At 38.2% G+C, this 72,089-nt stretch overlaps 2 protein-coding genes across 2 annotated transcripts; one reads left to right on the forward strand and one right to left on the reverse strand.

Annotated features, from left to right (window-relative positions):
• Window positions 1–14,641: 14,641 nt before the first annotated feature.
• RFK (riboflavin kinase) lies at window positions 14,642–21,271 on the forward strand. The gene is made up of 4 exons (XM_054283420.1): window positions 14,642–14,780; window positions 16,383–16,534; window positions 17,919–18,021; window positions 18,559–21,271. The coding sequence occupies exons 1-4, from the start codon at window positions 14,699–14,701 to the stop codon at window positions 18,687–18,689; spliced, it is 468 nt and encodes a 155-aa protein (XP_054139395.1). The 5' UTR covers window positions 14,642–14,698; the 3' UTR covers window positions 18,690–21,271.
• Window positions 21,272–34,395: 13,124 nt separating this feature from the next.
• Window positions 34,396–57,210, reverse strand: LOC128945668 (long-chain fatty acid transport protein 6-like). Its single transcript, XM_054289463.1, has 11 exons — window positions 56,980–57,210; window positions 50,581–50,995; window positions 49,413–49,625; window positions 48,478–48,636; window positions 46,719–46,843; window positions 43,259–43,453; window positions 41,758–41,848; window positions 39,223–39,421; window positions 38,791–38,888; window positions 36,835–36,965; window positions 34,396–34,572 (listed from the first exon to the last, which is right to left on the reverse strand). Exons 1-11 carry the CDS (start codon window positions 57,208–57,210, stop codon window positions 34,396–34,398), a joined length of 2,034 nt encoding a protein of 677 aa, XP_054145438.1.
• Between the last annotated feature and the right edge of the window lie 14,879 nt (window positions 57,211–72,089).

A 72,089-nucleotide genomic window follows, 5' to 3' on the forward strand; every position in this document is an offset into this window, starting at 1 on the left:
ACATACGGGGCACCCCCTGAACTGTTCTTGCAGAGGCCTCCCACCTCATCCCACCAACTTTGCCAAATAAACCAAATTGAACCATTTACATTATTTTTTGTTACTCTGATCCAGTTAAGAAGTATGACTTGCTGATTTCACTGAAAAGGTGAGAAGCAAGCCAGCTGCTACCATGACTGTTGGGGGAATGAATAACTCCTCCTGCAGACTACTTTGGCAAGAGTGGTGAAAGCTCAGCCTGGTGTAGCCTGGCAAAGACAGTATTTTAAGCAGAAGGAGAATCAGTCAAGGTCGTCTTAAGGCTCTAACAAATGAAAAAAACTTCAACCCTCTGAACTATTTCAAATTTTATTTATCAAAATTATAATTTGTCTTAGAAAGTCCCCTCTCTCAAAGAAATAATAAATCACTACTGATATTATGTATATAACCATAAATAAGTGCATACATATATGCAGATCTATGTGTATGTATATGCCAGGAATTCTGAACTAATGTTTTAATTGGTTTAACTTTTTGTTTACACTTTTGAAACATTTCACAGATTTCAGAGCTTGGTCTCACAGTTGCTTACAGGTGGTCCAAGTGCAGACTTCTGAAAGGACTGCAGACTGTATATCTGCAGTGGTCTGCTCAAGCCCTTCCTTTGAGTGCCTGTTGATGGTTTCACAAGTCAACTTTCCCAGAGAAGTTTGTTTCATTTTTCCTTCTTCGCTTTATTGAAGCTGATGCCTTCGGTTTTAGCTTTCACATTTTTCAGATTCTGTGCTGCCTAGGTGTGTAGCTCTGAGCTTTATAAGTTCTCTTCACAAGGTAGGTAGACAAAACAATCCCTTTCCACCTTGAGACCAAGGACAGCCATTAAAAGTTTCAGGCCCAAAAGGTATAAACAAGACCACTGAAGATAGGAACAAGGAGGATGGAACTTCATAACCTGAAGCTGCAATTAGACAATTAACTATAATATGCAAATGGACCAAAAAAAAAAGGTGTGAAACCTTGTGACCGGTTGTCCATTTCCATGACTATTCTGAGTCCATCTTGGGTATGGCCCTGGCCAGGCTGTTGTACTGCCCAGGGTGTATCCATTGAGGCCTTCTAATAAATACCTACTTTATTCCTTTAACTCTGTCTAGTCTCTGTTCCAGGTTCAGCCTTTCAAGGCATCAAAGCTGTTGTTACAGCTGCATAGTGCGTTGATCTTGACTGGATGCCAGGTGCCCACCAAAGCTGCTCCATTGCTCCCTTTCCTTAGCTGGACAGGGGAGAGAAAATATATAACAAAAAGCTTGTGGGTCGAAGAAGCGCAGGGAGGCATTGTTCAGTAATTACTGTCACAGGCAAAGCACACCCAACTTGAGGAAATGAGTTTATTACTGATCAAATCAGAGTAATGTCATGTTAATGAGAAATAAAATAAATCTAAAAAACACCTTTCCCCTTAGCTTCTTCCCATGATCAAATTCACTCCGAGTTTTCTCTGTCTTCCCTCTGCAAGTGAGACAGGGGACAAGGAATGGAGGTTGTGGTCAGTTCATGTGTTATTTCTGCCATTCCTTCCTCCTGAGGGGGAGGATTCCTCACAGTCTGTCCCTGCTCCATTGTGAGATCCCTGCCATGGGAGACAGTCCTCCATAAACTTCTCCATTGTGAGTTCTTCCACGATCTGCAGTTCTTTACGAACTGCCCCAGCATAGGTCCCTTCCACAGAGCGCAGTCCTTCAGGAACAGACTGCTCCATGTGGGGTATCTGTGGGGTCCCAAGTCCTGCGAACAAACTTGCTCCAGTGTGGGCTTCTTTCCATGGGGTCACAGCCTCCTTCAGGCATCCATGTGCTCTGGTGTGGGATTCTTCATGGGCAGTAGGTGAGTATTTGCTCCACCATGGGCTTCCATGGGCTGCAGGGGCACAGCTGCTTCACTGTTGGTATAAGATCTATAGTTAATATGATTTCATGCTATATTGTCTCATATTGCTACTTGTAGACAGGAGAAAAAAAAAATCTGTATCAACACTTTTTTCCAGTATATCCAAACATAAATGTTAGCTTAGGACCATGAACCTAAAGTTCCTTTAAATGTTATTTGTAAATTCTGTAAAAAACACAGTATTTTTGTTATTTCTGGATTCGTTTTCAGTTAGACTTTCACTGTATTCTATTGTTATGGGTTCCTTTTTTATAGCATGGTTGCTCTACTGGCATCAGCCGAAATCAAGATTTCAATTTTAAGGATTTTTTTTTACTGAAACTTGTTGTGCAGGAAACAGAATGGCCTTCTCTGTCCCTCTGGCAGTCAGTTTCCATATAACATGTTCATAAAAGTACTGTATATGTGATTCCTGAGAAATTGCATGGAAGGATGAAATCTGAACACATGAATTTTCCAGTACTCCCATGGGAGTTCTTTTGTATCATGTCAGTTGTGGATAAAATTCATAGTCTGATATTTTCCATCCCTGGACTAGGTGCTCCATTCCCTAAGGAAATAATAAACTGTGTATTTCCAAGTGTTGAGAATTGTTAGGATTAATAGCCTTGCATAGCACTTGAAGCTAAGGTACGTGAGGCCTTAGGCTGCAAGACGTCTCTGAGAGTAAACCTTTTGATAAAGCTAATGCAACCACCAAACTAGATGAAAGTGGCAGATGCAATCAGAATGCGTCTAGGAACCAAGGAAACATTTCTAAGGGAACATGGTAATTTTTCAGACAAATGTCAGCCCAGCAACCAAAGTATAGCTGGGGTGTGTGGTCTGGAATGAGGGTCCCTCCTTGGACCACACAGCTCAAGCTCCTCTGTATGTCAGATAAAGAAACAAGTTATTTACTCAGCAGATTGGTGGCCTGCCTCCTTCAGGCAGGAACCTAGGGCTGAGCCCTGTTGAGGTGGCATCTGCAAAATTCCTAACATGGACTAGGTGGCAGCTGCATAATTCCCGCAACACAAGACTGCCTTTCACTTGTATATTTAGTAACTTGAATCTATAATAAGAATTGTCCCCTGGTATGTGATTCAGTTCTTTCCTTTTTGGGACTTTATTGTAAGTTCATCACACAGTCATAAAAACTGCACATTACCATAAATTACAATGAGTTTATTTGTACAGCTAGATGCAGTTGCTTGTTGAGTAGTTCCTAGGGTGGTGTACTGCAGCATAAGAGTGTAATTCATTTTTATTAGGAATTTCATTGTTGTCCATAGACTTTTGAAGATGGTGTAAATTCTTGGAAATGGAGAAATTTTATCAAAAAGGCGGATATTTCTGGGATGTGTATTTTATTTGTACCTTTATACAGTCTTTCACAGGGCTCTTTCCAAACTTGTCCTGTTGAATTTCTAGACTGCAGTTTCCAAATCTGTCTTGTTTCTTCATGTTCCCAGGAGTTAGTGGTTTGGTTGTTGTTTTGCCCTGGAGGGTACATGTGGAGTCCTAATTACAGACTAGTCAATTTATGTTCTGCATTTCACCACTCCTTTTCTTTTTTTTTTGTTTTCTTAAGTTTAAATCTGTGTCTTATGTAAATATTTTATTCAGGTTTGCCTGTCTCATGTCTGTCACAGACAAATGCTGAACAAGAAGTTCCCTAAGATATTAAGACTGCCTATAAAATTGGGGTCTCTTGTAAGAATTTCCTAAATTTCTTCTTCATACATGATACCTTCTAACAGTTTCATACTTTCTAAGTCAAGAATACTTAGTACCTTTCCTTAGTACAGTCTGAGGAACATGTAGTTTCATTTATATATCAATTAGTAATGTAATTTCAATATCCAGGACAAAACAAGTTTCTTTATATTGTAGTTCAATCCCAGCTGGGAACCAAACCCCATCTAACTGCTTGCTTACTTCCTTACAGCATGATAGGGGAGAGAATCAGAAGGGTACAAGTGAGAAAACACAAGGGTTGAGATAAAGACAGTTAATAGGTAATGCAAAAACTGTGCAGATAAGCAAAGCAAAGCCAAGAATTTGCTCCCCTCTTCCCAAGGGCAGGCAGGTGTTCAGCCATTCCCGGCAAAGCAGGGCCCCATTTGAGAAATTCAAATGCCATCACTCCAAACATTGCCCCCTTTATTCTTCTTCTCTTGGGTTTATATGTTTAGCCCGATGCCATGTGAACGGTGGTGTCCCTTGGGTCAGTCGGAGTTAGCTGTCTCAGATGTGCCCCTTCCAAATCTTTGTGCCTGCCCAGCCAAATCGCTGAGGGGTGAGGAGCACAAAAGACCTAGACAGACACTGTGTAGGTGCTGCTCATGGAAACACCCCTGAGCTGCCAGCACTGCTTCCAGCACAAATCCAAAACACAGCGCCATGCAAGCCAGTGGGAAAAAAAGCAGATTTCTCGCATTTTGGGATTTTTTATCCCGGCAGCTTCAGTAAACCTTCCTGAGGGATAAAATTCCTGATGGATCTCTCTGGGTTTTTCCATTGATCCTTTTATTTCTAAGCCTTATATTATCATGTAGTGCTCTGATAAACATAAGTGGTGGTGTTTTGTGGTATAAGTAAATATTTATAAAAAGAAAATAACAACAACAACAAAAAAGCAGTAGGTATTTATCTCTTGAGGATGAGTTACAGGTCAGAACCTTGTCAGAAGAAAGGGTTTAATTTCTTGTTATCAACACAGTACTTAGTTCTCAGTAGCAAAGGAATGAGACTTTCGAAAAAATAGCAAAAATGTGTTTCTAATGCAAACCAAGACAAAAGAGGACTTGATGTATGGATTTTCTTGTATCTGTAGTTCCTGAATTAAATAGAGAAGGAAGTTATTTCTTCAGGGAAGTGCTTTTAGGTTTACTGATTAAATGTTCTGCATAGATATAGAGATTGCATTGCTGCAGTCATTGACATTAGTGTCCAAATCTTTTGCAACTTTTGCTTCTTGCAGCCACTTCCTGAATAATATTTCAAGATATGATCAAGAAAATTTATGGTCTGAACAAAAAATACAGAAATATTAATTTAAATCTCAGAATGAGGTCCAAGGTTGGCAGTTTTGTTTCTTTGGTATACTGCTGCTGGTTTCTGTATGAAGTAGTGTATTGATAGACAATTCTGGGGAACTAGTCTGGTGCTCTCACAAAAATAAAGACACAAGCATGTATCATTGATCCTATTACTCCTTTCGTATATATACATGGCAAGAGCTATGTTCAAAGAAAAAAAGATTTTAAGAAATCCTCATTCTACCACAGCAAAATATTGCATTGCACATTCTAATTGTGAAGAGTCGTAAAATGAAGTACCAGATGGTTCATGCTGAACATATTAAGGATTTGGTAATAAAGCAAGTACATGTTATAGGATCTTTTCTGTATCAGTCATGATTCTTCAGAAGTTGGTTCAGGATCAAAAGTTGATTGAATAAAAATCACTATATATAATATCAAATAATACACAGTAAATAATTACCTCAGCTTTGGAATTTATGAATAAAAATCACTTAGTTTTTTACCAGTTTGAAACTGAAAAATCCATATTCCTGGGATACATGTACATGGACAAATAGCCCACAGGAGCAATACTGATGTGATTTCATTATGATGAAAAAAATGAAAAGTGAAAAAGTAAAGTATAAAGGGAGGTACTCCTGTAATTTATTTTTCCTTACACCATTATTTTTCAATTGATTTTTAAAAAAATCTACTGATTATTTAAACTAATCTACTGATTATTTATCTGAAATCAGAATTAGCTTGATCTTTAAGTACCCTTAAGTCAGTTGATGCAATCTTTTTGGATTTCAGTAAAGCTTTCAATGCTTTCTCCTAGAGGATCCTTCTGGACAAAATGTGCAACCCACAGCTGAATAAACCCATCATGGGATGGTTGAGCACCTGGCTCACAGGTTGGTGAGGCCCACAGAGGGTTCAAGTGAATTGAGTGACATCAGACTGGGAACCTGTCACTGGTGGGGTTGCACAGGGTGCCATCCTTGGCCCTGTGCTCTTCAGCATCTTCATAAATTACTTGGATGTAAGACTGGAAGGAATATTGACCAAGTTCTCAGATGGTACAAAACTAGTAGGAGGTGTTGACTCCCCCAGGGGCAAGAAGACCCTGCAGAAAGAGCTCAACAAATCAGGGGTCTGAGCAATCACTAACCATATAAAGTTCAACAAGAGAAAGTGCTGGATTCTGCATCTGGGACAGGGCAACCCTGGATGTATGGACAGACTGGGAATGAGGTGCTGTAAGCAGGGCCATGGAAAGGGACCTGGGGGTCCTGGCAAGTTGAACATGGGTCAGCAGTGCCCTGGCAGCCAGGAGGGCCAGCCCTGTCCTGGGGTGCATCAGGCACAGCATCACAGCTGGGCAAGGGAGGGGATTGTCCTGCTCTGCTCTGAGCTGGGGCAGCCTCACCTCCAGTGCTGGGGGCTGGTTTGGGTGTTACAATATAAGAAAGACATTAAACTGTTAGAGAGCATCCAAAGAAGGGTCACAAAGATGGTTGAAGGGCCTTGAGGGGAAGCTGTATAAGGAGCAGATGAGGTCACTTGGTCTATTCAGCCTGGAGGAGACTTGAGGACAGATTTCTTTGCAGGCTACAACTTCTTCCTGAGAGGAAGAGGGCAGGCATGAGCTCTTCTCTGTGGACCCAAAGGAATGGCCTGAAGCTGTGTCCAGGGAGATTTAGGTTGGACAGCAAGAAAAGATTCTTCACCCAGACGATGGCTGAGCACTGGAACAGGCTCCCCAGGGAAATGGTCACAGCTCCATGCTTTACAAAATTTGCTTGTTTCTTTGTTTCTAAATTCAACATTCTGGAGGATTTTGAGTTGTTGATTCAGGAGTGATGTGGAGAGTGAGGTGTCAGAAACAGGAAAGTGTGGTGGACTGGAAGACTAGAAAAAGTGCAACTGCATTTGCTGATGCTGTGTGTTATTTCACAGCTTCTCAAAGATTCTTCAAAATATATGAAACTTCTGGGTCATTTGGTATTAAGTCAGCAAGTCGGCTGACAACACCAAGCTATGTGGTGTTATCAACACACCAGAGGGCAGGGACTTTGATAGGCTTGGGAGGTGGGCCCATGCAAACCTTATGAAGTTTAACAAGGCCAAGCACAATATCCTGCATTTGGATCAGGGCAATCCTGAGGCTGGGAGGAGAATGGATTGACAGCAGCCCAGAGAAAAACTTGGGTGTGTTGGCTGACAAGAAACTTTAAGTGACATAGCCACATGTGCTTGCAGCCCCAAAAGCCAACTGCATCCTGGGCTACAAAAAAAGCAGCATGGCCAGCAGGGCAAGGCAGGGGATTCTGCACCCCTACTCTGCTCTCATGAGACCCCACTTGGGGTGCTGCATCCAACTCTGGGGCCCCCAGCATATGGTCCTTTTGTAGCAAATGCAGGGGGGGCACTTAGATGATCAAAGGGCTGCAGCACGTCTCCTGTGAATGACAGGCTGGAAGAGGTGGTGTCAATCAGGCTGGAGAAGAGAAGACTCTGGAGAGACCTAAGAACAGCCTTTCAATTCCTAAAGCAGACTTATAAAAAAAGGATGAGAGTGACTTAACAGGAATGTTTAGTGATAGGATGGGGAGTAATGGCTTTAAACTGTTGATATCTATTAGATATAAGGAAGTAATTCTTTACTGTGAGGCTGCTGAGGTGCTGAAACAGGTTGCTCAGAGAAGCTGTGAATGCTTCATCCTTCTAAGTATTTAATGCTAGGTTGGATGGGCTCGGAATAATCTGGTCTAGTGGAAGGTCCCATGCTGGGGGCTGGAACTAGAGGAGTTTAAAGGTCCTTTCAACCCAAACTATTTTATGAATCCAGGTTATTTCACAAGGCAACAAATTCAGAAATTTATATTCTATTTAAAGGCCTACTATGGGCTGTAAACATTTATTATATATTTGGCATAAAAACAAATTTGTGGATCAAAACAGATATTTATACAGATTCTCTTCCATGGCTTGATTTCTTCTTAAAAGAAATGGATGTTAGTTTGCTCCGTTGTTTTTGTTTTTGTTTTTTTTTTAATATTCTTGGCCTCAGGTAAAACATTTTGAGTATTTTTGTGCCACTTCCTTACTTGTCTACAGAAACAGTTAATGATAGTTGAAGTCACTTATCTGATATGAGAAAATACTGTTTCTTCTCTGCTGTCAAGGAAGGAAGTAGAAGATCATTCAAACCACTCCAGGATATGGTGCCCTTTCTCACTCACTAGTAAATGTTTTGCAATATCACAAAATATCTGTTCCATGTTCATACATTCTGGTTGCCAAGTACATGTACAAGTACAGGGTTGACAGCATTCATGAATCTCTGGTTTATTTTTTAGGCAATGAAGGATTATGTTGATCTTTTTATTAAACATGTCTGATACACTGATGGTGGCCATGAAAATCTTAGTTTTGAGGGTAATTAGTTCTGTTATGTAAAGCAGGCTTTATTGAATTTTCTGCTCAACCTGTTTGGTAGCATAAATTATGGGTTCTAGCTGCTATTTCTTTGCCAAGGTAAACAGTGTGGGGCAAAATGAGCAATCCATGTGCAGAAGGTAGGGATATTAATAATGTGGAAAAACTGGTTAGAACATCTCCACATAAAGCTAGTACTGATTTAGCTAACTTGTTTTGAACCTCTGCAGCTCAGGATACCCTTGAGAAAGTAAGCGGAATAGGAGATGTCCTAAAACAAGGACATCTGAGCTTTAGGGGTTTTTTGGGTTTTATTTGGTTTGGATGGGAAGCTGTTTGTTGGTGTATTTTTGGTGGGGTTTTTTTTTGGGGGGGGGGGGAAGAATGATTTTTAATTGTAAATATCTATGAGAAAAATAAGTCATTTTCATTGCATTTGGATTCAGCTGAACTAGGAAAATTGAAGAAGCAGCACACAGCATTATATTCCCACAAAATAATTGATTTAGCAACAAACATACCACCTGTGTTATTCAGAGCAAGCCTTATATTACATCTGGGATTCTTCTTTGTACATGCCTTTTGTATTCATATATTTTGGTGTGATTAGGAAAATGAGTAGAGCAGCACCCAGCTAGGCTTACTATGAAGGACAAGTGACAGCACTCTGCCCATACTGAGGCAATTTTTGGGAGACTGATGCAGGCTAACTCTTCTGTCCTCGGCACTGTTGTGTTTCGCACAGGCTGCTTGCAGGATTACTGGGATTGTGTGCATGGCAAATGGTATGGAGCCCAAAAATCAAGGAAATTACGGGTAGCAGTTTTGCGTTGCTGTTATGCAAATACTTCCTGTGTTAAGAAAACACAAATTTGCACTCAAATGGCACTTTTGAAAAGAGAAGGATTTCTTTGCAGTGGTAGACATGAGTGATGATTAGGGCTATTTCTTCAATAGGCAATATTAAGAAGATTGCTATTGAAGGAGTGGTTGCCTCATACAGATGGCAGTGCTGTCACAAATGCAGGCGTGCCTTGAACACGCATCATGTATTGGTGGCAGCAGGATTATAACAATCTGCAGGTTCCTTTTAGCAATGAGAAATTTTCATCAGAATCTTTCTTGTTTGCTCACCTGTTGCTTACTCTGTGATAAACACTGGAACAGCAAGCCCAGAGAAGGAAAGAAGTAAATGGTCTTAAAAATTATCATTAGCATGCAAGGAAAAACATTGTAGCTACTTCCTTCATTACATTCCCCCTGCAATGTCAGTCACTACGACAATAATTTTCATTTTCTGCTCTTTCTGATGTTACTGCATAGGTGAAAAACTTTTATCCCTCATAGGCTGAAAACTAGCAAAATCTCTTCTGAAAAGACAATAGAGGTCCGTGCCTAAGCAGGGTATTCCTGGACATAAAAAAAGCAAACCCACCACTGGGGCAATACATCTGTGGTTTTGAGAGGGTACTGTTCTTCATGGCATTTCCATGAATTAATTTAGTGGTCACTGGTTTAATCTTTTTATTGTTTATGTTGTTGTGAAACTAATTTCTGCAGTAAAGACTAACTGATTTGACAAACTGATTTACTTTATTTTGTAAAGTGTTCCCAAAATTAAGAAGCTTCATGAACATCAAATATCTGCTCCTTTTATCTCCATACTCATTCTAATTTGAGCTTATACCCTTCTAACAGGTTTTTCCCTCTGAGTGATTGCCTTTTTCTGTAAACCTTTAGCCTCTTTGTCTTCTCTTCTTTCCCATGAAAAGCAGAAAATAAGAGCCAAGTCATATTAAGTTCTAGGTCAGAAGATATTTTGGTATCTAATTTTTGTTTGCTTTACAACTCATGAGAAGCAGATATTATGCAGATACACCAAAATCTGTAATTAAGTTATTCCTGGTATTTAATGAGCTGAAAAATCCATTGCCTGCCCCATTGTTTATTACTTTCTTAACAGATCTATCTCAGTTGCATCCTGTAACACATTTCTTACATGCCATTTCCTACATTTCTTGCACACCATTTCTGCAGAAGTAACTTTGACACTGACCTCCGAGTTGCCTAACATCTACTCATCTGCAAACATCATGACAATACAGTAAACATCTCCTAACCTCTCACCTAGATTCCTAGTCTAGTTCTTCTACATTCCATTGTGAGACTTCTGATAGCAATTTGTGTTCATTGTTGAGAAATGCAAGATACTTTGGACTACAATCTGTCAAACATACAAGAATCTCATTTTGTTATCTTCAAGGTGGTAAGCTGCCTGAGCTGCTTTGCTCTTTATTAACTTTTTTGTGCTGACAAGGTCTCTATAGATAAGATTCTCCTGAATATTTCGCCAAACAATTAACTGAAGGTTGCTTTTATAATAAGGGACACATTGGTTTCAGACATTTTGATCTGGGTCAACTGTGGCTGCAAAAAAAAAAAAGGTGTGACAATACACCTGCCATTAAGATGGCAATCATATAATCCAACCTAATCAGTTAATTACAGATATTTAATCTGAGACACCTATTAAACCATTTTAGGAAAATGGGCAAAGAGGGAAGGACTTAAAATGCATTTAAAGGATTTTTTTTGAGAACTAAACATGAAGCATGACCACATGGCACAATACAATGATGTGTAGAGATAATGGGAGGCTAGCTGAAAGCAACACTGCATTTTTCAAGGAGATAACTGAGGATTTGGTGTGGAGAAAAGACACCAGAAATAGGGATTCAAAAGCTGGATGAATTCTTGAGAATTGATGTAAACTTTCAAAGAGCATCAAGTTCCCACTTTTAGGTAATATTTCTGTAATATCTAAAATGCATCAGTTTTGTCTTTCACACATAGTTTACTAGCATACAATGGTAGTTATTAGAATTTTATGTAATTATCAGATGTTCAGCAGATAATATCAGCTATGACTTATTAAACAGACATCCATAGTAATGTTGCTTCACTGCATTCTAACACAGTCTCGGTACCATCATACTAATGTGCAGGTATTTTTCCTAAAAGAAAGTAGTCTATTCAACTAGAACAAAACTTCAAACTACTAAAAATAAAGATCATTTTTTAAAAGTAAAAGAATAACTTCTGTGGTTTTCTATTACAGACTAAAATACCGAAAAAGTCCTTTCAAAGCAGGTATTTGTTAGACATTCTAGCAAGAGTGTTTTATACATATCTGTGATTTCATCACCTGTTTTCAGCATACTAAAAGTAAGGAGTGCCAGAGCGTCCTTGAATTGAACTCCTGAATCAATGAGTGTTTTGTCATGCTGGGAATGGAAACTTCCAAGGAACTGGCTAAAATGCTACTAGTTTTACTACATGTCACTCTTTTCTGAGTCAGCTCTTGAATATTTCACTGAGCCTGGTGTAACCAGAATTTCAAGTTTGGTCAGGACAGCCCTAAAATATTCTGGTATCCAGCAGATACGGTTCTGCTATTTTTCCACACCACATGAAGGAAACGGGATATTCCTGCTCTCACCTTAAGCCTTGCATAGGAATGCAGGCTTTTGCAGCACAGAGGTAAGAGACAGGGACTCTAGCACAGGCTTGTGATGTGATACTGCAAAACAAGATGAACAGAGTATGTTCTACTCTGCATTAAATGTTGGTTAGTATGATGAGTCCTCAACGCTTATGTTCAGCTAGGCAACCTGACATGGGCCCTACACAGGTGACATAACACGTGCTCTCTTTTCTTTATTCTGGTTTCCGTGGCTCTAGAAAAAAATAAAAAAATACTTTTCACTGACAATAACTATAGATAAAGTAGCATAAGAAGGGAACAGAAGTTCTTCCCTAGCTGCCTGAAATAGCACCTGAGTTTTCTCTTATTTGACTGACAATGCTAAAAGACATGTTCATCCCTAAAATTTGATGATGTTTGTGGAAGAAACATGTCTACTAACTACTAAATTTTAGTAGAGTTAACTGCCATAAATGTCAGTAGAAGTAATTAAATTCTACTTAAGATCCACCCCTCTCTCCAATATGATCTAGTATACTTAATAACAAAAGAAAAATGAGGACATAGTATGAAGGATGGATAATATTTTAGCTGGATCATGGCAGCCCATCATGATTACTGATAAAAATTATTCATGTTACAACTGTTTGAGAGAATGAGCTAGAAGTCGTCAGGAAGACTTCTGTGAAATTACTGAACCACATAGTTCTTAAACAAATATTTCCTTGACTTAGCAATTCTCAAGGTCTTCTCAGTTACTGAGATTGTAAACCTTTGGCCCAAACCTACAGACGCCGAAAAAGAAGTCACCGCATGCCATCGTGTGGATATCTCAAGAACAGCAGCATCTGTTCTGAAAAGATGGATTCGTTTAAAAAAAAAAAAAAAAAAAAGGCATGGGGACGAGGGGGAAGAAGGGAAGAAGAAAATAGTGGGGTTTTGTTTTCGTTTCTTGCTTTTCAGCTAAAATAAACTAGCAGTGCTAATGGCTGGGAGGCCACACTGTCACCTGTCAATGGTCTGTTTTTAGTTAAGCAACTAGGCAATGACTTCATGATTTAGACTTCATATCCAAGACACTTCCATTACAAAACCTTTAAACACCCTTTGCAGCATTATTCTCTACCCACGCAGAGACAGCAGAACAGAATTGACCTGCTAGCAGCATACTTAGGATACCTTCCACTTTGTTGTCTTACATACATACCATCATGATTCTGTTGCGAGTTCCAGCTACACATATGGTCATTCCCTAAGACAGTCAAAGCTACTCAAGCTGAAGTAATGAATTTAAATGTTATCATGAAAAGGATGGCAGGGAATTAAGAGAAATGACAGAAGGAAAGAAGAGGATAAGTTTGAGGCAAAATCAATTAGTTTTTTTTTTGCCTTCTTATATAAAGCAGCTTGTGTCCACAGCTTCCATGAACAGTCAGTGCTTTATAATATAATATATAAGTCCATTTCTCCAAACAATTCCAATTTTAAAAAGTTATTTATCTGGAATACAATTAAATACAAGCACAAGGCATAGATGTTCACATTGCCTTTCCACATTAAAAAAATAGCAAACCAAATAAGAGGTAAGTCCTGAAATATTTTTATGGCTCATATCAAACTGTTGAAATTAGAAACTGTTCTAGAAGGGGGGGCGGGGGGGGGGGGCGGGGGAAGAAAGTGCCAGTTCACCTCAGGGTTTTTCTGGATAACAGTTATGTGTTTAAACACAAATATGCTTATGTGCAGCACAGCAGTGCTGAATGAGACTTCAGAACTCAAATGGCCTATAGTTTCACTGATACAAAGAGACTGTCTGCTGGTGGGCTGGCTGTTCTGTATCCAAGATTATGGATATCTTTCACATAATACTATTTTGAACTCATGCCACCTCAAATTTATTTCAGTTGGATCAGGCAGGGCAATAGAAAAAAGAGTGTTAATCATCTAAATACATTAATAAGCTATATCAACATGAAGAGACAGGAAGTGAAGGAAGAGAAATGCTCATGTAACCTTTCTTTTTCCTTGGAGCGAACATAGAATGAGCACTGCTCTCTTGGTGCTTTTTTCCAAAGGAGACCCCTGCACTAGCAATGGTAATGGCAGAAGGGGAGATGTGAGCATGTTGGTTAAAAGCAGAGGTTGGGTAAAAATTGTTTGGTTTTAGTTTAGCTGGCTGTTGGGGTTTGGTTGTTTGGATTATTGCTTTTGTTTTAAGCAAGGAACTGCAGTTCGCTGGAGCATGTCACAAAAAGACCTGTTCTAGCGGCTTTCCTGAATGTCTGCTGTGCACTGAAGCATTTTGTGTTTTCTGAGCGAAAAGGCAAATCCAGGGCTACCAAGGGAGCAACAATCCCTATGCACACGCGTGGGCGCGGGGTGCCAGCTGCAGCCTTTCAGGTAAGAGGGTCGGGCTGTGGCAGCGGGAGCACAGCAGTCGCAGCAGTCACTGCAGTTTCCATCGAAGAAACTGCAGGACGGGCCAGACCCAGCTGCCCTCGGAGAGTCGAGTGTGACGAACCGCGCGGGCAGCAGCACAGGGCACGGCGCTTTGTCACCGACGAGTGACAGCGCCCGGCTGCGCCCGGCGAAGCTCACCGCCCTCAGCAGGCACCGTCCGCCCCGCCGCGGCCGTCCCCGGCGAGGGAGGGCACACTGGGCATGCGGCGCGGGCACGTCCACTCGGGAGGGTGGGCAGGGGCCGCGGAGCGCTGTGTGACTCGCCGGCTCGAGCGGTTCCTCCCCTGTCGTTGGTAGCGCCCCGTGCGGAGGGCGGTGGCGAGCGGCGCAGCGGCGCGGCGGGCTCGGGGCGCCGGCGCCTCAGCGCAGGGCCATGAGGCACCTGCCGTACTTCTGCCGCGGGGAGGTGGTGAAGGGCTTCGGCAGGGGCTCCAAGGAGCTGGGCATCCCCACCGGTGAGCGGGCGCGGAGGGCACGTCTTCCCGGAACAGCACGGGCAGGGTGTCCGCGGGGCTGGGCCCAGCCGTGGGGTTGCGGGTCCGCGCCGGGTCCCGGGAGCGCTGCCGCCGGCCAGGTGCTGGGCCGGGGCTCTGCAGCCGGCCTGTGTCGCGGCCCTCGGGCGGAGCCGTGCCGTGCTCCTGCCCCGCAGCCGTGCGGCAGCGCTGTGACTAAGCTCGCCTGACCTCGGCGGCCGCCCCGCCGCCCTGCAGGGCTGCGCTTTTGTTATGATTTGCGATTTCCGAGAACGGCCTTGCCTTGTTACCTACCAGCGTTTTCCCGACGCCTTTCTTCTCCCTGTCCTGCACTGCTTAGAGTCTCGCACCTTCCCTTGTGTTATTCCCTGCACCGCAGTCTGTAAAGAGGTTTCCCTGAATCTTAATGTTTGTTCCTTTTCTCACCTAGTGATCGTCGCGATGTACAGGATGTAGATGAGTGTCACGTTCTCGTGTGTGGCAGCCTGGGAAAATATCCCTTCGCATAAATCTCTGATAGGAGTAGGAAAGGGAGTAGGCATTGGGATCGCTGCAAGGAAGAAAGTTTAAGGGGAGTAAAGCAGAGTTTGAAACAGAGCAGGTGGGCTTGGCCTACAGAGAATATATTTTCCTATCGCCCATCTCTGTTTCAGGTGTCTAAATGCAGGCAGATGAATACTACAAGAAAATTTTGAATGTTCTTAAGCACACACTGAAGTCAGTAGTCATGTTGCACTACATCTGACAGACATGAAACTTTATAAGACCACTCTTGTAGTGCTGGATTTCTCATATCTGTTTCTGAGGACATTTCACATTTTTCTCCTGGTTGTTTATAAATGATGTGTTGGTATTAGGGAACAGGGAAAGAAAGCTGTACCTATCTGTGAGCTTTTATAAATATTTGGTAACAGTTCATTCTTTCAAATCAGCTTGGTATCTTGCATTAAGAGATCTATTCAGCTTGGAAATAGGGGTAGGATAGTAATTTTGAGAGAAGATTCAAATTAGCCAAAAGGAAATTTTATTTTACTGTAAATACATAGTTTTCAAAGGAAATCTCAAGTCCACAGATGCCTCTGAAAGGGAACTTGTGCAAAACTGACAGATGACTAAACAATGATTACATTTGCTTCTACATTGTTTATTTCATCAGTAAATATTTTACTAGTAAGTTGTTCTGAGATGCTATTTTGTAGTGCAGAAGAAAGTTGACTTTTTCCCTCTCGTTTTTCCTCATGGTAAAGCTGTGGTAATTGTCCTAAGAATGAAATGTGTTCTGGCTGTATGTAGGATATATTTATTAATTACTACTGCAGAAGAGAAAGAAAACTATACAATACTGTGTGTGTGTGTGTGTGTGTGTGTGTGTGTGTGTAGGAGTTATAATAACTCTGGTGTTGCCACAGTAACTAAATTTTATGAAGCTGTTTTATACTTTGCTGATGGTCTACTCATTATTCTTATCATCACCAGTGTTGTTTGTAAATAGTGTGTAGGCAGAGTTTGGCTTTTAAGTACTTGAAGATCCTGTTATATACTTGATTTACACAAAGTCACTTACACTTTATAAAATTTTTGCAGCTAACTTTTCTGAGCAAGTAGTTGAAAGTTTTCCATCTGATATCCCTACTGGTATATACTATGGATGGGCCTGTGTTGGAAATGGAGATGTGCATAAAATGGTTGTGAGCATAGGATGGAATCCCTTCTATAAGAATATTAAGAAATCAGTGGTAAGAATTTTGCTTTTTGTGGGATTTTTATTGTAATAAAAGACTGGATTAATTTTAACAAGATACACAGAATTTGATTGATGAATGGTATCTAGAAATTTGTGTACCATTGGAAATACATTTGTTATCTATTTAATATTTATATTCTGAAAAGAATATGCTCTCTGTAACCAGAGAGTATGCAGAGGAAGTTAAATAAAGTTTTTCTTTCTTCCATTCCACCATTTCTTAACTACTTCCAAAATTAAAATATAATAGTACTTGAAATGATGGTAGCTTAACTTGCTGATAGCAAATTAAGCATGAACTTGGTAAACACATTGAATTTACTGGTTATGAGACCCTGGCATAAGCTGGAACATAGTAATAATCTATTGTTCTCTGCAATGTATCTGCATTTCATATAGGAGATATTGGGGCAGCTTAATTTGTAATGAATTTTTAATTCATTCTTCTCTTAAATGATGAAATGGATATGTAAGATGCTGCGGCTTAATGTAGCAAATAAATACTTGAAGGCATATAAGGGTGTAAGGATGGAGAAGTTAAAATCCTGAGCTGTAACAGCTGTGGGGGTTTTGTTGACAAGTGCTGGTGCTTTTCCTGAGTCTTGCAAAGCTTTCTTTTATTTGCTGAAAACAATTTTATTTGTTCACGAATTTCTGCTTCTAAGTGTTTGTCTTTGGAAAATCTATACTTAAAAATTTCTTTGCAGATAACTTTTTTGAGCAAGTAGTTAAAAGCTTCCCAAATAATAGCTCTGCTGGTAGCTCTGCTATGGGTTGGCTTGTTTTAGATATGCATAAAAAAGTTTTGAGTGTCAGGTCTGTGTCTTAGTCTGGACTTGCTCTTCCATTTTATCATTCAGTTCCCTTAGGGGATAGGTGTAGAAGCTCTCCTTGAGGCAGCTACTTCCGTCAAAATCTTCATAGTTATTTTAATGCATCCACTTGTTGATGAAACACTAACGTTTCCTGCCTTGGAAATCTTAACTCTGAGAAGTTTTGAAGCACTGCTCCTGATGTATAGGGGTGTGGGTTTTGGGTTTTTTTAATTGGTTTGTTGGGCCTTTTTGTTTGGTTAGAGGGGTTTTTGTTGTTTTGGTTTTGTTGGTTTTTTTTTCCATTCCTTTTCTCTTTAAACACTTTTTACTCTTTAAGGAAGTAATTTTTTTTAATTCCATGCAGAATGCAATTCTACTTCCTAATACAAACTAAAGCCCTGTCCTTTTTATTTTGGATTATACATGCTACACTAAATGTCCCTTTTATTTTTTGTCTGTTAAGCAGAATTTGAATTTTGGATGTTAGGCCTACATGCTTACAGAGAGAGAAATAAACTCTTTAAGTTCATAGTAATTGTCCACTTACTTCTCTTCCTTTAGGAAACACACATTATCCACACCTTCAAAGAAGACTTTTATGGAGAAATTCTTAGTATAGTCATAACTGGATACATTCGACCCGAAAAAAACTTTGATTCCTTAGGTCAGTATGAAGGTCTCCCTCAGACTAGTTTCTTTTTTGCCTTACTCATGCAAGTTCTATGTCTTCACTGTACCTCCTTCCATCCTGAGATGTTTTAATGGTTAACCTGTAAAATGTCGGTAAAATGTTTTCTTAATTTAAAACCAAAAAAGACATACCCCCACATCTTCTTATGTATCACACTAAAAACCTGTACTTTTATTTCCCTTATCTAGGGAGTAATGTTAAAATCGTGGGCTTGTCATGAAAGTCAAGTGTACTAATTTATTCTTAAAATGCAGTTTTGTTAGTATTGAAACAGAGCTGCTAATATGTCTTTTGACAAATGAAGAGGATAGTGGTGGTAACAGGTATAAATGCAACTTTAGCATGTTAAAAAAAAACATTTTAAAAGCAGAGAATTCTGCCTTTCAAACCTCATAGTTACATTCTACTTCTGTGATCGTTGTTTGATATTTTGTGATGCCTTATTTTCACTTGTTATTGTGTTCAGAATACAAAACAACTTTTAAATATTCCCGTTCTTACCTTTTTCAGATGCACTCATTTCGGCAATTCAGGAAGATATTGAAGAAGCAAAAAGACAGCTAGATCTACCAGAACATCTTAAACTCAAAGAAGATAATTTTTTTCATCTGCCAGAAGGCAAAATAGTAAACAATCGCTGAGATTGTTACATACAGCCTTTTTTCTTTTTTTTTCTTTTTTTTCCTATATTTCTTTCTTTCTTTTTTCTTATTTTCTTCCCGTCATGGAGCTTTTGTATTTGCACTGCTCTCATAGATACTTTTGTGTCATATGTCTGTTAGGTGACTGAGATCAGAACCAACCATACAAGATGACTTCTGTTTTCTTTGGTTGAGTCATCATTAGTCATACAAAAAAACTAGAAGGCTTTACTACTCGTTGTAGATAAACAATGTATGATGTATCCTAATGTTACCAGGTCTTTGGAGATCTGAGCACATTTAGAACATGACCAAAGTTAATTGTAATCATGAGGTGTGGTTAGCTCATTTAGTGAAGAATGTCTGTTCTTAACCTAATGTTCCATAATAATGTTCTGTGTCATTCTTAGATCTGAGTTTTAGCTTAGAAAATGTTGGTATTGATTGACTCAGAACTAATTCCAGTGCTTAGATAGATAACAATAGTAAGATTAATTCCCTATAGTTCTTGATTTTTTATATGCTACACAGCTGTTATGGTTGAAGCTGTTACTGTAATTGAAATTATTTATTTTAAGTTTATTTTAGATGGAAGAAATCACTGTTGCTCATTGTGTTGCTAGAATCTGAATTCTATTTCTTCACACTTGACTGAATATATGATAACATATGATTGTGTAGTTTAATTCTGAAGAGGTGTTTCACTTAATTTCAAAATATGAGTAAAAGTGTGAAAGCTGATAAACTTTAAGGTTCAGATGTAAAAGATGCAGAAACAATATAACAAGACTGCTGCTCATTGCATCTTAAAGGAAAATAGGTAGTGAGACACATATTTGCATTTTATGTGCTGCTGATATTTTTCATAGGAAAATCTTGAGGTTATTTACTGCACTGGCAATAAAATGTCTGACTTCAAGGTTGGCATTATTGTAAGGCACAGAAAAATCTCATCAACACTCTGCACTAAGTGCAGGTAAGAGCCAAGGTTTTGGCAGACCAAGTAGATAAATACACAAATGAAAACCTTTGGGGATTTATGAGATAATGTATCAACACTACAAAGAATATTGATTATTTTTTATAAGTAGCTGCAGACAGTCCTACTCTGAAATATGGGGATACAAGTGGGGGTTGGACTAGATGATCTCTGAAGGTCTCTTACAACCCTAACTATTCTGTGATGGATTAGTGGATGGAGTATGATGAGAGTTGATAGTAATTTGAAAAATAGTTTGAAAAAAGTATGTAATGTGCGATTCAATACCTAGTCTTCTTTTCCTCTGAGAAATTTTTCTATCCCTTGGTGAATGGAAGCAGATTAGCTATAGTGACTGCCACAACCATAAGTTTTTGAATCACCCTCTGATGGATGTGATGGGACATATTCTGAAATTCAAAGTACTTCTTTAAATATCAGCTGTGATTCTCTGTCTGAGCTACAATGTTCAATATGGAACGCACAATTTCTGTAGTGAAATTTGATGAATTTACTCCTTGTCCTGTTCTAATCCTACTTTTCACTCTAGAATTTAGAAGAGTTTTAGCAAGGTAGCTGATTCAGTCTTTGTGGCAGGTGGTGCTGTCAAGATGATAGTTTCACTTCATACTGCTTTAAATTCTAGCCAGTATCATGGGCTGTTATTAGGGAAGAGGTCTTGAGGAAATCAAGGGTTCATGTTTGCTCTTTAGGACTTCAGGAGAAAATTTGATTTTGCTTAAATGAATTGTTCACCAGTGGTGTTGATAGCAGAGGCAGATACAATACATTTGGGAGAGAGGGACGTGGGACAGTATACTTTCTTTTAAAGGAGAAGAGAAATAATTTAGTGGACTTTTTACTATATAATGTGTTGAAAACTATTTCTAAAAAGTCTGTAAAAGAATTGTCTTGCAAGATTGATGATTGGAATTTTAAAAAGGAGAGATAAAAGGAGAAAATTTTTTTGCTAAGAGTTTATGCATTCTTCAGATTTGTAGCAACATTAAAATCATATATTTTACTACTCCTTCTAGAGAATAAACAGAAGCCGCATCAGTCACCAGAGAATGTTGTCAACATTAGATTGTTGTTCATCATGGTACTGTAGCTGAGCACTCATAGTTGCCTTTAAAATTGATTTTTGCCAGTGATGTCTTGGGTCTGTTGTGGAAACTATGGTGCCTTAGGCTGTTCTGAATAATACTTTTCTGTATCTGCTAATAAATGCCACTGTCAAAAATTCAACTCACCATTTGATTGTAGAACTGATGTGCTATGGATAAAGAACAGTAGCAAAGGGAAAACTTGAAAGGCTTAGCTTGCTCTCAAATCCTAGCTGAGGTATGATATATGGATACACTGAACTAAGAAACTGCTCTTTATGTGTTTGTCTTCAAAGAGCGTGTGTTAGTACATCCATTTGGCTGAGTGTACCTGACCATATTATTTAAGAGAAAATGGTATACATCACTCTTTAAGCTCAATACATAATTCCTAGCACAGTATAAACTTTATTTTTGTATTATGTACAAGTAGCTGTATTTTGGTTGATGTTGTTGCACTGTACTATTACTAAAGGAACTGTAATTGATAAAGTTAACCTTCTTGTCTTGGATTTCCTTTCCTTTGCCACTTCTAGCAATGTTAGTTGTTTCCGTTTTAGGTAGAGCTTTATGGGGGTGACTGCCTTATTTTGAACTTCTAAATCTTCACATGATTTTGTATTCCTCTTTGTTACTGAAGGGGCAATGATGAAATCCACAGAATAATGTCAGTTACAGGGTGATCATGAGGTCTTTAGGAGTATCTAACAAAAAAAATCCACTCAAGAATTATGGCTTAAAAATTAGTCCTTCTCAAAATTAATTAATTTGTAAAGATAAGTCTTAAATGATTAACAGCTCTAGAACTGTTTATTGTCAAAAATGTGAAGGAACAATTTTAAGGCTTAGTCTATTGTCTTGGCCGTCGGACCATAGTGACAACAAATAATAGCACTTCCATACACTTTTGTGTGAAGACTCTGTTCTTCATAGCAAGGGGCTATAAAGAGCATCCTCTTGTGTATTATTATGTATCCAGCAATGCTAAAAAAATTGCTTTGTTTTGTCCCTTTAAGGTAGATTACCTGCTGAGTGTTATTTATTCCCTTTGGCATAGTTTGAAAGTGCTGAACCACTTTAAAAGACAAGTGGAAAATTTCTGTTGTAAATGCTCTCTGTTTTTTTCAGTTCTCTGTAGCTCAAGAAGATCCTAAAGAAGACAGAAGTAGTCCTTTTCGCCAGTGCACTTCTGGATTGTGTTTTACTTTGCAATAAATTCAAACTCTCTATTTGTGATTAAACACTATTTAAACTACTGGAATTAGATTAATTAGGGGTTGATGTATAGAATGAGGAATGCTGTGGAGGTACTTGGTGGAAGAAGTCACGTCATAAATGCAGTTCCATTGGGAAACATACTACAAGATTATGATGAAAACCATCAGCGTTGGGGAACACAGTAGTTCTGTAAGAAAGTCAGCATAGAAAATCCATGCAATAGTAAGAATTTCTCCAAAACACTGATTTTCCTCCTATTCACACACATCTTCTTTCTCCCTGGAAGCCCATTTTGAAATATATATCGGACTGTTGCCATCCTATCCCATATATGTTATATCTTCATTTCCAGTCCAAATCACTTCATGTTCTTATAGTAGTTGCTTATGTGAGAAGGAAACAGATTGATTTGCAGCCTCTTATTAACAGCTGTGGCTTTGCTTTATTCTCCAGATCCGTGGTTCCAAGTAAAAGGAAAGCCAAATCAGCTGGTAGGAAAGTAAGTGGTTTGGATTTTCCTCTCTGGTGGTAGAATGTATTATAGTACACACTCATCTGGCAACAGCAGTTTTAAAAACTGAAATTATGTGAAGTTGAGTAGGAGGAGTCTTTGTTTTAAATGACCTGGTAGAGTAGGGTAGAGTGCCATTTTTGATGTTTTGGAGATACTGTCCTACCCTTCCAATACTGCAGTTGTATTCTCATAGCTGTGTTGGTATAAGGCTAAAGAAAAGGGGGTTGGTAGAGCAGCTATATATTTTTTTTATTAGGTTAAGAATAGTCAGAAGCAGAGAAGCTAACAGGGACACAAATACAGCTCACTTTTAACCTTAGGCTAGAAACACAAAACGTTTTTAACTTTAGAAAAAAATGAAGAGTGGTTGTGTGGCCTGAGCCTGCTTTTCCCAGTTGTGTCCGTTTGGTTTAATCACATTTTTTTCATTCCACAAATCTGTGTGCAAGATGCTGTCGCTGTTTCAAAGCCAATGAGGTAATTTTGGCATGATGATGCAGATTGCCATCCATTAAAATAGGTACTTTCTAGTGAACTGTTTCATGAAAAGCACGGAAGTTTTAAAAAACATAGGAGGAAAGGCAACATGTGACAAATCAGCTTTAAGTAAGCCCGGCCTATTCTGGTGATAGTGCAGAGGCATTATGTTGTGTGCCTTCAGCTCAGTCTCACAGTTTGGCTTTTTTCTGCTTTTCATTTTTAAATGTCAGCAAAGCCAGCCATAAAGCCCTTAAATGCCAGTACTGCTCTTCAGCAAGGTCCTACCTTGGGATTTTTGCTACAGTGAAAGCAACCTGGGCTGTCTGCCAGTTTGAAGTCACCACGGCAGGGTGGGCAGCAGCCTTCTTCACTGTACAGTGGCATGTTAGCTGGACACAAGAGAAATATCAAATGACAACCTATCCTTACAGGAAATTCTCCATTGTTCACATTGTGTTCAATAGTTAAAAGTTCAGTGTACAAATCACAGGAGAAAATGCCTCCAAATGGTCACCTCTTATCCTTGTGTCTCTTGGACTTTGTATTCATCTGCAAAACAGCCTGAGTTGCACATTTCATCCAGTAAACTTTATCTGTATGCACGAGGTACACACCCCAATACTCTCTTTCCTAGAAAAAAAGACAATGTCACAACACAAGAAGTCGTCTAACTTCCCTTCAAATACACACTGAGCACTTTTGTTTGTTTTCACAAAGAACCACATGAGATCTCTAGTAGAAGGTTCGTATTTAAAAAAATTGAATGCTGAGCCTTGTCTTGAAACTCTGTGTACCTATAAAGCAGATTTTGTTTGTGTTTGAAATTTGTGAAACAGCTCTTCATGAACTGCAAGGACTATGATGGACTTTTACCTTTTTTCTTTTTCCCTGTTATCATTCTATCATCTGCCCTAAAGAGGGATCCCAGAGAATTTCCAGAGTCCTGGCAGGGTTCTTGATATAATGCACATAACAGAAGAAAGATGCAGGCTGTCAGGGCAAATGTGGGACACAAAACCCAGGCTGAAGTGCTGACACCAGCTAAATGTCAGCTGTCACAGCCCGTGCTGCTTAATTGAGAGTCTGAAAGGAAGAGTGGGAATGGCAAAGGAATTCAGGAGGAATATAACTCTTGGTCTATAAGCTACACTAAACATTTAATACTTCTATTTGATGTGCTTCATTGACTTTTGAACTTTGTTTAAGGAAATAAGTTGACGCAGACATTTAGTGTGAAAAACAGTTCATAGCCTTAACCAATTACATTCACAGGGCTGTTCTCTCCTCTGAGCTGATTGCCCAGCTTTCCAATTTGCTCTTGTCAGCTCCAGTTTCTCCTGGCAACCACAGCTAATTGTGGTGCAGGGGGGAGCTTTTTGGGCAAGCAAACAAAGTGTCTGCCTCTCACGGTGATGTCAGAGGCAAAAGAAGAGTGGATTAGGACATTCAAAACTTGAAGTCAGTTTCTGTGAGCAACAAGAGCATCCAGGAGCCGGACTGCACGTCTCTGGAGTCACCCTACAGTGGAGTCACCTCAATGCAGAAGGAGCAAGATGAGCCAAAAGACACTATCTTGAGCAGGAGGGTGTAGTGGGGCAGGAAGGAAAAGCAGCAATTCAGGTCCCTCGGGCTGGAAACAGTCATCTGAGTCACTGGGTCCAGGTGCAGCACGTTTACCTGGATGTTGGTGAGGATGTCTGATTGAAGAATTGCTGGCAAATTTTTCTGAGGTAGAAATCAGGATTGTTAGAAAGGGCTGCAGTTAGGGCAAGTATCCAGCACATGAGTGCCCAGCACCTCATCCCCATTTTATTATGCTTTCTATTTCTCCTCTCGGAAGAGTTGAAATCCTTTTCAGCTGAGCGCAGCAGCCAGTCAGGGGAGGAAAAATAATGGCTACAGAAGCACATTATCTTGACCAATTTCAAGGTCACCCTTTTCAGAGATAATAGTGCAAATACCAGATTAGTGAATCTTTATAGTCAAGGTGTTAGCAAAATTATCCCAGACTACCCCAGGAAAAATGAAAAGCCAGTACTGTTCAGGATTGTCTGTCCCACTAACTCATTCTGCCCTCTGAACTTCAGCCAATTGCAGATGGAGAGGTGTGCCTCATCTCCAGCTACCGGGGGCTGCAGAGACCCCAGTGCTCCATGATTTCTAAGAAGGAAGCTTCAAGTAGCCTCTTTGCTTTATCTATGTATTAGTTAAATATTTTTTATGGATTAGTAGTACCACTAGTTAATCCACTAGCAGAGTAAAGAACAAAGACTTTTTAAAGTGCCTTTTCCATTTTCCTGTAAGTTTCATCCTTCTTGGGCAGAATGATCATTTTGTTCTGCTTTCCTTAGCTGTTTTCAGTGGAAGGATGTGGATGTCTTGCAAGGCTTCCTGCACTGGCAAGGTCCTAAAAGTTTAGATAACTTCTTTCTCTCCCTGACATACTGTCTATATTTGCCTTTTTTTTTTTTCTTTCTTGCTGAAGATCCATTTTGTACAGAGCAGATTAAAATGTGCAGCAGCCCAGTCTGTCTCAATGTCCCTTGGGGTAGAGTGTAGTCCAACTCACACTCAAGCCTCTACATGTACCTAGCTGTGCTAGCACACAAACATTTTTAGCTTGCTTATACACATAACACTCAAAGCAACTTGCTGATGACCTCATCATTGTGAGATGCAGAAATTAACACTGTCTCCAGACTTTGAGAGACTGTTTTCTAGCTTCATATTTTTTCATTACTATTATTGAACAAATCCTTACAGAGTGTCCTTCTTGGTGTCACCTCTAAGAATGTAAGGAATAGTCTAAGAAAGCAACATGTTTGATCTTAATTTTGTTGAGTTGAGCAGTACTCACATTTTCCATTCTCCTATCCCCACTGCTGTGTAAATTCTAAAGTTTTTTTCCCCTTTTAGACACTGGTCATTTGGCATGCTCTGAAAAAGTTGAGTAGTTGAAGGTATATTGGACAGTAATATAGTTTTAAGGAATGTGTTTCACTTCACTCCAAAACCTCAGCTGAAGTAAAGACCCCTCTCTTTCTGGTGTCTACCTGCAGTTGGATGTCCTCCGTTCTGTTGTCAGAGATTTCTAAAGTCTATGTAATTTATAGTAGTTCTCATTTTTCTTCTTTGCATTCATCTGCTTTGCACTGGCTTATATTTTGTTTAATTTCTGTGCAGTTTTAAAAATTTAACCCTGGTTGTGAATATGAAGAACTAAACCAAAAGCATAGCTGAATTGCAGTTAAAATCAGCTTTGGCCCTGTTAGGGTAATGGTTGTAATATTAAAAAAATAAATAGCAATAACATAGGCTTCTTATCTTGTTATATTGAGAATAGATTTTCTACTGCTGAAGAATACAATTTCAAGAACATCTAAAACCTTGCAAATAAAAATAAAGATTTTTTTAAAGGTGAAGTTCAGACCCCCTGCCCCCTGCCTTTAATATTTGCTCCTTTAGCAGCTTTTGTTATTTTCTGTAATAGTTGCCAGCCACCTGCAGAGGGGAATGCACACAAGCAGGTGGTCTTAATATGCTTCATAAGTGACAGCCTTTAATGTTACAATCAGATATAAATTTTTTAATGCCTCAATTTGTACACTTCTCTTGCCAACAAAAGGAGTGGAATTACACTTTATTTAAAAACAATTTTTTTTAATGTCTAAAACTTCATAGAATGAGCAGTTGTGATACAGAAGATTTTGCTACTGAAACCTGCCAGGATATTACTTCTAGTAATATAACTAGAGGTTCCACCAAAACAGCCTCACAAAGTTGCAAAGAAAATCAGTCATGATAAGGTAGAATGTTTATCCTTGGCCTTTGAACCACTGCTAAATGAAAACTGCAAATGCCTGGGTTTAGTCATATAAAGATCTTTAACTTATCAGTTAAAATTTTACTCAGGAAAGTACAACGGGTTATTGCAAAAGTGCTGTGGGAGAACTAATTAATTAATAACAGAGTTTCTTGCCTTCATGGAAAGACTGCCAGTTTGGAGACTTCATCCCTTCTGCACCTCCTGCACCTGATCCTTGCATAAAAAAAAGTCTTATGTAAAGAAAAATTCTTACTCATGTCTTGTTGTTGAACTGTTGTACTTTTTTCTGCTCTAATGTCTACTACCATGCTTTACTTGAGGATCCTCTAAGTCTCTGTTTAAAAACTTCAGTCTGTAGCTCTTGTGGTTTTAAACGAAACATGTTTATGATGTGAATCTGAAGTTTTTATGGAATCATGGATCAGAGGCTAACCATATTCTATAAATTGAGCATTTATTCCAGATGAGCCCTCCATTTGATTATTGTTATGCTCTAATGGATTTTTAAAGACAAAAATGTACTGCGTCAGACCTACTGAGCTAGTTTTACCAATCTGAGTACTTTCTTGTTGGTTGCTGTTTGTTTCTTTGGGCTTTTCTATATGGTTTTCTTTCACCTAAACTTAAAGACCTTCTCTTTAAAAGTCCTGTTCAGGTCAGACTCTGCCTTATTGTCACATTGATTCTTGCAACTTAATCTACTTTATGACTACTTTGTCATACATCCAGCTCATCTCCTCTATTTCTGGAAACCAAGAAACTGATCATGCTGTGCCATTTCTTGAGCTAAGGCTTAATTAATTTAAAAAGCTACTGTTGTGCTCTGCCCATTCAGTCTATTCCAGCACTAAAACTCTTCATAGTTCTTGGAAATCTTAGGTACCAAACTTGAAAATTGCTACAGAATTTGTTAATGGGAAGACAGTAATACCCTTCCAAATGGTCACAGAAATCTCATTACTGATGAGGTGTAGGTGGCTTGGTCTGATGTCACTATTTAGACCTTCTTTATTTTTTTCAGATACCTCCATGAAAGCACACAAAACCTCTAGTCTAATTTAATGCATTTCTGAACTGGAAAAATTAGGTTCTCTGTCCCCAGATCTGCCCATACTTCCTGTGCTAATCTTCTATCTGTTAAAACATGCCTTCAATCAGTACTGTTTTCTCAGCTATGATTTTTTTCTGGACTCTGCTAGGATATATCACAGTCTGAACATAGATATTTATATTGTAAATTTTGGAATTGTTTGTGTTGTTGTTTGGGGTTTTTTTCTCGGTGCAGGAACATATCTCACAGGATGACTCCAATTTCATTCTAGAAAAAAATTATGCTGGTCTGTCATACCCTGATATTCTACCACAGCACAAGCTAAAAATAGATTAATAGCAAAGGAAATCATCACCTCTTTCTGCAGCAACAGTTTTCTTTGAAGCCTCCTAAGTGAAAGCTGGTTCCAAGTGGCTAGAGAGATTTGTCCAGATTACAGCTGGAGGTATTCCACCTGCAGGCTCTTTTGAGACAGAACTCAGAAGAGTCACATGGAGAAAAAGAATAGCATGGTCATGTTTCCATGTTTTGAGTAAACATTTATGCTTTCATGTGCCTACAGCAATTCTTTTTTGAAGCTAGGACTGCACATTTGGTATATTCTGCAAAGCCGGATTCTATGAGATTTTTTTACCTTTTCTGCTAGAATCACAAGGTTATTCATTTGCTTATAAAAGTGCTTCAAATGTCTATTGCTGTTTATGGGTTTTACCTGTCTGTTTTAAAAATGCATGTTGGTTCCCCTATCAACAAGGAGCATCTGCTCTTTCTTAGACTCTGCACAACAGAACAGTAATAGAATTCAGAATTAGATACATGACGTGAGTGAATGACTGGGTGTGCAAAGCAACAATAAAGATCAGAAAATACTTCCTGACTATTGCAGGAGTAAACCAGAAGGATTAATACAGTTCATCAGTTGTTCTGCTAAAATAATCTTGGTTGCCTTAGTGTAAGTCAGAAAAATGGAAGTCAACCGGAAAGTTTTCTGAAAGTTCACTGTTAGCCAAAAATAGTATAAGAAGCTACAGCCAAACTCCTTCTCACTCACTCACTCACTCACTCACTCACTCACTCACTCACTCACTCATTCTGGCCACCTACTGCATTAAAAAGAATACAATTAAGATAGCAAAGAGTGGAACAAGAAAATGAAAACTCTTCTAGTTAATTCTGCCAAGTTTCTAAGGTGTTATGTGATATTATTCTGTGGTTTGAGTTTATAGAATAGAAACCCAACAACACGACATACAATCAATTCTTCCCTTTTGTCATTAAGTTTGAAATTAGAAGGTTTAGTTTTTGTTCAAAACTGTAGAAATACAGTTGAGTTTGACCTATATACATACTGGAATAGGAAAGAGGCAGAATCACTGGGCACTTCTGTGCCCTAGCACAAGAATTTGTAGTATGCTTTGTCTTTCTCCAAGTTGTAGTGAAAATAAAACTTGTTAACTTTTAGAGAGGCCCATTTACCTTCAATAGATGATTCACACATAGCATCGATTCAAATCCAAGATAGGAAGAAGAAGATTACTACTTCATAAGGAACATCTCCACAACTGGTGACCAATATTAATGGGACAAAGTACACTTGAAATTAGGTGGACCAAGAAAAACTGAAATAAATCCTTCTGGATGCAACTGCGTGTACATGTTCTGTCATACTTCCAAGCGCTCAGTGACAATTTTAGCTGATGTTTCTTTGTGTGTCTGATTTTCATGTAGTAGAAACAATAGAAATACTTACAGTTTTTGAGGCTCATTCAAATAGTTTTAGTGATGTACAATAACCTATACATCTAAGCATTCTTTAAAATCCCCTAATGTTAATCTCACATAGATGTGTATTTTATGGCTTCAACTACCTTATTGGAAGTAAACATCAAAGTCTTAAAATTCAGAATTACTTTGTTAGGAAATAAGTAAGAGTGATTGATTGGTGATGTCATTTAACTGCCTGAAGTGTAATATGCCTTATAATTTAGCAAATTATAAATTAATAATTAAAAGTAATGTAACGGCAGTGTAAAATGTTTCCTAGTAGAAGTCTTATAACTTATTTTTACATGTGAGAAAGTAGTAATTTCCTAGATTTGTCCCTTCTGATGTAATACTATTTCTTTCTGAGATGCTATTCACCCAGGTATGAAGACTATGTGTTCATTTTGCCTTACTGATAATTTCCAGTATTTAATAGTATTAATTTCTCTAAAAAGTATATTTTAAAATAAATTCAGTGTTCATACTTAAACAGTTTTATTTTTGTCTGTATATAGATCTCTTTCAAAATGTATTTCAAGGCTGAAATTTTCAGGAAGCTAAAGGGCAATTCTACACTTATGTCCCACTTATGTCCCATAACCAGCATTTAGAAGTATCCACTCTGACATTCTTACCAAAGTCTTCCATCTCGTTTTTTTTTAATGAAGTGCTCATACTGAAATAAATGAAACAGAAGTGTCCAGTGTTACGTAAAAGCATCATGCATCCCAAGGGTATTAAAATACCGCAGTTTAGGTGGCTGGTTTAGCCCCTATAGAAAGCAGATAGGTTAAATTTGCCTTCAGTACTTTTGTTCTCTATACTTTCAGGGCTTTTATCCAATGCAGATGTGCGCATATTTATTTATATTTTTAACGTAAGTAGCATGGGATTTGAAAGGCTTACAAAGAAATTAATTATTTTAATTAATGTAAAGTAATTGCTATCATCACTGAAGATAGAATTAATTGCATGCATGGGTCAGTAAGTGAACTGAACTGGCTACTGAACTGTTAAGCAAGTTCAGGTTACCACATGCCACACCAAATGAGACAAAATTCTGGGGAAAACGGTGTGCTATTATTTGATTGAAACTGCTAACATAATACATACTTCCAAATGGAAAATTCATATTGTGAAGAAACCTTTATAAGGAGGTAATAAAGACTATCTCTAAAAGCCTCTAAAACCTCTTCTATTTTAAATGTAGTGATATTTGTTTTTAAGTAATAAAGCCCCAAAGTATAACAAGAAATGCATCTGTTATTTGGCTTCTCGTTACATGCCATTACCTGGAATCTATTTTATTCTTGACGTATATAGAACTCATAAACTCATACCACAGTGCCATTAATTATTTATTGTGGTGTAATTATTATGCTCAATTTCCCTTCAAAACAATTTGATTCCCTGGAGTATGGTATGACCTGATAAGGAAATATAAAGGAGTTTAATTTTCCTTTGGTGAAATTCAGAGTGAAGTTTTTTTAAAAAATGTGATTGAATAAAACTGAAAAATTTCCTTATAGAATCTCACTGTAGCAAAGAAACCTACACCAAATACTGAAATGCTTTGTTAATGTAAAAAAAAACCCAACTCATTTTGAGGGGGTTTGAGACATTAATCCTTTTAATATCCAGATAATGCAATAGTACATGGATATATATATATATTTGCATTAACTCTGAACCTGACTAATATACATTAGGGAACTACAATGCTTTTTTAGTAGCATAAGCAGCAGAGAAGTGAGATACTTCAAATTTTTGAGGGAAAAGAAAGAACTTGTCTTAAATAACACATTTTGGATGTAAGAAATTGTTGATGCTTTGTGTTTCTTTTGAAAAATCATAAATTTTGAAGTGTCAGATATTTATTTAAATTTAGTATTATACAGTATATAGTAAATATATAACATTATACTTATTATAGTATGTGGAGAATAGTATCCCAATTCATTTTTTAGTAACTGTCAAATATGAAAACTTACTTCTGTGTCTTGGCTCAAAATAGAGTAATGTAGGAGACTAGCAGGCAAAGTCTGCATTCTGCTTTGTGGAACATTTGATCTAGGACTTTAAAAAAGTTTGCCCTTCCAGAGAGGAATAGCCGCTCATAGGATTGAGTTGTAAACTTGGAGAGCCTTGTAAGTACATGATTAGCATTAAAGCCATATTTCATTTAATGTTGCTGCTCTTTTTCTTTCCTCACATTGATTTCTCCAATTGTGTCTTCTATATGGAAGACCACTTTATTAACTGGTATAACTGGGTTATATTCTAAAATTTTACTTTTTTAACATTCTGTAGCAAAAGTAGTTGTTCACTTTCTTAGTTTTCTTCTCATATCCTTTTTTTCTGCTCTGTGCAAATGAGAGGAAACTACTTTTGAAAGCTCAAAAAATAACTCATAACAAGAGGTGAGGAAGAAAAGGGTTTAGATGCTTAAGAGTTAATAGGTAGTCATCCTTCTCTGCATGTGCATAGGACATTTTGTATGGATCTTGAAACCACAGTAATTTTGTGGTGTAAGAGACACATTCCTCAACCATCTCCTGCTCAGATCCTTGTAAATGTGATCGTTGTCTTGTGCTCTATTTTAACCTTTTCTGAAGAATGAATGTTGGGAAGTAATTAAGTGTAGAGAGTAAAAGGGTGAAGGAAAAAAGAAGAAATAACTGGCAGTAAGACAGTAGTTTGTAGGACATCTTCTTAATACAAATAAAGGGAGAAAACACCATTTTTTTCTGAGGCTTTTGGAGCTTTGTAAATGTTACAAACTTAATCAAGTGTATTGGTAACAGCAGTTATATAGCAGTTATATAGCAGTTATATTTTATCCTCATAAAATTTAATGTTCTACATGTTTAAGTGTTACATGTATGTGTAGTTATATAAACCTTTAGATGGTAGGAAAAATACAAGTATTTTATTTATAGCCAATTCACAGCTGTCTCAATATTCTGTCATGTTTTGAAAATTATTGACATTTTGGAAATATTGTGTCAGCTTATAAGAAGAGTTCTAGGTGAGCACTATTGTTTCATGTGTTAGAAGACCAAAGTAGAAGTAGTTGGAGAAACTACTATATTCAACAGTCATGTCATGAATGACCAATCCCTTCCTTTCTTGGTAATAGGATTCCCAGAAACTGGCCAGGACATCAGAAGTTTACTGTCTTAGTGAAAGGAGATTTTTTGGGGTGCTATAGAGTCCCTTAATGGATTCAAACCATTGAAATTCCTCGGGCCTTCCTCAAACCTGTATTATGTTCAGTACTCTTCCTAGTCCATGAATGGACAATTATTAAAAGTAAAGATTTTTTTTACAATTCTGCTTCTCTCACTCCAAGCTCCTATGTCTCATAGGAGATGTTGGTGTGCCCTAGGTGTGTCTGGTGTGCTGGATGCCATCTGTCCAGTTCCGCCCACACCTACTGCCTTCCAGATCTCAAGCCGCATCTGCTTCTGTCACACACACTTCTGTGATGTGGAATGGCAGAGGATCTTGAGAGATCCATGGTGTCACCAAGGGGTTCGGACCTTTGTGGTCATAACAGAGTTCCTTTGTTAGTTAAATTGTTCCTTGCCCTTAGGTGATGGGCTCTTGTGGTGTGGGGCTGCTGGTGTCCTGTGCTCTACAAGGCACCAAAGGTGTTTGGGTCAGTTGCCACGTGTGACTGCGTTATGGCAGAGGTAGCAGAGTTAGCCTGGTAGTAATAGCACATACTGAAAACTGAGAAAAATAAGTCTTATGCTTGGGGAAATCATGCAAGTCTGTAAGGCTCTAACTGGGATGAGCATTAGCTTTATTGTACAGGTATTTTATTAATCTGGGCAAAAGGTCACACGAGTTCAGTGAATTGTACAGGAGGGAGGTTTTCCCTCATGTAAGTGAAGACTTGTTTGATTTTTAAATGAAACCAGATAGGTATACTCAAGTACATCCAGCAGGTATGCTAATGTTATATTCTCTGATTTGATTCTGCCTTTGAAACTTTCTAGCTCCTTTTAAGAGTTTCTAGATGTTCACTTCCAGTAAAACCTAGAAGCTATAGTAAATTTTGTCCCATTTTCATGAGAATTCAGCTTCAGGAATATGACGACTGGTAAGTTAAAGAAGACATAATGTACCATTGAGTGTGAATTTTTGCAAATAATCTGTGTTCTCACGTAAATTGTGGAAAATAATGTACACTAAATACTACAAATATATTTCACCACTGAATGTTTATTTTCCATAAAAGTCTGAAGTAGAGCATCACATAAAGTACTACAATTAAATATTATATTGTATAATTGTCAAACATTGAACTCAGGTCTACATACAGTGCTTGTGCAGGATTTTGCTTATGTTTCTGATGGCTCACTTTATTAATGCCTAGGACATTATTGATCTAATTATTTATTAATTTTAAAAGCAGAGTCAGAATAAAATGTATGTGTGTAAAATATTCAGCTAGGTTAAGATAATGGTGGCTCAGACAAAAATAATTTGAATCAGTGAGAAATGTAAAAATTTGAATCAGTGAGAAATGTGAAATAAAAATTTGCATATGTAAGCCCATGTGTGAGGAAATTATATGAGCAGATGCAGTGCAGCCAACACAATGCACATAAATATCTGTATCTTTGGAAGCGACCAATTTTAAGATTAATTTGAATACCTTGTGTTTTTAAAACAAATACTGCATAGTGACTCCTCCGGAAATGGTTTCAGGAATATATCTGAAATTTTCTGTATTGTAGAGTAATTTTATTTCTATGCTTTATAGACGTATTTCACCAGAAACCACCTTCTGGTACTTCTCTCTTGTCAAAGGAATATAAGAATGTGCAGGTTCATACATGAAATACAGGGGTTCAGATATAATTTCTGGATTAAATCCTTCATTTGCCAGATGTGTTTTCTGATGCTTGAAAGTTGCAGTAGTTTGCATAACATCCTATGAAAGAAATAATTCAAATAAGGTGCAATATTCCATTTCAGTCTATATGAGTGAAATTATGATGTACTTACTGAATAACATAGATCATACAATTTACTATACAATTTCTTCAGTTAAACAATTATCAGATTCACAAGTGCAGTGAAATCTAAATCTAAATCTAAATCTAAATCTAAATCTAAATCTAAATCTAAATGAATATTTGTTTCTTATTAATTTTCCTGCTAAAGCAACACACAAGATCGCAAGTTTCTGTTTCAATATATGCAATTTTCTTTTAACTTTCCTTAGGGCAGTCCACCATAAAACCAGTAGAGTATGGAACAATTGGTTCACTCTGCAAAGAGCTGACTGATTTTGTGGTATTGGCTCTCTTCTCTACTGCTAAACTTAATTTAAAACATTAAACCCTACAATGTTAAATGCCTTCTTGTCTTATTTGCCTGCATAAGGAGTTTCTATACAGCAATTATTAAAATGCCAATTCATGAACAAGTTGTTCTGCACACAATGGTTGGGGTATTTGAGCAGAAGTGGTATATAAATAATTCGCCTTTCAAATGTTGTTTACATGTAGAGAAAAGTTTAAAACAGACTGTTCTCAAGCATTGTTATTACTTATACATGTTTTCAATACAGTGAACATTTCGTTTTAGTTCCCATGCTGAAAAGATCCACTTTTTAGTTCTTGTTGGAAGGAAGTTAAAAAAACTCAGGTGGAAAACATAACAGAGCCCTGGAGTCCCCCGGGTTTTTGCATCCTTGTCCCCGTGCCTCTGCTATTCTTTTAGAATCAAGTGGAAGATACTGAGAACAGAAAATCAGTCTGTCTGATTTGCACAAAACCAGTCAACCATAATTGCAAGTTATATTAGAAAAAGCCTACATAAGGACTACTGAAAATTTTTCAAGAATGATTTTGGTTTTAATCCAATATTGCATGAGAATTTCAAGTATTTGATTAGGGTGACCTCTTTCTCAGGACCTAGAAAAGGGAATAAATTTTCTTCCAAACAGAAAATGGTGAGTTCAGCATATACTGAAGTATGCTGCTATACTCCCCTAAGACATTTTATAAAGCAACAACAATTTTTTCTCATTTTGATTTTTTTTAAATTGAAGTTATTTCCTTTAATAAAAATTTGCACACATGTAAATATCAGTTAATTAGTACTGCTAGAAACTTTGTTTACTTTGGCTCCTCCTCAGCTATCTAAAAAAAGATTTAGTCAGAGAACAAATAAATGCAAACAGCTTTAATTGGTTCCATAAATATAAACCTTAGAGCACTGTATAGATTTGCTCAATCTAGTGGAACTCTAAAGACAGATCTGTTCCAAAAGCTTTTCCCAGAAGACACCAGATATGTCCTGAAGCCCCACCGATAATATAACCTATGCTTACTGCATTTGAAGGTACATTTACTTAGTAGAGTAACCTGTTAGTGAAAAAAAAAGGTTTTCTCAATCTATAAATTCTTCAATTTGAACCTTTTTGGCTATTTATCAGTATTTAGGGAAAAGTAAAACTGCCTCTCAGCATCCCCTAACAGCAGAAAACTGTGAGCTACAAACTTTGAGATGATGCGATGTGGAGCCTTTTCCTACCCTCTGCAGTTCATGCTCTCCTGCTTGGTGGCAGATCAGCCTGTGGGGTGCTCACAAGGGGTGCAATCCTTGTATTTTAAGGTGGATGTTAAAAAAGAATTGTATCCCAGTTCTGCTTTTGTTCTTTAAAACATGTGAATGCATTTTAATTCTCACATTAGGAAATCTCCATAAAACTTTTATTATCTGTGGTAAATAACCCAGTATTTCCTTGGTGCCTTGTCAGTAATAGTGGATAATAATCACTTCAAGGACAGCCACATCAGGAAAAGGTTTGAAATGGATCATGTCACCCTGTTATAAGAACTCTTATGAGTAAGGCTACACATATGTTTGCTTAGTCTTCTACTGACTAGAAGAACACACTGGTTAAAGTACTTTGAAGCAAAATCCAACAGCAAAGTTACTAATCCCATCTAGGATTCTTAGGTATGGATGGATCCATAACACAAAACAGAAACATAATTTATCATATATTTGCTAAAATTCATCATAATAACAATCATAGGAACAGTAATTTAGGGTACTATTTCCTTTTGTTTTCAATTATTTAAACTGTTTGTAAAATGCATTCTGCATTCCATGGTTGAAGTGACCAATTTTCAAGTCAGACACAAGATAAATACAAGTGGCAGACGACTTATTGTCTTACCATGATTCTCACAAAGCGTGGTTGGGCATAACTTGGAAGGAAGGCCTCAACATGCTTGTAAAGTCTTTCTCCATTAAAGCTGTGGTAACGTTTAAGCACAATAGCTGCCATCCCTGTTCTTCCTTCATAATCTAAAAAAAATTTGAAAAATAGTATGACAAGTAAGAGCATATATGAATGTTTTGTAACATTTGGGGGTATTCAATAATATTTAGAACAAGTAAATTGATATTGTGATATATCCATCTTGTTTTCTCAGACATCACTGAGTATAAAGTATATGATATTTTATTCATTAGGTTTATGATGTTTTATTACTTTACTTATTTTATTTATACATGGTATTTGAGAACTTTAAAAGTTACTTTCAGTGAGTTTATTCAATTAAAAAAATGTCACTGATGTCTTTTTATTGGGAATTCTCTGTAGCTGGAACTGCCTGCTAGGTTTTATTCCTACCTGAACACTGGTAATATAATGACTAATTGAATCAGAGGGAGAATTAATTAAAAAGAGAACCTGAATTCACCCACACAAAGACTAATAGATATAAACATGTATAAGACTGTACTTGTTCTATATAAAGTTAAATGCCTATTGTACACTGTAAAGGCAGTGCTGAGTGCTTTGTACTCTGTTCCACAATTTGTGGACAAATTTGTGACAAAAAGGTAAGTGATTCCTAGTAAATTACAGGCATCAAATTATGTTTGACATGCAAACTGAAACAAAACCCTTTTCAAAATTATGTACCAGACATAGTTCCTGCATTCTATTTATTGAAACACAAGAAAAAAATTTAAGAGGAGAAAATATCCGAGTTGGAAGAAATCAACTGCCACAGTTAAATCTGTTCAGAAAAAATGAGCAGCCTTGAGGTCTGCCTAAAGGCACTGGAAAGAAAAAATATGGATATTCCTTTTCCTGAAAATGAATCTGCTGTTACTGAACTGGTGATATGCTTTGAAGTTTGTTATGGCAATATTTGAGACTCAAGTCAATACAGAAACATGAAAGACCATGCTGTCTAGATGTTATTGACACTGCAAGCAAAAATTGATGTGAATCTTGAGGCATTTTTTTATGTGCTATTTACTGCCTGAGGTAGCAATAACCCTTTTGAGGAGCCCCCATCAGCTCCAACTGCAGATGATAATGAGAGATGCTTTGAATATTAGACCACAGTTTTATTTGCATGCACTGCATGACTGCCACCTGCTGATCAACCATTCAGATGATGGCCTTTAAATTTTATTTTTATGTATCCTCTTTCCTTGAACCCATTGTGTTTCCCATCTCTGAGTGCTATCTCTTGACAGCTTCTTCTTCATGTGACTAGTTTCTTTTAATACTAGACTTCATTTGCCTCCAAAGGAAATAATGAACAGTTACTCAGCACAACAAAATGTTTGTCTTCCTCAACCTGTTTCTTCAATGGTTTCATCTTCTGAGAATTTTTAAATTTTGTAATTTGGTTTCCTACAGCTTTTCAGCATGATATTTTATATTTTTATGAAGCATCATATATGATTGAGAACATTCCAATTACAAAAAAAAATATGTGTTCTTGGACAGTACTCATAAGATAGTGGTTTCAGACGTTATCTTTTAATATACTGTATCTTACCATTTTTCAGATGAAAGCCTGTAGCCTAAGAGAAGTCTTGTGTAGTTCATAACTTTGTATTTCTCGCTTCATATTTCTCACTTCTGTTAAAATTTTTAATTTATCCAAATTTTTCTTCCATTCATTACAAAATTTCAGCATGTCATGTTTATTAAATGCAGCATTTTACTGTAACTGAAATTTCAAAAACTGTAGAAAAGCCTGAATTGCCAAGCTGAAACTTCTTACATCCTTACATGTACTTGTGCATGCAGTTGCAAGAACAGAAAAGTTACAGTAAGAAATTACTCTCTTCATTTTATGTTCTTAAACTATAGAAAATGTCTTACTTTTTACGCTTACACCATAAACGTTAACTTCTTGGACAAAATCCATCATACCAATGACGTCTGCAACTTCTAAAGTAGCAACATTTTCTCCTTTCCACCTGTTGAAAATATTTCTTATATTAATATAGATGTTAGCTTATACATGTTTTATTCTATACATGACAGAGGACTACTTTTAACGTGGGCGACATTCTTAACTGAAGAATCACTGTGTGGTTTAATGCCGTCATATTTGAATACCCAGTGATACAAGAAGTGCCAAATTTGAAAAATTCCAATATGTTGGAGTGCACTTTGGTGGACTTGATTCCTATCCTTAGTGATTTTGTTTAAACAAAGTTGACATTCATCATGTTTGAGTCTGACCTGTGTCATCCAGGCATGCATATGCGTGATTTCTTCCATGGATTTACTCTTAACTTCGTGCTGTACCTGAAAGTGTCTCCCACCCGGTCAGTGAAGTAGAGGAACCCATCCTCATCCATCACTAGGAGGTCCCCTGTGTCAAGATACACATCTCCTTCCACAAACACATTACGCAGGAGTTTCTTCTCTGAGGCTTCTTTATTTCCAACATATCCAGAAAATGGGCTATCCTCAGTAACTTGAAAAACTAGAAGACCAGGTTTACCTGCAGGCCATGAAAAGGGGAAATATATATAGACATCTATATATATATATAGAGAGAGAGAGACATATGTATAAACATATATAGAGTGAGCTATTAAGAGCATAAATTATCATATTAAAAATCCTTTGGAAAGCCACGTCGGTTTTATGTGTCTTATTGCTACATTACCTTAGTTCTTCCCTGAACAGAAGAAATGGGTGAGTGGAAAAGGGAACATAATTTTGCTTCCTTCTCTTCCAAAAATTTGGACCACAGGGAAGAGATCTTTGGAGTGTGTTGTACATCACTTACCTGGTAAAAGCATTTACCCATTGAAAAGATGATTTATCTTTGTGTATCCTTTATCTTTATGTCGTTAGAAAAGGGTGATGGTAGTCAAACAACATGTGTAGAGGCAAAATATATAGTATCTAAGATTTTTGAGGGCTTTGAGGTTTTCCAGAGGATAGAGATGCTACTGCCTTAGCACTGGTGTGCTGGTGTGACAAAACAAGTTGTAATCCACAATGTGTGCCCCTGATTTTCAGGGGGTCTCTGGGGTCTGAAGCATATCCCTACTGGGCATCACTCCTTGTTGCTGCCTGAGTCCTATTTATAACAAGGACAAAGCTTCCATTGACTGCACTGGAATTGATTCAGAATGCCCTTTAAACATGTTTCTTTTATTATTCTTTATCTGTGGTAATTACTGGCTTTGTTCTCAATGCGCTCCTGAGATGTAAAGATAATTCCATCTTCGAAAAGCTTTTATTTTACTCCTTCAGAAGATGTAAGGAGATGTTTTCCAACAAATAAGTTTCTTCATAGCTGTATTTCTGTATCCTAAATTTAATCCTCTTCATTTTTTTGAACACTCCATATGGAAAATGGAATGAAAGCTCATACTACCTTTCAGAAGAGGAGCTGGCATTGCTGCAAATACAATGCATAATTGATAACAAAAGAACAACCAAACAAAATGGAGTTGCTCTAACCCCAAGTCACTTTTACAGAAGGATTTTCCAGTCCATTTTGTGAATTTACTGTCGTTACTATCTCACATTGCATTCAGTGACAGCTTCAAAGTTACCTAAAAATATGTGTAATCTGCAAAATTTTTCTAGTTGTGTCATGAAACTGGGAATTTTATCAATTTCACTGAGAACGCAATAATTTTTTTTGCACTTTCTAATATGACTAAAGGAAGCAAGCAATAGTGAGGAAGCAAGCTCTTTTCAAGAAAAAAAAATATTTTTCTTTATTTTGATATTGTCAGCAAATATTATTTTATCAGAAAAAATAGAAGATTGCTACTTTTTTTTTTCCAGTACTACTACCATAGAATAAAATATGATATGATATGATATATGATATGATATGATATGATATGATATGATATGATATGATATAATATAAATGTTATATTATCAAATACAAGCAATAATAATTGCTGGTTTGATGACCGGTACTACTGTGTGTCATTGAGATCTGACATCCTGCTATCATTTAGGTCTTCTGTACAAGCCCCTCTTCTACCTTCAGGATTTTTATCTCTATGATAATTAAATCTACATACTAAAACCAGTGATGTTAAAGACCTTTTCCCCAGAACTGATAACTTTGACAGAGATGGATTCGTGCATGTGTACACAGGCACATGAATATTTGATGTGGCTTTCATAAATGCAGTGCTGTCTTTGGTGAGACTCAGTTTTGGGGATTTTTCTCAAGGATATTCTCAGCTAGGAGGCTACCTTATTTTCAGTCTGGGAGCTTCAACTCTTTGAGGTGGAGTATTCCATTTTAAGTAGGATTTCAGGAAGTCTGTGCAACTCTAGGTACTAAAATGATAAATCTGGTTTTGTCACTAATCATAAAAATATGATCCACAATTTGAAATTTTTCTGTTCTTCATCAGAATTTTAAATCTGAAACTTAGAAAGCATCTTTAAACATCTGGCCTCAGAGCACAACAGAGCTGGGAATTACTGTATCTTTTTTTTTTTTTTCATTAAAAAAAAAAAAAAAAAAAAAAAAAAAAAAAAAAAAAAGAGGCACTAAAAAATCTGATTTTTCCAGGAATAGGAACAAGTTCTTCTCAAGTGAGAATAAAAATATTATGGGTCCCAAATATTACTAATGTTCTTATATGATTGTAATTTTTTTATTTTGGGTTAATTTATAAGTATTTGGACATATTATTGCATATATTAACAACAGATTTCTGTTTAGATCTATTTTCCTATTTTTTCTATTTTCAAGTTCTAGGTGTATGTCAAAAATCTGTTGCTTACAGAAATTTCATCCTCTAAATTGAGTTATCTGTTAGTTAACAGATAACTAATATTTTTCCTTACCTATGGTTGCTTTCTTACACCTTCCATTTTCATCTTTTATAAGTTCTTGTTTCCAGACATCATATTTCAACAACTCAAAGGAATGTAGAAACTAAAAAAAAAAAAGAAAAAAGCACACACGCATACTTAAAAACACCTCTTTCTTACTACTTTTCTAGATTGGATAAGAATTGCTTTGAATTAATGAATAGTCCCTATTGACTTTTGAAAACTTGAGATAGCCTGAAATAAACTGACTGTATTCTAAGAGGCAATTGTCAGAAAGTGTTCATATCATGATAAGCAACACTAAGTATAGATATAAAGGTGAGTGTTCATCTCCTTTACTGATAAAAAGAAGCCCTTGTCTAAGAGTAGGGTCAGATTCAAATAATTTATACGAAGGATAAAGTGCATTTGATCAAATTGTCAGTTTTGCTTTAAAACTGCCATCCATTTCTAATATTGCCAAAATGCTCAAATCAAGGTGATTCTCTGACAAAAAAAAAAAAAAAATCCAAAATAAATTTACAGATATCTCAAAAATTACACCAGACAGATGCAAATGGAAACTTTCATATTAATGACCTGATTAGTCTTTCCATTCTCAATCCTCCATCCATGTCGTTAAGATTGCTAGAAGATTCAAAGTCTTGCAGAGTTGTTATCATCATCATGCCAAGGCATTTTTGGCATCTCAGATATAAAGCAGAAATCATTTGGAAGTCATTAATCTGGTCTTGATCTTAATTGATCTGAATCTTTAGTGTTGTTTGAATACTATTTCATTGTTGTATAATGTTCATGAGTCACAGAAACTGTACAAATTGGAAAAGTGTTTGAGACTGTCAGGGTGTTTTTATGGTAGAAACACTGTGAGTTTAAACAGTGGTTGTATTTGTAAAGGTATAGCTTAGATGTTTTGAAATTAGTATTTTTCTCCTGTATTTGCTGAGAATTTTGATTTTTTTTTTTTTTGTTCTGCTAATTTTATTTCAGAGAAAATGTGATGCTGGTTTTATTGAGTGAAGATGCAGTCAAAGAACAAATTTGTATAAGTTTGCTTTTGAATATCTATCTCCTAATTTATACAAAAAGTCAAATCAAAACTAGTTTCTGGCCTCATCATTTATTATATGTGGGTTTTCAGGATGATTAGTAAACAATTAATAAGAATTGTCATTACTCAGTCCTTTGGGTAGTCACTTCTATACAGACAGTTTGGGGTTATAAAAATATATTTTAGGGGAAAAGTTGGGTACACGAGCTTCTATGTACTCATTGTGTATATTTACTGTGGCTTCAAAATACATGTACAGAGAATAGAGTCAAGGAAGTGGCTAAGAATAAGGCTTCTGTTTTCATGAACCAATTATTATTATTATTATTGTACCTGGAAAGAAGGAGGCATTTTCTTCCTTCCTGTTCTTTATGATTTCTGCCTTTCCCATGCCTTTTAAATTTTTTTAAAGTTATTGTGTGGTTAATTGGTTGGTTGGTTGGTTGATTTGATAATCCTTACCTTTGAGAAGATGCCAGCACGGCCCACAGCTCCTATTTTATTAGTATAGTTCAGGAAACTAAGACTTCCTTCTGTGGACCCATAGAATTCAAATATTTTAACTGGGCCAAACCTCATCAGAAACTCTTTCCATACAGAAGGTCTAATACCATTTCCAAGGGCAATGCGCACCTCATGAACTCTGTCCTCTTCTTTCTGTGAACAGACAAAAAGAAACATCCTGTAGCTGGGAAAAGTGGATCTAAACACCTAAAATTGACCTAGTACTTTCTAACAGAACAATTTTCATTTGTGAACTGCCACCTTGACTAAAGTACTTCACAGAATGGGGTTTTTTGCTGTTGTTGTTGATTTTTTAAAAATAAAACAGAAAAGCATAAGCAATCTTGATCTGAGGTTGAGGGGCTTTTGCAGGGTGAAAACTTTATTTCTGTAATTCTTTGAATTTTTTACTTATGAAGTCTATAAGGAGGATGTATATTAAAAAGTTTAAACGATTTTAGCTGTAAATAAATGGATTTTAAGGAAGTGCCATTTTCCATAGAACGGAAGTTCCTTTCCCACCAAAAAGAGTTGTTTTCCTGTATCAACAAAATCGTGCCTTAGAAAACACTTGTGATACACAAAAGTTGATTCTTTTTGTAATGATACTTGGTAGAAAATTTTTCACATCTGCCATGTTCCTTATGGAACCTGAAAAAGCAGCAGAATAACTCAAAGCTATAATAACTCATATTATTAGCTTCATTTTTAATCTTAAATCCAAATTCATCAAAAGATTATAATAAAATCTGCAGTCAAAATGTAGTTGCTAATGTGTCATTTGTTACATATTAGTGATGTAATTATTGTGGTAAACTATTCAAAAGTTTACTTGCATAAGTGCTTTTGGCGTAGGAGCAGACTGCTCAGCCCCCTGTCCATAGGACTGTGGTCAAGACTCTCAGAAGCCCTCACTTTTTTGGAGGTGTAGTTGGGATTGAGTAATTAAGTTACTGTTATGGCTAAATGTCAGCAGAAAATAAACTTATTTCAGGTCAACAAGAACGGTTTCTTCAAATCAAATAAATGGTTGGTTTGGTTTTGTTGCAGTGTTATTCCAATCTTTAAAACTGTAAAATTATGTTTGATTTCTAAATAATATTAGGGTGATTTAAAGATGGAACTTTGCCTTGTAATTGCACTGAAATGTTTTAGCAGAGTCACAAACTTTTGACTTTCAAAAACATTCACATGAAATTGTTTTGTGAACTATGTATTAGCAGACAACTTCATTTGATCCAGAACTGCATTTTATGGAAGATAAATTATTTGCCACAACAGGATCAACTGTAACGCAGACCAAACCTCACTGTTAAACACAGCAGTGAAACTGGAGTTTGATATTCCCTGCTTCTGCCTAATCAGACGTGTTTTCTTTTGCAATTTTAATGGTAACTCTGAAGGAATAAATGTTTTTGGTCACACATATGTAATCCAACTGAATTTTAAACCAGCTGGGAGGCTGACTGGGAGACTTCCTTCATGCATAATGTTGTCCCTTCTTCAGCACTTTGTCTTCAGGATGAAATGACGGGTTTTGATTTTTTCCCTAATGTATTTTGTGATACTGTAAGACTTGAAGTAAAACTCAAGAGTTTGACAGATTACAAGCAATAGGAGAAATTGTTATTCTTACATTCTTATCTTGGTTCACGCCTGGTTCAACAGGTGTGATCTGCAACATTTCCCTGAACTACCTTGAATTTTAAATGTCTTTATTTAAAAGTTACATGGTTCTCTTTAAAAACATTCTTTGACATACTCAGTCACAGAGTTTCTGTCCACTTGGAGAAATCCCCAAGTGCCTCCTAGTTTCCAAATCCATGCTGTTTCTCAGTTTGTGAGACCTGGGCATGCCCAGTGAAAGGAGGGAAGGGCAGACACCCTGTGCATGATGTAGAGCATACTCCAACAAGTCCTGCATGTTCAGTCCTAGTCCTGAACCATACCCGACCTATTACCCTGCGTGGGTTTCTTTCACTGCAAATGAACCTGTGTGATACAGTAGAGGTTAGATATTATATATGCATATAACATCTGGTTATATGTTATATGTGGTCATAGTCTAGTAAGATGTGTGATGTTGACAGAGCTCCTGATGTACCTGATCCACTCCTGTTAGCAACCTCACCTCCCTCAACTCATCCAAGCCATCTCTGGTTTTCCCTCTTACCAGTTGCCACTTAAGTATCTATTTCTTCTCTGTTAAATTTTTGTTATTGAGTCATGAAAATATAGTTCTCATTGCTTTTTCCTGCAGGAGAAACCTTTACACAACCGGTCTGGCCTAGCTAATTATTCCTTTGTGGTTTCCTGATCCATGGACTACTGAGAGAGTAGTTGCTGTTGGCCAGGCTTGAGCTCTGTTTCAGGCTTGTTTGTATAGGCTTGAACTCTGGCCAACAGCTATCCTTCTTGTACCCTTTAGTACTTTTTGTCTTTGATCCCTCTCCTACATCCAGATCACCCAATAATAAGATTCTGTTCAAACCAGCTGGAGAATTCTTTCAGATATTTTCTTGTTCCTAGTCCTTGCATTAATCTCTGACCAATACCATTGCAGATCATTTGAACTTTGTGCTTGAACAGGAGGTTTTCTGAGGTATGTAGGAATACTTCTTGTAACCTCCCTTCAGTAATATCCAAACTACCAAGCATAAAATTTAAAAAGTTAACCAAGCTTTCCCAAAAATTAACCAAGCTATCATTGAGAAATGAGAGTTGCTACTTAGTAAGCATTTTCAGACTTGTCACTGTTTGGTGACATTTTACTTTGTTCCAAACCTGATCATGATCTTTAGGACTGTTATCTCAGGGAGGTTGCACCATACTGTTTGTACTTTGGCTTCATGGAGATATATCCACCATCAGATATACAGGCATGTAAGAGAGTGTGCCTTTGGAAGATGTCTAAGAAAAAGACTTAAACTAATAAAAACTCATTCATTAGTTTCAAAGTTAAAAATTAACTATCATCCATTAAATACTGAACATACTAGGTCACTCTTGATAAACAATTACTTTGGAGCAGAGCACTGAAACTGTTAAATCATTCAATCTGGAATGAACTCTTTTTGGTCATTGTGAATGCTGAAGCTTTTACAGCTTACACCTTTTCCTGACTGACCTGTTGTGACCTGCTGGTCACTCAGATGAAAAGCCAACAAGCCTGGCTTTGCAGAGGCACTTCTGTGAGTGTCAGGGTACGTGTCCTGTCCTGCCAGGCTCGTTCCTTTGTCACCACTGCACTTGCTGGTGTAAACTTGACTGCTATTGGTAATAGCAATGAACACAAGACACAAGGAACGCTGTAAAAAGCTATCAAACATTGAAAATACTATACTGTTCAGAAATTAGTGAATCTATCTAACTTTCAGATTTGCTGTATCTTAAAGCTGTACTTGCAAATGGAACTTACACAGGGCTGATTGCAGAGGTAGCGGCAGAGTTCTCCTATATATAAAAACATGGTAACATTGTATTTCCTACAGTCATTCCAAAACTCTCTCGCAGAAAATTTCTTCTTCAAAACACAGGTTGCTCCTATGTGATGAAAACAGGTAAGAAATTTCAAAATAACCTTTAAAATAAACCCCTTGTCTTCTACCACTATTGTAACAAAAAAAAAAAAAAAAAAAAAAAGGAAGAAAAAACTTGTCATTCTCTTAATTCAGTTAATGATAAATTCAGCTAATTAAATAAATTGTAAGCTATTTCCAACAGGATCCATCTGTTAAATGAAACTTGCACAATTAAGCCTTGTTTCTTTTTCTGAGTAGTAACTAAAACCTTAGAGTAACAGAAGCAGCAGAAGCAAATCTTTTAATGATCATTCATTGTTAGGAATAGCCTAAACATTTTGTTTCTGTCATGATCATGAGCTAGTTTAACTCCAAAAAAAGATCTTGGAATGGGGAAAATTGTAGCTCACAGCTTCTCTATTTGTGTGACAAGTGGTGAAAAGGAAACAGGCTGTCTTTGTTGTTTCCCTTTCATTCCCCTTTTTCTGTTCCTTGACAACTGAGAATCAAAACTATTTTCTTTTCTGTGACCCTGATGTTCTTTTAGAGCTTTCAATTTGAAAAGCCACTTCATTCTACCCTCTCATATCTGCCACCCTATCCCTTCCTAAGTGTTGTCAGTCAAAAATTTACAAATTTCTATCTTTTCAAAATTTTCTTTTCGCCCAAGTCGTGTTTGTCCTATGTGACATTTCCCAGGGCCTTCCCAATTTTAAATACCTTCTATTCCACTTTTCCCATCTTGCCTGTTCCTCCCTGATCTTGAAACCTTTCAGAGCTCTTCAGCCTCACCCTCCTCAAAGCTTTGTCATTCAAATCCCAGACCCCCAGATCTCGATCTAAACACCTAAGAAAGACATTACCCTACATTTTCTGTTCCAAGAAAATTCATAGCCTCAAACCTCTTCATACACTCATTTTCCCATCCCCTTTGTGTTTCTGTTAGGCAGAAGCAGTCTTGGCAGCATGCCTGCCTGCCTTGTTCCTGAATAAACAAAACAGTGAAATGTCTTTTAAAGCACTCCAGTTATATACTTAGCGTGCCAAAACCCAGCATCTAGGCAAGACTCTAATGATAGAAAATGAGGATGTACCTGGTAAATATCTGGTTGATAGCTCTCTACAAATAACTCCCATTATCAAATTTAGAAGGGGAGATTTTGGCCTTTTTCACGTTTTTCACTTTAAGATGATGAATCTAACTCTGTAGGTCTTACTCAAATAAGAGACTGAAAAAGCTCCACAACACATTTAGTCAATCTTATTCAGAAGGTTGGGCTTCCACAATGCATTTGTATCTTCTGACACTAAAAGTCAACCCCAGATGCCTGTGTGAATGCCTTTACAGACATTTGGCATAGGGTAGGAGGATGATTTCAGGTTAAACCTACAGAATATGTGCAGTGATGCTAACAATACACAGACCTCAAGTCATTTTATGCTGGATTTATACAATTATTAGTGTCTGTTCTAAGCTTCAAAAACTATGCATATACCTTAGATATTGTCCACAAACAGGAGAGGCGATGAAAAGGATAAAATTACAAAAGGTTTTTGGTAAACATAATATTTGAGTTCCCAAGCAGTTATTCACCTAATATTAACATGTTATAGCCTCGTCAAGTTAATGGAACTTCACTAGAAGGTAAATATTACCTAACTGAATGCATCCACTGATGCCAAGAAGAGAAGCACTGATGTGGTACAAGGGAAGAGTGACATATATAATATCCTGAGAAACTGCACCACACTGAGTCAATGCCAAGGAGGCAGCCAGAGTCCTGCGGTGAGTGATGATAGCAGCTTTTGGGAAACCTGTCAAAGGGAAAGAGTAAATAACTGCAAATGTACTGCATGCATTAATAATTCTGCTGAAGTAGAATTATGCTGGGAATGTACACGGAGAATTCTCTTCTTCTGAGTCTTTGTCCTATGCTTTGCTGTTTTATGAGTATATCCCCTTAGCCTCTCAGCTCCTTCACTCTTTCTGCCTGTAATTCTATTTAAACATAGAATTATAGAGTAGTTAGGGTTGGAAGGGATAATGTAAAATGTATTCCCAATCCCCCTGCCATGTCTGTTTCATCTGGGGGACAAAGTCCACGCCCTTCACAGGCATGCGCAGGTCAAATATACATAAAGGTTTCCCTTGCCAGAAAGTGAGAATGGGAAAACCTCTGGAGAGCCACTGTGTCACTCAGCTTCTACTTGCAATACAAATAACTTCTATGAAGTTGTTTGGATTGACTAGTGGATGGATTTCCCCATTCTTCCACTCTAAAAATAACTCCTATTTCAGAATCAGAAGCAGATGTTCTTCCTTTCTGAGCAACTCTTAGAGACTGCCTTTGTTTGCTTTATATTCAAGAAATTAATTTCAGCCATGGAGTATTTATATAGAAGTTCAGTAACTGAAATTACACTCTTGTGTAATTTCAAAAACACTTTAAAGTGTACTGTGCTTCTAAATAAATCAATCCTCTCTGTCTTGATTTGGAAATTCAAGTTCTGTCTTTTTGTGTCTTTTTGCTTAATTTATACTGCTTTAATTTTCAGAGGTGCAGCTGTACTTTGTTAGTACATATCCTCACCTGTACTTCCCGATGTGAAGATATGCAGAGCTGTGTTTCTTGTGTCAGTGACAGCTCCAAGACGAGATGGAACAGGATGATCAGGCACCTTGTCTAGTTTGTCTGGTAGGGTGTGAACATGCTGGAAAGGAGAACTGGTGCTCATCAGCCAGACAGCAACATTATTTTCCAAGAGATTCAAAATAAATTCTTTCTCTATTGATCCTAAACAATCTGCCAAGTTAAAACAAACAAAAAACACTTGGTAATTTTTGAAATAAATACAACTGCAGACCTGATTACTAGCATTGAAATGAAATATCATACCACCTATAAACCTACCACAGGCATAGGAGGGCTAACCTGCATACTGGACAGTGAAAAAATCATCATGATGTTCAATTTCCCTATATTTCTCATGTGGCTTTTATTTTAATTGATAAAACACCATGAACTTAGTTGATGATGCTAGTATATAAGATTTAATTTAATCACATTTGTTCCAAAAGTTGGTGCATATACCAAATAGCAAACCCTCACAGATTCATATGGAATTATGGTACTACTGCCAACCTGCACAAAAGATGAAAAAACGGGACTAGAATATGCATAAATTGCCTAGTATTGTATAATGTGCCATAAACAGAGATGAAATTGCAGCTCCTTGCACTGTAATCTTTGCTTCAAGCAATGCTACCTTGGGATTGCTACTTAAAGTAGTTATAAAGTAACATAAATTTTTATGCAGGTATTTTGACCTGAAGGAAATCACAACTACAAAGGGAATCTGTGTCTTCCTGTAGTAAGTGAAGTTTTATATAAGCCACATAAACGAATAAATAAAAACAGAAATCAAATTATGCTAAAGTATCTTCCAAGGCTGTTCTCTTGCTGATGCATGATTATTGCTGCTGATACCTTGTCCTTGGAGAATTTCAGATTTAAGCTTTTAATTCTACTAATTAATTGCATGGGATTTATACTCTCGAAATGTAGACATTATCTCTTTTCTCTCCTTTTTAGACAACACTGTCTCTTTCCTTAATTTTTCCCCTCCTTTTCTTCCCCTCTTTTAAGTGTGTGTATACATAAAGAGCTTGCAGCTCTGAAGGGCTCTGATTTCCTATGTTTGATAAAAGCAGGAAACAGTAGAAAGTGGGCAGTAAGTGAAACACAACACAGAACTTACCTTCTCCTATGACCAGAGCTTTTGCTGCGCATGTGTTAATGCAGTGCAGGAGAGATCGTGAGCGGATATTGACGTTGAGAAAGGCCACGACGGAGCCCAGCTTGGCTAGCCCGAACCAGACATGGATGAAGTCAGGTCCATTACCCATCAGCAGGGCCACCGTGTCACCTTTTCTCAGATTCCCATAGTGCAGGAAGGCCTGTGCTACCCTGTTGCTCCTCCTCTCCACATCCTGATAAGTGTACACCGTCCCTTCATAGATAAGGAATGGCTTGTGGGGGTTTTTTTCCACTGATTGCCTGAAAAGGTCAGTTATGGAGAGAATTCCATTTTTTGCCCACTTTTTTACTGTTGCCTTTGACCTCTTCCGTCTCAAGAAATAGATCAGGTCTGCCCAGAAATAGGGGAGAAAGATCTTCAGGGAGACACACAGCACCAATATTCCTCCAGCAACTGTTGAAATCCATGTGCATAACATGCTTGGAGCTGGGCAAGAATAGATTTAGTCATCTCAGACATATAAAATACATACATTATAATAATTTACACTGAGTTCTATGACATAGACTGAAAGTTAACAAGCTAATTACAATTCCAGCTGTTAATTTGAGAACTGTTAAAAATACCTTATTGGGATTTACTAGAATAAAAAGACCCACAAAAAAAGAAGGAGGGAGTTAAGAGTAAATAAAGGATTGCGCAGGATTTTTGACTTGTAATCAAAACTATGTCTAAATATTTTACTGTCCCATGGCAAATCCTAAAAAAAGGTGAAAACAAACATGCCAGGCATATACTATTATATGTATAACATGAAAGTATGTTATGTACCATAAACCTGTAAGATGCACCAAATGTTGTTCTTTGCTGCCTAAGTTGTATTTTCTGGTGTGACAGAATTTGAGACCATTTGAGACCAAAAGTTTGAACAGTCTGATCAACAGACTGAACATACACAAATTGCAGGCACCATACTCTGAAACTTCTTCATCTACTGAAGTATCCAGTTTTCACCATAGGATTTTCTGGCATTGCAATAAATGGTGAATAATAACTTTGCAATATTTATATTATTTACATTATTTACAATAGCATCCTGCAGTCCCAAAAAAAATTGTGCACAAACACAAACTGATGTTTGGAAAACAACCTTTGTAGCAACAACAATTATTAATTCTGTAGGGTATTTCAGGCAAAAATTAATTCTCATATTTTCAAACAGTCATAGGGGAGAAGTTTTGAAGATCATACAAAATCCTTTGAACATAATATAGATAGCATTGACCAGTCTCCTTTTTAAAGTTTCAGCCATGATTATTGCAAATATTTGAAATGTCTTATGTGACAATTTATGATTCAGGAACACTTCAGCAATCTGAGAAGCTTTTCTAAATGGGATGACCTCCACCCTGTAGTTTAGAAATATCTTACTGACAAGCTGTACTTTTGTTATATTCCTCAAGCTTGTTTACATTTTAAACAATATTCAATGAATATACTTGTAAAATTCAGGGGAATTCTTGCAGAAAGCAGGATCTTGTATGTATCATAAAGTATATGAAATGCATTGGTAAAAGAGCAGCTCAGAAATTAAAGCACCATGGCATTAATTGCACATAAACATACAAATGAAGTTAAAGCATGTGAGGTACAATGTTTTAATGTTCTAAACAAAAATTCGAAACCCATCAATTTCTGAAGTCTTCAATTTGTAAAGAGACATTTTTAGTTACCTTGAAATCTTCTTGATTACACTGTGTTACCTCTCTGACCAAATGTCTCATCTTTCTATGTTAAGAAACAATTGAAGTAGCTGCAAGTTTATTCTTCCAATAGATGTGCCATTAAAAGACCCTCTGTTTTAGCTCATATGGCTCCTTTACTGCCTTTCTGCCTTTCTCAGAATGTTATTGTTTAGTGGCCAAGGGCACAAACAGAAGACCTCCTGAGTGCCATGGCTTGTCTATGACTTGGAAACCTTTGCTCAGCTTTCTTTGCCACATGCAAGCATGCAAGATTCACTGAAATGAATCAACCAGTAAATTTCACTCCAGGTAAAGTCCAATTGGCAGACTTCATAAACTGAACCAACAAACACATAATCTTAAGAGAAAATAAGTAAAAGGGATGATGATGTTAGACTAGGTTTCAGCCCTAGCTTTCTTTTAGCATTCTTATATTACTTCTATTACCAAAATAGTCATGGTCTATAAGTAAGAACTCAAAGTAAAAATAGAGGGAAAAATAAGCAGGCTACAGGGAAAAAAAATTTAGTCCTCAAAGCTGTGACAGGATTAGTTTTGGTTCACCCTTTTCACACTTGAATGTGATTGGAAAGGCCCTTGTTTTAGAATTGTTTGCTCAAAATAATGTTTATGGAGCAGAAAATAAAGAAAATTAAAGGGAAAAATATAGAACATATAGAAAAGGAATGAATTTTAGGAAAGAGTAACTATTGTGAAAGAGCATGCATTGCTCTGAGAGAGATTACAGTCCTACAGCCAGCTGCACTGCAGGAGTCATACTGTTGTCACCTGTTGTATGCCTGGAATGAAAAGCCTGATGCTTGCTTTTGACTGCAGCATTCTGGCAATACAACCAAGCTTGCTTTTGATTATTGCTTGAAAGGTTTCTCCAAAGCATTCACAAAAGTACATGCACAGGAAGTTAAATTACACTCCAAATGAAGGGGCTGCTCAGAAAAAGGAAATGTTTTCTCAAATTTAGACAAATTCAAAACACTTTTGAAAAAAAAATCACACACTGTAAATGCAAACCAGTTGTGTCCAAGAAGGAATTAAATGCATGCTTAACTTGCAGTCTAACCAAACCTTTTGTATCCTTCTCACAATATCAGGTACTAAGTTACTGTCAAGTTCCAGCATGGTTTGGTTGTTTGGTGCATTTGGGTTTTTTAGACGCTGTCTGTCAAAGTATGAAATCTGATTGTGTTTTCTCTTGTTTGAATTACTTTCACCAAGTTTCCATGAAGTGGAGTTTTTTTGCACATGTATTGAGATTTTTATCTCAGCATGGTCAGAAATAAACTTAGTCCAATAAGTCCATAAAGAATTACAGAATTATAGACAGTTTGGGTTGGAAGAGACCTAATTTCAGCCTCCCTGCCAAGGACCACCTCACACTGGACCAGGTTGCTCGAACCTCCATCCAGCCTTGGATGCTCTAAGATATTTTCTCATGTTGTCTTTGGTAAATTTACTCTGAATTCTTGGAAAGAGCATTTGATAAATTACCTTAAAATAACTCGATTAATTCCTTTAGCCTGATTTTAATTAATGTGCAGTCTGGTTATTTCCAGTCCTTAGTCTTAATCTGTTTATCTGTTGAGAGCATTCTATGCCAAAGAAGTATTAATCCAATGGAAACTGACTGCCAGATCTTCTCAGTTGAAACTCCTTTTCTCTTTGCCTGGTTCTGATGGAGCATTATTCTGTTAGAGAAAAGGAAAACAGGACAACAGAGCTGCCACCTGAGACACAGGCTACGACATGTCTGCAGCTTTGCTTGCACAAGAAGGGTAGCTCTAGGAGACAAGGAATGTACTGGAGAGAGCAATAGCACAGAAATCATTCAGTGGTTTAAAGGTTCAGCAAGACTATGCAGAGATGCTCTCCAGTCCCAGGGGAATGTGAACAGCCCTGTGTGTTGGCCTCTATGCCTTCATGTCCTAGCTCTCTAGGCCACCTGAGATGTCTCTGAAATACCTGAGAAACAGACTTTCTGTAACTGCCCTCATAGTTAATGCTACAATGACCTTAAATCTGCTTACAAGACTTTCTTTCGTATGAGCTCTGCAAGATGGAAATAGTATTTTAAAAGACTTAGTGTTTTGAGCGATTGTCACACAACCTCTGCTTTGAAATTTGCAAGCACAAATTTCAATTTAATTAATTGAAATGGGTCACCAAACTCACTAGGTTTGGTTTGTCATGGCTTTTTTGTCCCATAGAGTCAGAAAGCAGGGAAAAGCAGGGTTTTGTTTACTTACTCTCTCTGGTTTCTTCGTCCATTTATCTTTTTCTTTTCAGCTGTTCCTCTGCAATCACAAGGATTGAAAACATCTCCTTTTAATGAGAACTGATATTTTAAAGTATTTATTAAGTATTCTTAACTACCTTTTTAGAAAATGAAATAAAATTCAAAAGGAAGTAGTCAGTGGTATCAAAATACACTGGCAACCATATTAATAATAACAGGGAAGGAATCTAAATACAGAGAGCCCAAATGTTTACCAAGATTTATGGTAAGAATTCTGTCTTCCAAGTAATCCATCAGCTTTGTTTCAGTGAAACAACATGCTACCTTTGCTGAAAGCAATCTAATCATATGCAGCAAAATCTGAGTTTTGAAGATCACCATATAATTAGTATGAGTAGACAGAGATGTTTCTCTGATTGAAGCAGAGCTTCAGAAAATTTCAATGCAAGCAAACAAAATGATGTCTCTGAATTGATTTCTGATGCATGCACGGGACATTGTTTTATGGAAAATAAGAAATTATCTTTAAATAGAAGCCAATGTTATAATTCAGCAAATTTTATACCCAGTTCTTTTTCCAGTATCTGAATGACAATGGAGAGCATTTGCTTACCAACCTTTTTTCCTGTGTATGCTGATTAATGTCCTGTATGCAATCAGATAATTTCTGCCCCTGTGTATCCCTTGCAGGAAGGTTGCATGGGTTGTCTGAAAACGTTTGTTCAGTCAGAGCAGATGTTCTCTTGAAGCTCCACACCTAGAGTGTGTTACTGATAACTGCGGGCCTAGACACACAGGGAAAGACTCCTTTCTGTCCCCTGCATGTCACAGGTCCCCAGATCTGCAGCTCCTTGCCTTGCAGCTGCCTTGGAGCATGTGAGTGAAAGGGAATTGGACACTGCATTTTGGAACAAAGTGGATTTGCTGTCTGTATTGAGAGTTAATTGTTAAAAGATTAAGAAGTCAATTATGCACTTCTGGTTTATATGCTTAAAAGGACAATAAGCAGCAAGACATAGGGTTGTACCGAGGGAAAGGACTAATCTGTTGAAATTACTGTTTCAGTGCAATAGAAACAACTTAGTGATGTTTCCATAGGCTCCTAAATACAGTATATACAGTACACAGCAAACATGGCAGTACCATTGTCAGCATTGTCATGCAGTCTGTGCAACAGGAACAAAAGCCTTTTATGATTAACACATTTTTAGAGTTTAGTCATACAAATATACAAAAAATCTATTTACATTCTTATTATACAATGTAAATGCTGAAAAAGGACACTATATTCGTGGCACTGGCAGTGCACTTGATTGAGGAAGTAGATAAGGTTACATTAATGAAAACATACACACTGTTGACTGACCGTTTAAATCTTGTGGACCAACCTCCTAATTTTTGAAACTCAAAAGTACAAGCTAGACAGCTTTTTAAAAGGTTGTTGAATACATGTGGATGGCTCGATTCCTGTTTGTGTATTTTAAACTTTTTATTAGACGTATCTTTTATATATATATGAATATTTCCTGATACATAATTATGGCATTCAGTTATTAGAAAATCCATAGGCCGTTACTTTTCTCCCTCTCTCTTTTTTTTAAAATGCATTATAGCTAACATTATTTAATTAGATTAGAACGCATTAGTTAAGGTTATGGATTTTTTTTAATTCGCATACTACATGCATATTTTATTTTGTTTACTCCATTTGGAGGACATAATTTTGAGCTGGTCATACAGTACCCTGGCACTTTATGGAAAGATTGGACTATTGTCCCAACTGGAGAAAAAGATTAAAGACACTGTAAAGGGAAGAAGATTACTATGGAGCAGATAGCCTGAAAACATGACTCATCTGTTAGAGAAGAAGAACATGAAGAAAATGGCTTGGAGGAAGGGTCAAGCAGAGGGAAGATTTGGCTTCTTTCTAATAATAGAAATAGTGTTTTGTGATTTTGTTACTTGTGAATAAATTATTTAAAAGGTTGTGGTTTTTATCATTGAAAACAAGGACAACATTGGGAAGTAAAAAGTAAGGTTGAGAAGACAGAAGAATTTCACATGAAAAAGAATCAGCAGAAGAGAAAGAAAGCATTTATTCTGTAGCATAATGGCTTTGAGTCTTTCCTAGCAGTCCTAGATTTCAGTCATTTACCTAGTAGCAGAAACTGGATTTGTATCATACATTCTAGCATGTGTCCTGCAGATGACTAACAAGCATAAGTAAAGCAGAACTGTGCTACTTTCCTTATTTTCCTATTTAATATCTCCAAAATGAAATTATTAGACTAGATTCTTCACATAAATTCTTTCACACAATCACACAAAGGTTGAGCTTGGAAGGGATCTCTGGATGTTATCTTGTTTTCTGGTTCAGCAGAGACAGCTAGAGGCACTTACCAGAATCATGCCCAATCTGCTCTTCAATATTCTTTCTCCTGTCACAGGACACTGCTGGAAAGACCCTGGCTCCATCTTCTTTGCAGCATCCTTTTTAGGACCTTTTAGGTTCAGGCCTTTTTGCACATTGATCAGATCCTCTCCAAACCTTCTATTCTCCAGGCTGAACCATCCCAGCTTGCTCAGCCTATCTTCCAAGGAGAGATGCTTCAGTCCCCTGATGATCTTCATGGCACTTTGCTGGACTCTGTCCAGCACGTGCAGCTCTCTTGTACTGGGGAGCTCAGAACTGAATGCAGTGCTCCAGGTAAAGGATCAGCTCCTTTGTCCTGCTGGCAAAACTCCTAAAGCAGTCCAGAACATCATTAGTGGCAAGGGCACATTGCTGGCCTATGATCAGCTTGGCGCCTGGCACGACCTCCAGGGCTTTGTCTGCAAAGCTGGGTGTCCTGCTGGAAAGCTGAATGTGCAGGTGCCTGGAGAGGTCTGTCCTCAGGGGCAGGACTTCGTGCCTCCCCCTTGCTGAACTTTCTGGGCTCCTGGCCTGGCAGGCCCTGGGGAGGATGCAGAGAGGGGTTATGACTCTGTGTAGGAGGGATCTTGTTGCTGCTATGGTGCCTCAGGTTTTAGCTTTTATATTTTTCAGATTCTGTTCTGCTTTATTATGTGAGTGTAGGCTTCATATTAGGGGGTAGTAAGCTCTCTTCACAGAGTAGATAATCAAAACAATTGCTTCTTTAGCTGAGGACCCAAGCACAGCTGATCCAGATCTCAGGCCCAAGAGCATAAACAGTGGTGGACTGAAGAGAGAAAACAAGAAGGATGGGACTTCATGGGCTAAAGCTGTAATTGGACAATTATCTCCAATATGCTAATGGACCAAAACTTATAAAAGTGTGAGACCCTGAGATCTGTGGTCCATTTTGTGGCCATTTTGGGTTGTGCTGCACAAGGTGGATCTGTCCTCTTAATGAATACCTATTTTATTCTTTAACTCTGTCTAATCTCTGCTCTAGGTCAGCCTTCACAAGGCATCAGCTATAGCAAGTTTGCACCAAGCAATGCAGGCTGATAAGAAAGCAAAATGCCAGGATGGCAGAGGGTGTGGTGAGGATAAGGCATGGAGTGATGGGCCCTGGAACACAGCCTGGCCCTGAAAACTTCTGTCTGGGAACATCTGCCTGGGATCTGTTGCAGAGATGCAGGTCTGAAGCTGGGGAGCATTTCCCTCTGAGGGAACAACGAAATCATACCTGGCACTCCTGGGTGCCTCAGCTGCCTGAACCTGTCAAGGCTTAGGAAGTTCCTCTGATGGACCTGGAGCTGGACGCTAAGACCAGCAATAAAAATCTCCCCTCAAACAACACTGCACCAAACTCAACGCTCCAACCTCAAGAATTGACTGGGTGAGACTCGGTAGCCAGATAAAGCAGTAAGGCCACAATCCATCACTTGGGGAAAGTCAGTAGCCAACATCACAGTCTGTCACTCAGGAACATGTCAGCATTGCAAAAAAATCAGCAAAAAACCCACTTCCTTAACACCAGTATTCATTAAGAAGCAGGAATTCTTTACTTGGCTGGATGTGCAAGGGGATATCTCCTCCAAACACTGTGCATGCTGAATTAGGGAAAGTCTATGTTTATATACCGTATTTTACATACATATTCATATTGATTTTTCCAAAATAAACATAAATATGATAATTTCCCCAAAATCATGACCACACTTTCCTTCCCCATTATGCATGCTTTCTTCTGTCCTAGGGGTCTTTTTGGTGATCCTTACTGGTGGGTGACCCCAGTGCTGACTGAAACCAAGTGAAACTGGCAGAACACTGGGGCTGGTGGACTTCCAGTTCTCCTTCTTACACAATGGGCGTTGTGCAATTCCACAGGCCAGTGGATTTTGAAGAATAAGCATTGTGTTAGCTCACTGGGTGTAGAGAATTTATCATCTGGTAACATCAGTACATCCCTTGGCGACATCAGTTACCTGGGAGAAAACACTATCCAGCACCAGGTAACATCACAATGGGCCATCCTCACCCAGAGCTGTCTCCAGGAGCACTGTGGCCCAAGAACACGTGTCTGGGGTTACTGTAGTGCCACTGCCAACTCCACCCCTCTGCTTCTTACCAGTGTTTCATACCTGCCACCGAGGCCCCATCCCTGTGTTTCAAAGCCCCATCAGGTCTCTATGGCCGGGGCAGACATTGCCAGGCATATCTGGCAACTCACATCTCCCTGAAAAGCTACAAGACAAAGCCAGCAAAATGTCTGTGAGACTGACAGCTGCTGGTGGCACTCACACAAGAACTTCATCAAGCTCACATCCACTTGCAGCTTCTCAGGACACCCAGGCACTGACAACTGTGGAAATGTGAAGAGGCCACCAAAGGCTGAGTCTCTCCTCCTCTGCCTTACCTCAGGTAATTCTCTCCAGACTAAGTGGGAATTCACATTTAGCAGCTTCCAAACAGGTGGATATGACAGTTTGTGTGCAAATGGGTAAATCAATTTTATTTCAAAATAAAAAAATATCTACTCCTTGCTTTGAACTTTGAAACGTTATTGTGATTTGTTTATTCAGTTTTCATAGAGGTTTTGAGATACTCAGAATGTCCCAGAAGGCTTTTAAACTCTGCCTAGAGACCAACAGTGTAATACGATCTATATAGTTAAAGGCAAGATTTCCTACCATATCACAGAGCCATCGTCCTTGCTCACACAGGATGGGATGGGGAGCAGATTGCTTTCCAGGGGTTAAAGCTGTTCCATTTATAAGCAAGTACAGTGTGCTACAGGGAGTTTACTATTACAGGCCTCTTTCTATTTGTATGTTCCCAGAATCTTAGTTTCCATGAGACTTTCAATACAAGTTGCCTCACACCATTAAGAAAATGCAGACCTTTTGATGCATTACATTACCAAAAGCCATTGTCTAATTTTATTGTATATTTATAACTTTCTATATGTGCAACATGGCCCCAAAGAAAAGAAAATAATAGAAACAAATGAAGCAAAAGAAGTATGTAATACAAAGAAGTATGTAATATCAATGATAACTCTTCCCTTGCCCCAAGTACTCTGTAAACCATGTAAAAAAAAATCACATCAAGTAATGCATTCTTACCAAAAACCAAAGGAATACTTTAGGCTGCAAGAAAGAAGAACAGCTCAGAAAAGGGGATACACAGATGGTAGAATTTGAAGTCATGGTGGCTTTGGTGGCCCTGTGAGCTAAGAGGAGCAGGTACCTTTTCCCTGTTTCCAGGTTTCTTTAGGCTCTGTTGCAGAAAAAACTGGAACACAATTTAGATCAGATTAGAACAGAAGGATTTTATCACTACAGCTATAGGAGAAAACAGAATGGCAGAGTGACCATTGCTGCTGGTAAGAACTCTGTCCAAAGGAGAAAGACACAGAGCTGATAACACCTGACATGCAGGTTATACAACTCCTTCTTTGTCAAAACTGTTTCAGATAAGCAGGATCTGGGAGGTAAAAACAGAGATTTAATTCCTTCAGATAAGTAGGGTCTATGCAGTACACCTGTTTACAAATTATCTACTCCTCTTATGAATAATCCACTCCTTTGTAAATAAACCCTGCTGACTGGCAAGACCCTTAGCTGTGTGTGTGTCTTAAGTAGGGAGACTGGTAGAGGCCTATGAGACATTAACTATTTTGCTTCACAACACTGGATGAATTTCTTTTTTCCTACTTTCTAAAGCCAGGCAAATCAGAGAATGTAAAATGAAGTCATTTTAGCTATACATATTACGCCAGCAACCCTGAAGCCTGCAACATGAACAAAACATAGTCAGGAAGCTAAGAAACAGAATACCCCATTTGTGCATCAACTGATATTGAAAAAAATATAAATGTTTTAGCTAAATCACAATATTGCCCATAGATTTAATGATTTCTATTTTTGTGAAAGGATGTGTTTATCTAGTAAAAACATGGACACTAAAGGATGTAAAACAGTTTATTGTGAATTTTTTCCCTCTCTTCTATAACAAAGACAAAGAGGAAAGAGAAATGAGATTGGAATTTAAATGAGAAAAAACATAAACTGTGAAATAGTAATATAGTACAGAAATTCAAATAAATTTGGGGTTTTTGCTTGGTTTTTTTTTTTTTTTACTTTGGTAAGGGAGACTTACAAGGATAATTTGAACTGTTAGTAGATAAAATCTGGAAACTTTTCAAAGATTAAAGTTAGAATAATTTGATAGTTTCTCTGGAGAAAACTGATCATGCTCATGGTTTAGACTTCCTTCAGTAAAAATACAGTGTTTTCTGGCTTTACCAGAATCATCTTTCAGCACTCCAGCCAGTGGAGCCAGCAAGGGGAAGAAAAATTAATTTCCCAGGCAGTTGTATTATGTCAGACCCGTTACTGACTTCTACAAGACAAACAGTAAGCCATGCTAATTTTTAACTTCATCAGAGTAGCAAAAGCTTATCTAGATAGACACAAGAGGTCCCTAGTTTTCCCAATACATGCTTTGTAGTCAACTTCACCAACTCAAGCCTGCAATCCATTTCTGTTTTCTTAAGCTGTTTCAATTTTTTTCATTTTGTGTTTGGCCCTAACAGCTAACAAATTTCTTTCTCTTGGAAGAAACGTGTCCCATGATCTTCTTGATCTGACATTATTTGTCCACATTAAACTGACCTGAAAAAAATTGTCCATCAAAATTATAACAACTGCTATAAATTCAGAATTCATAAAATGAAAACCCATTTATGATGCTTATTACAGATACTTGTTTATACAGAAAAAGCAAATCTGACCTTGCCTTATGTCCTGGTCTCAGCCAGGGTATAGTTAATTAATTTCCTCTCAGCAGCTGCTGAAATGCTGTGTTTTGATTTCAGAATGAGGATGATGCTGATAACACACTGATGTTTTGGGTTCACTAAGACATGTTTATCCTGAGTCAAGGACTTATTTTTCCTTGCCTCATGCCCTGTCACTGAGGATATCCACAAAAGAAACCGGGAGGGAGCACAGCTGGGACAGGTGGTCCAAAGTCCCCAAAGGGATATTCCACACCAAAGGATGTCAGGCCCAGTGTGTAAACTGGAGGACTTACCCAGAAGGGGGAGGGATGATCAGGGTTCAGGAACAGGATCTGGCATCAGTCAGTGGGTTGTGAGTGATTGATTTGTGCATCACTTGTTTTTTTCCCTTTTTATTATCATGACTATATACCATTATTACTGCATTTTGCTTTTTTTTTTCTCATTAAATCATTCTTGTCTCAGTATACAAGTTTTACTTTGAGTCCTCTCCCCAGGAGGAGGGGTGGGGGTTAGAGGGGACATTGAGCAAGGGGCTGCATGGTGCTTAATCTGCAGCTGGGCTTAAATCAGGATACTTTATAAACCCTCATCATAAGCAGTGTGCATCTCTGTGAGTGAGCATGCAAACATGGCAAGTCTGATGTTTCCCTCAAGTCGGTTTCCCAAACCCCAGTTAATTGATCAAATTCTTCCAACTGGAAAGAGGTGGGATGAGAAAACTGCTCCTGACAGACTGTGGAGTCAGTCTGTCCTTTCTGAGAGTTACTTGATGAGTAGATTCTGAGTGCCCCTGTGCCTGGAGGTCACAGCAGCAGTCCAGGCTCCCCAGCAGCTTCTGATCCTACATCCACCTAAATGCATTGGACCCTTTCTCAATCACTGTTTGCACCCAGGCTGAAATATAAAGAGAATGTGAAAAATCATGGCAAAAAATAAAAGCATCAATACAAGATATGTTGTTGATTTCTTAAAGCCTCATGATGGAGCACAGAATGAAATGCAATGCTAGAACTAAAGGGGTGAGAGTCCAGAGCAGAATACCAATCCCTGTCAGTAGCCTAGCCCCAGTTAAATTATTTAAACGGAGAGCAGAGAGCCGAAGTGACCAAATGCATTATGGTGTCCTGCTATTCTGACACTGCCGGAGCAGGTCCCTCACCAGGAACAAGGACGTGCAAGGGAATCTGTGGCACATGGCATGATTCTCTTGGCAGAAGAAAACACTGGCATCAACAACCTTCCAAAATATTTTCTGTTTCTGAAAAGCAGTTGAAGAGCACCTGCTGGGTGCAGTCTGTGTGAGGCTGCTTTAAGACCAGCAGTGAGGGTAGAGGGTCTTAATAGAAACAACTGTGCACAACACACGTACAAGAGAAGGAGCTCCACTGGCAATTCCTGGGTTGAATTTTGCACTTAGGAGTGGGGAGGAAAAATATAGACTCCTTCATCTGCAGTGCTTTCACTCAATGACAGAAAAAATCTATCTGTTAACTAGAGTCTATACACACACACATTAGAAATATCCTCCAGGGTATTTTGCTTGTGTAGGTGAGGAGGTGAGAGGCAGAAGGGTGGAGGAGGAGCAGCAAACTGGGGAAGTCAACAAGATTTGGCATATTGCAGCTGCTCTGTGCTGGGGAATTATCTTTCTCTCATCCTTTCATTTAGGATGAATGTCCTAATCTGTAGGTAAGGAAGTTTAGAAGACAGGAGTTGAAAGTCTTTCATCAGAAAGATGTGACTGGAGGCACAGCATGGGGTTTTTTTGCAAAAAAAGGGTGCAGGTACTATCAGGAAAGGGCAGAGCAGTGTTGGCTGTACAATATATGTGGTATACAGATGATTAATATAACAAAAATAATTAGCTATCTTTAACTGTTTTGTTGCTGAGTGTATCCAAGCCACTGACAACAGCCCACCTCAGAAGCAGTATGGAGCCAGAAGAGAGGGTAAGGTATCATGCTTGCAACTTGTATTATTACACTTTAGCAGCAAATTATGCATAGATAGAATGGAATACTTTCCTGCTGCACTTTGCAGGGGGTTCCCATTCTGTAACACAAAACAGGAGTACTTCTTTGAGCAGCCATTCTCAGGGAGCCTGTATGATCAGGTACCTAAGCAAGGGCCAAAAGAAGACTGGAGAAAATATGGGCCAGCTGCTGAATGGTTCAGGGGACCTGGTAACAGATGATGTGGAAAACACTGATGTACTCAGTGCCTTCCCTCTTCAGTATTTACTTTACAATAATTTCCAGCAATGTTTAAAGTATTTTTAACCAGTCTGCTCCAATAGGCGTCAAACCCAGTAAGATCCTTTGAGGCAAATCAGACTATTTCAGGTCTGAACCTTTGATTGCTGAGGATGATTGTTATCTCACGCTGAAAGCATTACTGTCATGATCCCATTTACTCTTAGTGACTTGAACCTCCTTCTCTCTGGGTTGTCTCTTCTGCTCTTGCTGGCACAGTACCTCAGCAAATTCTGCCAACCACATCAAATCTTGAAGCAATGCTTGCTGCACAGTTTGTTGAACGAATGCCTCCAGCAGCAGCTTGACTTCCATATAAAGTCTCCCTGACTGTCCTGCAGGATTCCAAAACAGCTGCAATTCCCAGCAGGGAGCTAGGACGAGGACAGAAACCTCCAGGCTTCCTGAGGCAGCCTGTGGGTCAGGGATTGTGGCTGCTCACGCTCCCATCCGTGCCCTGGCAGTAGGGTCAGCAGAGAGTGGGCGCTGGCACCGGCTGGGCTGAAAGCACAGCAGCTGGGAGAAAGAGGAGCATGTGGAGATGGAAGAAGTACAGGAGGAGCAAAGGGGACCTTAGGGTGATTTGCTCCAAGTTGAAAGGGTCTGAACAGGCCTTTGCTCCTTGGTAGAGTCCACCATAATTTTTCTCCTGAGTGTAAAATAAATTAGTAGCTGATCTTTTCAGTCAAACTAGGTCCTGTGCATCTGCAGGCCTCATGCACAAAGTACAGTATGCTGTAGGGGCCCCCAAATGAAGCAAGCCAACTTTTCAACTGAATGGTGTAGATAGACACTGTGCTGGATTATCATTAGGATTAAGTTACTTTGAAACACAGTCAAAGTACAAAATTCTAACCTGAAATGTTAGAATTATTTATGAGTACTTAATTCCTGGAAGCTTCATTTCTGTTTTCTTCCATTTTCCCAATTGCATTTCAGAAAACTATAGGGGCTTGAAGGGTTTTCAAATTAATCCATATTTTAAAAATGTCAAATGCCATTAGTTTGTTTTGGTGCTGTAAAAAACACCTACATTATAGCAAGGACAAAAACTCGTCCAGAGTAATTGATATATTGCAATGATAGTTGCAATATAAAAAACTTGAACAGAGTAATTGACATATTGCCTACTCCTATAGAAAAGCCTCCATGCAGTGCCTAACCTCGGGCACTTGGGGGTGTCTTCTGACAAAATATGTCTTTGACTTTCTACAGCACAATTGAAATGTGCCAGCAGTAGCTCTCTACAGTACGGATCATTGATGCCACATGGGAGTTTCCTCTGATTCTATCAAGTAAACAGTCCCTGAATCCAGCTACATCTGGCCTCTTGTTTCCACACTAGACTGCCACTGATGTGCTGAGGATATATCTGATCAGCAGGGGATGTCCCAGCATACTTCTTATGGGGCATGGGTTCAGGGGCCTTCTCTGCATGCTGCTTTTTCCTTCAGAAAGCCCTGACAGCAGTACTTCTGGCTTTGTATGTGTCCCCCATAAAAGTGCTTAGCACATACTAGGCCTGTTTTTCTTCATGGATCATCCAGCCCTTATGCAGTTTCCCATTCTTGTATCTTCCTTTGTTGTAGGACAGGCCAAACACACCCGGGGGTGGTTGGGCACCGCAACGGCTCCCCAGGAAGGTGGTCACAGCCTGTCAGAGCTCAAAAAGTGTTTGGACAATGCTGTCAGGCACATGGTGTGACTCATGTGGGGTCCTGAGCAGGGCTAAGAGCTGGACTGAATGATCCTTCTGCATCCTTCCAACTTGGTGTATTCTTTGATTCTGTGATCTGGTAGCCCAGTTGTCTGACAGGTGTGTGCTCCTGTGTTCCTGTCCTCAAAGGACTCTGGCTGCATACTTGTGAATTTATTGTCATTAGTTAGCTCTATGACACAAGTTAGTGCCCCTTCATTTTTGTTAGTGTTTCTTTTAAGACTGATATAATGAGGTACTTGCTCAAGAGCAACACAACCCAAGGAAAAATATAATTAGACCTAAGTGGAATATTTTTCCAGCCACAAACCAACTGAAAACAAATAATTTCAAATCTAACTTCATCTATGCTATTAATTTAAACAACCTAAAAAAACATTTCTTCTGTTTTCCTGAAAAGGTGAATTCCTTTTAATTTCCGCATTACTTAAAATTAATGTTCCTTCTGTGTCACATGTACCAGGTGCATTTTCTTTAAGAGATTGTTGGTTTGTAGGTACCTGCTGAAATACTGGGTAATTTTCTCAGTTTAAATTTTGCTCTGCTTTTTTATGAGATGTTACTGTTGTCCTTTATTTTTGTCTCAGGCCTTAAATGTCATATCTACACCAAAGCGTTCATACTGTTAAAAAAGAGACTCATATTTATAATCAAATAAAGTTTTAATTCCATAATTTCTTCCTCCACAGAAAATAGTTTTGAATCTGTGTTCTTCCCAATGCATTCAAATACTTGAAAGTCAGAGTAATATTTTGATTTAACTAGCAATCTATTAAAAAAGCCTATGTTTTCAAACTTGCAGAAGATCTAAATTGCCACTGTCAGTTGCAAAAGGTCTTGGGGAGGGGCAGGGGAAAGGGAAAGAAAAAAAACAGAAAGAAGAGTTTGTCAATACTAGGTGGCAAGATAAAACCATAAATACACAGAAATTCTTTGCTGTTTACACCTCATACATCCAGGACCTCCCAGCATGGCTCAGCCTGTCTGGTAACAACTCCCACTGCATTTACAGGGACATCACTGCTGAGCTCAATGTAACAGTAGTTGGTGAGGGGTTTTGCCATGTATCTCATGAAATAGAGACTTGGCTTGAAGGATATAAGAAGATACTTATGTCACGGATATAACTTCCAGTCTATAGCAAAATCTGCTGAATGCAATATACCAACAGCAGATGAAAGAAAACATGATGCATTTAATGGTAAAATGAAAGACAGGAACATTACATAGATATTAGTTTGGAAAGGGCAGAACTGTCCTTCTTTACATTTTCTTTTTCTTTATATGAATATATCATAAATTCTCCTGTGGTTAAAAAGGGTCAAGGACATGATCTGATGGCCAAACCTTTCCATGAAAAGGAGGACCATTTATAATTTAAGGTGTAGGAGAAAATACTGCTACACATATTTAAATCCATCTTCCAAAGTAAGTACGTCCTTTGCATGAGTAGCATGCAAAGGACACAAGATTGTGATACAGACTTCCTTGAGCAAATGAATTTGTCTTTGAAAAAAAAGAAAAAAAATCTCAGGCTATTTTAGGAGATCAGAAAAGTCATGAAAAAAACAGCTGTGAAAGGCAGTCCAGGATGGTCACAACAAGATCTCAAAGTAACTTGTCTAAAATCAATCTGAAATTGTGATGCATTCAGTTAATTTGGCTTATGCTGCAAAAGCTTTCCTGAGTCTCTCTCGGCTTGGAGGCTGGCCAGGTCACCAAGGCCACCATGAACCCACACTGAGAGGACGTTGTCTGTGCAGACCCAAAGGACAAGGAAAACAGCACTATGCTTCTTGTGCTGTGGTTTTCTGAAAGCAAGATTTACCAGATGGGAAACAGGAGGATGTACCAGCTTGCTCATGTGGTAAAAAGCAGACAGTTATGAAATGGGACAACCTGGTAAAAGCCAAGTCGGACATTGGGAAGCTGTGGAGATGCCAGAGTATGTGCCCTGCACAGAAGTTAAATTATTGCCCAAGATCACTGGAGGTGTTTATCTACTACCCTTTAAAAAGGCTTTAGATTTTAAAGACAAAATTTGTCAGAAAATTTTATAGGGTAATTGATATATTGCATATATGCAATATTCCTTGCTGAAGCAGGAAGGGGCCTGAGACCTTTCTTCATTAGCCCTGTGTAAGAGGGAGGGTGAATTAATGTGGCACCTGCCCAGAGCTGCAGTGAGACAGAATTGCTGCTCCATGGGATGTTTCCTGCAGTGAGGGGCTCTTGTAACCAAGACAAAGCAGATGCAGGATCTAGTCCCATCTGAAAATCCAAGCTCTCAGAGCCATGAAGAAGAGCTATGCCATATTAAAAAAAAGAGAGAACCCCCAGCCATTTAGTAATTTGTATCCTGACTGTATTGTCCCAATAGAAAAACATCTACAAATTATTTGAGGGGTGGATTTTTCACCAGTGGAAAGAAAACAAGAAAAATCTTGAATTCCAGAGCAGAGGAAGTTCTCAAGAGTACTCAATGAATATTCCTGCCAAGCGTTTTTCCCCCCCGGCAGACAAATGTGACACACTGAAAAATGTTTATAAGCTTGCAGCATTTCCCAGTACATCAGATCTCAGATGTTAGGGAAAAAATAATCAAGAAAGACAAGTATCCACATTCAGTTGAATTTGGTATGAGCAGATCAGCCTTTTCTGCCTTAGATGTCTGCCAATACTGAGGGGAGGGAGGGATGGAGGGATGGAGGGATGGAGGGAGGGAGGGAGGGAGGGAGGAAGGAAGGAAAACATTGAAAAAAAGCTTTAATTAAGAAAGGAAGAATCTTGTATGACAAAATAAAGGTGATCATTGTGCTTTGGCAATTTGGCAGACTTGAAAAGTAAGCAGAAAATTGTAAAAACATTAGTGTTGCTTCCGTACTCAGGTAGAACGAAGCTCTCTGCTGATAGAGAATTAAGACATCCTCCAGTTTATGTGGTGCTTAACAACTGCCACCAATTCAACTGCAAAGATACTCTGTGCTGGAAAACTGTAACCTGGGGCTTCATTCTGGGCCAGGGAGTTGCTGTTTCTCTAATGTGTGGGCAGGAAGGTGTTTCTAGTGGAATCAGCTACAGCTGTGCTCTGACACAGAAAAATTGAGTATGCTAACACTAATATGCTCAGACGATAAACAGTTTGTTCCGTTTCTTGTTGTAGGTACTTAGGAGAGAAAGAAAGCATTGTGTACACACAGCATGATCAGTTAGTCTGGAGAAATGCTATTGTTCTCACAAGCCTGAGAGTGCTTAGACAACTATGTTTGTGTTCTTGCACCCTTTGTACCCACACAATATTTCCTGCTTTTGCAATGTAGCAGAAGTATGGGGAAGTATTGGGAACCTGACACTTATTACCTCCAAAGTCATTAGAATTTGTATGCTAAAAAGGTGAGATGATAAAAAGTGGAAAAACTTGAAAAGTCTGTTCTCTAAAGAAGCTTTTTTCCCCCCAGCAAATGTTACAAATAACTAGGAAATATAACTTATTGAAATGAAAGATGGTTGGCTAACCTTGTCCTTCTCAGTTCTCGCTCCCCCTCCATCCAGCAAACAGAAGGGCAACTTTCCATGACTCAACCAGGAACAAAAAGAAGGATCATGCATAGCACCACACTGCACAGAAGTATTTCTTTAGTTTCATTTTCTCCAGACTCTTTTATTTCCTTACTTGTCAGCAATGAGGAAAGTGGGAGCAGAGAAGTCAGTCTTGCAGCAATAATAGTACATCACACATCAAATAACCACTGATCATGGTAAAAAAAGCTGCTAACAAAACAGGAACCTATAGAAAAAGATCGGTAAATTACTATACCAGAGACCACGCTAGGTTTCTGAGCAGAAAACGAAAAAGGATGAAGATGTGTTTGATGACAAGTGTGGGAGGGAGCCCCTGGCTGTCCCAGCGCGGCGGCGCCTCCCGGGGCCCGGAGCGCGGCAGAGTCCAGAGCAGCACCCGAAGGGCAGCTCCTGCCATCCCAGCACAGCACAGCCTGCAGAAATGTGCCTTCTGCGGGTTTTATTCCCCCTCACGCTATTTTCATGTCCAGTCACACAACTCAGTTGAAAATGAAAATAGATGATCTAACTAATGTTAGCTAGGCAAGTTTTATGAGTGTGAGTCTTTCTTCATGCTTGCTTGTAAAATTGCAAACTTCACCTTTCTAGGGTTTGTTCCATCTTCCAGTCTGATGCCTTTTCTGCAAGTTAGAGGGATTCACTGGGCCCTTTGTAATCTTTTTTTCCTCCCCCTTAGGAGAATTAACACCTTTACCCCTTTTATAGATTTCCAATGTGAATGATGGTAGTTCTCTGAAAGCCAGTTCTGAAATCTGTCCTAGTTTTTTCTTTTGCTGCCTCTAGGTATCTTGGCAGACCTTATGTGTTGGAAACAGAGGTGTGTGCTCCAAGAGCATGAAGGGCTTGTCTCTGCCCCAGCTGATCCCTGGGGAGGACAAGGAGCAAAGGCACCTACATACCAGATCAAAACAGAGGAAATAGAAGTAACACAGATTTTCTCTTTATGCAATAACTCCCATACTGTTTGAAGGTAATGAGTCAGCTAAGTTATCTGATATTATAATGTTCTCTCTCAAAATGTAGATTTTAATGTCATTGACGTATGGTGTGCCGGACATTACTCAGCTGAATTCAGAACACAGTAGAAACATCACCACAGCTGCAACTTCTAGTTAATATTGGTAATGTGCTCTTACACAAAACTACTGTTCCTGTTTTCAGACATCTCTAACAGTATGTAGCAGGAGTAGGACACATCCTAAGATGTTCCTTACAAATTATTGTAAGCTTTGGATAGTTCTTAATTTCAGGACAGGTAGAAAATGCAAGAGGTATTGAGGTTGAAACTGGATGATCTTGGACAATCCTCACAACCCAAACCAGTCTATGATCCTATGAAAAGAAAAAAATAGACATGCAACTAAAAGAAAATAAGTTGTTCAGGTACTTCTGCCAGGTGATGTATTTACTTTGTCTTTTACACTTGATTTGAATGGAGAGACTGTCCATAAAATGCTGTAGATTTGGTGGATTTTATGCATTTATATTGATATTGAAATCAGCCAGATAGAAACTTTCTAATGTAGTTTGGAGTATTAGAAATCAGAAATCTTCTTTATTCTTAATCTTCTGTAACTGAGTGCCCTAGCACTGGGTAAACACAGTTTTTGTCATATATGCTAATTACAAATTCATTAAATACCCCTGCTTACTTCATGTATATACATTACTTTACTTTACAGAGTCACATCCCTTGTTGGAATTCCTTATATGGTCCTTTGGGATCTTCTTTAGTGGTCTCCAGCATATAGTGGCATTTCAGTGTGGCTGTTCTTGACCCTTGCTTTTGAGTAAGTGCAATATCATTGTTTCGCACAACTTCTACTTTGTCAGCCTTGCAGAGCTGAGCTGGCATCCTGCTCATGTTTTGCATGACTTCTGTTTTGTCTGCTTCTCCAAGGCTACACTGTTCCCTTCATTTGATAAGAGAAAAATGTTTTTTGTTCTACCACTCGTATCAAGTGAGTAAAATGCTGTTCTGTTCTACTGCCCTTATCAATATGAATAATAAGATCATCCACCATTGCAGATTGGTTACTATTAAAAATATAAGAACTTTCATGTTTTGGGGGCATGAGTCAGATTGCTGAATAGTATGATTTACAACAGACTGTTCCAAAGATAACCATGTCAATGTGTCCCTTTGAGGTACTTAAAGCACTTCTTGGTCAGAGCTGAAACACTGATCTGATCCAACACAGTACTTTCTGTGGACCTGGATTTTTATTTATGCTGTGAAGCAATTGCATTTTTGGTCTTTTTAAATAGAAATCAATCAAAATGTAAGGCTACTCTATAAAATCTCTCCTATGAGGAGAAAAGGGTCAACAATGGAAGAATAATGAGAAAATGGTAGATTAGCTCAAGTGACTTTGCAGCTGAGAATGACAAGGCCTGGAGGACAACGGTGTGGGGAGCCCCATATATTACACCTACTGCTGTTTATCTTCTGTTTGTTTTGAGAGATAGAATTTCTGTGTAGGGATGGCATAGGAGAGACTTGGAGGCAGTCTCATGGACCTGCTCAAGAATCCTGTTTTGGAGGAAAGAGGATGAAAGTTCAGAGATCACAAAAAACTGTGAGGAAATCACAGCATAGTGGTAAAATACATGTGTGCAGGACCTTGAGAAACTGGTGGAAATAGCAGAGCCACTGCCTGCCACCTGCCAGCTTGGACTGTGCCTGACAGTGCCTGTGCTCCTGCTTGACTGTCTCTGCTCAGGCATTGCCTTGGGATCACC

Source organism: Melozone crissalis, unplaced genomic scaffold (assembly GCF_028551555.1).
Source record: "Melozone crissalis strain CALT ecotype California unplaced genomic scaffold, PUWL_Pcris_2 ptg000005l_1, whole genome shotgun sequence".
Lineage (NCBI taxonomy): Eukaryota > Metazoa > Chordata > Aves > Passeriformes > Passerellidae > Melozone > Melozone crissalis.

Coding starts and splice junctions, on each gene's coding strand:
- RFK (XM_054283420.1), top strand. CDS start 14,699: ATGAGGCACCTGCCGTACTTCTGCCGCGGGGAGGTGGTGAAGGGCTTC. Junction 16,535..17,918: donor AGAATATTAAGAAATCAGTG/GTAAGAATTTTG, acceptor CTCTTCCTTTAG/GAAACACACATTATCCACAC. Junction 18,022..18,558: donor AAAAAACTTTGATTCCTTAG/GTCAGTATGAAG, acceptor TACCTTTTTCAG/ATGCACTCATTTCGGCAATT.
- LOC128945668 (XM_054289463.1), bottom strand. CDS start 57,210: ATGAAGATCATCAGGGGACTGAAGCATCTCTCCTTGGAAGATAGGCTG. Junction 49,626..50,580: donor AGCTCTGGTCATAGGAGAAG/GTAAGTTCTGTG, acceptor TTAACTTGGCAG/ATTGTTTAGGATCAATAGAG. Junction 39,422..41,757: donor GTGTAAGAAAGCAACCATAG/GTAAGGAAAAAT, acceptor CATGGCCTGCAG/GTAAACCTGGTCTTCTAGTT.